At 37.0% G+C, this 72,089-nt stretch overlaps 2 protein-coding genes, 3 long non-coding RNA genes and 1 pseudogene across 5 annotated transcripts; 3 read left to right on the top strand and 3 right to left on the bottom strand.

Moving 5' to 3' along the window:
* Positions 1-825: 825 nt before the first annotated feature.
* Positions 826-4,828, bottom strand: LOC114821784 (flavonol synthase/flavanone 3-hydroxylase). Its single transcript, XM_029095133.2, has 3 exons — positions 4,163-4,828; positions 1,900-2,227; positions 826-1,197 (listed from the first exon to the last, which is right to left on the bottom strand). Exons 1-3 carry the CDS (start codon positions 4,624-4,626, stop codon positions 985-987), a joined length of 1,005 nt encoding a protein of 334 aa, XP_028950966.2. The 5' UTR covers positions 4,627-4,828; the 3' UTR covers positions 826-984.
* Positions 4,829-23,769: 18,941 nt separating this feature from the next.
* Positions 23,770-25,401, bottom strand: LOC108172620 (uncharacterized). Its single transcript, XR_001789168.3, has 3 exons — positions 24,715-25,401; positions 24,303-24,396; positions 23,770-24,147 (listed from the first exon to the last, which is right to left on the bottom strand). It is a non-coding gene; the product is annotated as an uncharacterized lncRNA (long non-coding RNA).
* Positions 25,402-31,850: 6,449 nt separating this feature from the next.
* Positions 31,851-33,861, top strand: LOC139191978 (uncharacterized). Its single transcript, XR_011575778.1, has 4 exons — positions 31,851-32,153; positions 32,345-32,405; positions 32,529-32,659; positions 33,408-33,861. It is a non-coding gene; the product is annotated as an uncharacterized lncRNA (long non-coding RNA).
* A 5,245-nt stretch (positions 33,862-39,106) lies between these two features.
* Positions 39,107-40,054, top strand: LOC139191979 (uncharacterized). Its single transcript, XR_011575779.1, has 2 exons — positions 39,107-39,440; positions 39,644-40,054. It is a non-coding gene; the product is annotated as an uncharacterized lncRNA (long non-coding RNA).
* An 8,940-nt stretch (positions 40,055-48,994) lies between these two features.
* Positions 48,995-49,278, top strand: LOC114821579 (large ribosomal subunit protein eL38z/eL38y-like; annotated as a pseudogene).
* A 16,239-nt stretch (positions 49,279-65,517) lies between these two features.
* On the bottom strand, positions 65,518-68,658 carry LOC114821553 (flavonol synthase/flavanone 3-hydroxylase-like). The gene is made up of 2 exons (XM_029094154.2): positions 68,105-68,658; positions 65,518-66,266 (listed from the first exon to the last, which is right to left on the bottom strand). Exons 1-2 carry the CDS (start codon positions 68,566-68,568, stop codon positions 65,726-65,728), a joined length of 1,005 nt encoding a protein of 334 aa, XP_028949987.2. The 5' UTR covers positions 68,569-68,658; the 3' UTR covers positions 65,518-65,725.
* Between the last annotated feature and the right edge of the window lie 3,431 nt (positions 68,659-72,089).

The raw sequence follows: 72,089 nt of genomic DNA, 5'->3' as shown, positions 1-72,089 counted from the left end.
ATGAATTCAACCGTACAAACCTCTGCAGAGGTTCCGGCTAATGTGTTATTTTCCATGAATTTATTTTCACCTGAGTTATTTATCATGTTTATATCTTGGCATGGCATACTTATAATTATGAATATGTGTAGCATGATTTGAATTGATATATATATATATATATAGATATATGTATATGTTTATATTCTATTTCTAGGAAAAAGTATACATGTTTTATGGCGAGAGGTTAGAGCATTTTGAAAGTTAAATGTGTTCTCAAAACCTTTGTTTTTGCCCACTCACGTTCTCTGTTTTGCACCCCTCCAGGTTTTAGGTAGACTTGCTGTTGGTGGCATTGAGGATCTCGGCGGTTCTAACAGAATAAAATATTCACAGGATATATTCTGGTACTGTATAACTTATACTTGTCCAACTAGACTACACCTAGACTTTCTATGCTCTGATTAGGAGTATTTACTCTTGTATCTCACTCCTAGCACTTTCTGCTTATTAGTGCACTTTAGTAGCTTTCGGTTTTTATTTATTCGTATATTTCTTATCCTTATTGCTTCCGCACTGTGCACATGGCAACGTCACCCTCACCGACCTTTCGTTGACTTAAAAGTACTTCGTTTGTCAAACTACAGCCAACGCAAGATTTCCCTCCATATTGTTGCCGCAATTGCCGTTGGGCGAAATTTTTGTTTCAAGGAAATTGTGGTATGCAAGCCTCGATTTTCAATTTTGTCTGTTTAAATATTAATTCGTTGAGTTCATATTCTGTTAAGTTATCTGTTCGCATTTATTATTTATTAGCATATATAAATTGTCATTGATTGTTGACAATTATTGTTGATAATTATCCAAAAAATATTATTTCAACTTTGACGTACAGTTAATAAGAGTTAACTATACTAACATCCTTGTACGCAAATTAAAATGATAACTAGAAGTGCATGTAAAGTTTGTTGCACTCTCATAGTCAGAGAGAGTTGCCCTTAAAATTTACTGTGGAATCTTGTTGAGCTTGCAGTAACAATACTCGCCAAACTTCTTGGACTTGTACTTAGGTGGATTCTCGTTGTTCACAAGCTGTGAGAGAGGCCCTACTAGGTGCTCCTGTGGAGGCTCCATGAAAACTGGCCACGAGAGTCTTGCTTTCTCTTTATTCACCGTCGTTCTATGCAGCACACTTTTGTACCTTCCATTGCTCATTATCTACCATCAAATTGTTTATCATTTTATAAGTTTCATTAACAAAAGAGGATGATGCTGTCTACATACCTTTTTTAAATAATGCACATGCACTTGGGTGCAACCAAAATCTAATCTAGCATTAGGGTTCAATACAGAATTTAACATCTAATTTAAAAGATGATGACAATAATACAAATTTCTGGCTAGTACTCTCTTTTATACGTGGTATGTATTTTAAGAAAATTTCCTCAATGCTTTGGTGAAAGTTTTACTTATTTATTGATTTTTTTTTATTTTATCCTGAAATCCCTAAGGAGACTAAAGTCTGCTTTTTCTAAAAACTAAATGGTGCATGGGTAGCTCAAAAAGTAGCTTATACTGAATACATTGCATGTTATAAGCAGATGGGTTGCTTAAAAGTATGCACCATCTTTTATAGGATTAGTTATTGTAGACATTGAATGTTTGGCAACATAACAAGTAAGACTCTTCAATAAATATGAAATTGCTTAGAAGTATGATTAACGAATGTCGATGCATGACAAGAAGGATTAACAAATAATGTGCATGTATAAGTAAATGGGTTGCAAAGTATGCAGCTTCTTTTACAGGATTGATTATACACATAGATTGTTCGGAAACATAACACCTAACACTCTTGAGCGAGATGAAATTTCTTAAATAAATTTTTAATAGAGAGAGATGAGCTAGAGAAATGTATACCTCCATTTGATCACCAATGTGGATGACAAGGGCATTAGGGATGTACTTAACATCGTACCAATGGCCATCCCTGCATGCTTGGAGGCCTTGAACATCGTTGGGAACAAGAATGGTGAGTGCTGACATGTCAGTATGAGCCACAACCCCAAGAGCAAGGTCAGGGCGGGGACATGGGGGGTAATAATTTATTTTTAGAAGGTAAACCAAGTCATCCCCACCAGCAGCCTTCTTTAACTCGTGTCCTTCAATCCCCAACCCTAAAGATAGCATCTTGAACAACTTGTCCACCACCTTGTGGAGATGATTCACATACTCCTCACTGGCCTCCCTGCACCCATCAACATTAATTTGAACAACCATTTCTAATTCACATTAGTGCTCTTTTGTAAAACTATATTCTTATATATACAAAAAAAAAATTATTTTTTATTTTGAATAAACGATATTATCTACATTAAAATGAGGGATTTAGAAAAATGTCTTATAGAATATTAAAAATGAATTTTAGTCCCAAGACTCTTTTAATGCCAAGATACACATTTAATGTCTCCTTTTTATATATATAATTTTATGGTATCCATGAATTAAATTTTATGAAAATTTTGCAAATTTTAATACTTGAAATTCAAATTTATTAGTTTTTATTTGTTGACATTTTCCATCACCAGTTTATGGTAAGTATCTTATATAAGGAAATATTTTGGTAGAGACTTTTTGGTACACTTACGTTTTTGCATATTTTCTTATGTGCCACTAATTCATTACAATATATTTAGGTACGAACATTTAAGTACACTAGTTTAGCATAACATGTTTAGGTACGGACATTTTGGTACTCTAGTTTAGTATAATATATTTATGTATGGACATTTTGGTACACTAGTTTAGTATAATATGTTTACGTACGGATTTTTTAGTACACTTATGTTTTTGCATATTTTCTTATGTGCCACTAATTAATTACAAAATATTTAGGTACTGACATTTCGGTACACTAGTTCAAGAAAATATATTATGATACGAACATTTTGGTACACTAACTAGAGGTAGTTAAACAAAATTAATGAATTAAAATATATATAATAATAAATTTAAAATTTAATGTGGAGACATTAAATAAGATATCTATAAATATTCAATTTGAATTATATACACATTAAAGGAATAAAATCAATATTTAATTTAACACTAGAATTTTATTAAATTTTAATCTTCTTCAAGGACTAAAGTTCAAAAACCCCTATTTTAAATTCATTTCTAGTGTATTGGATCTATATTCAAACTTATATTCAATTTAATATTTTTATGTTCTGTATCAAATTTATGGATCTGTATTCGAATTATATTCAACTTAATATTTTTATCTTCTGGCAAGTGATCTTTACCATAGTAGTGGAAAAGTATTGAGTCCTTACATAATGGTGTGGGTTCAAACTCAATCGATGGCTAATCAAATATCTAATTTAATAAAATCTATCGTGTGACAAAAAAAATTATTTTTATCTTCTGTATCACATTTACCGGTGTTACCAAAATCACTTTTTGTAAATTTTGTCCATCCAAGTTATGGTGCTATAATGCTTAAATTTATGGGCTAAACGTTAACTAATGAGACTGGCTGCCCACACATATTTTAATGGCAGTTATGTGGGTGGGGGGGAGGTTTTTATTTTTTAATTTTTTTGGTCCACATGATGTGAGAATTTTCTTTTTCCTAAGCCAATCAATTACGTGATTTACAAATGTGATCTGTATATGTATCTCTAAATCCTAAAATGTAATTTCTTTCGCAAATTAAGTATTATGTTGTATTATTCTACATATTACACAGTAGAGAATGTAGATTGTAATCATAATATTGTGGTGTAAATAGATCATTGTGTTAATGAAAAATGTATAGCTCACATGATGATGGTCACGGGAAGGTTGAAACATCTCAGTAAGTCTTCCCAACGCAATAAGGATGGACTGTCGTGACCAATTCACCAACTAATCCCCTTTTGAAAGAGATAAAAAAAAAAAAAAACATATAGCATGTCACTTTATTTTTCTTTCTTTGTACTTACTCTTTTTTTTATATATAAAAATGAGGACAACTAGTGGCAAGTTACGGTTTTCCACCATTTCTGGGTCCAGAGAGACTATAGGTAATTTCATCCTCCTCGTGACCATATTCAAGCGAACACACCAGCTTAGAGCTAGGAGAGGTTTGACAAAACCTAGCATGCCATATTACTGCTCAATATAAAGTGAGTCGACTAACCTGTAAGAAGAAGGATTTTTAGGCCAGAACTGGTAGTTAATGGCAGCAGGAGGCCAAACCCTATGAAATAAATGGTCCACCCACCCTTTCTTGCCTTCCAGTTCCTTCTGAAGCCGTGTTCCGTACCCTTCCACAGACTTGGAATCTGGAGGTTTAGCGTAAACCTCCTTTTCCTCTTGTGGAAGCTCAAAAAATATCCTCCCCACCTCTTGCAACTTTTTTATGGCCTCATTGGGAATGTCATGGTTCACAATCTGGTACATGCCCCAGTCACGGCTCGCCTCGACAATTTGGTTGAGGATCTTTTCATCGTCCTGGATGCTAAAATCAATGGTAGGGCACTCCAGGGTTGTCCCATGTACGGTTGTGATTCCTGGTTGCTCATTCTTTGACCTAATGAACTCCGCCGGGATTTCGTCCTTGGATATTGAAGCAATGTCTTGCACTCTCTCATGCGCATGCATTTCGTATGTCTTCTGGATATTTCGATGGATTGTCTGAGCAAAACGAATTTGAAAGATGCTGTCAGGGTTTTTTTGCGGTGTTTGCTCAGGTCACAAAGTCATAAGCTTGCCATGAAGCACGTATTTATATTTGTGTGGCAACAAACCTTCCAAACAGAATTTCAGAAAGGTGGTAATGCATGACTGAAAATGTGGGAGGGGGGTGAACGTGGCTCATTGCTTTTCACCAGCTTAATTAGATAGTTTAACTACCCCCTTTCGCACGTTCCAAAAAAAAAAAAAAAAACAAAGCTATTTTTATAGCCCCTCTCTCTCCTAATATAACTCTCTTAAAAGGAAAGAAAATGAAATCTAGCTTAACGAACATTCCTAATATAACCATAAACTCGAAACTACCCTAGATGTGTTTTTTTTTTTTTTTCTGTTAACTTTCAATGGCTATGGATGTAGGCACTGCCATAAAACCAATTGATTATATAAGGAGTAATCCAATTACAAGCCCATGCCCAGTTCCTTCTTTTTCCAATGTGAGAATAATACCAAACAAGCCCCCTCACTATGACAAATTTTTAAGCATAGTACGTTGACAACACAAATTGGATGACATGGAGCACGTGTGGCCTTTGAGCATCAAACACGGGACAAACTGCTTTGATACCATGAAAAAAGTTAAGATTCCACTATAAAACCAATTGACAATATGGAGAGTAGTCTAACTACTTATAAACCTCTACAAAAATCCCTTCTTTTTCTAATGTAAGATTAATACTCTCAACATTTTAGAACCAAAAATTTGGGGTGAACTTATAGAGCCAATTTAAGTTCAAAGTTGAGTTTAACAATAGCGGCCAAAACTTCATACTTATAACAACTAAAACCTAATCCATCACACGACTAACAACCCAAAAATTCATTTCCAAATCTCGTTAATGATCTAAAACAATAGTAACGAAATCTTACTTCCAAATTTTCAACAAATTCAAGCATGATAAGTCAGACATATATAGGGTTTTTCTATGAAGGTATTTCCCATATAACTTTATTTGAGAGATAATTTAATGTCGTTTGTTCTAAATTTTATTATTCACAAAATATGACACCACTAAGAAATCTAATTATAATAAAAATAAAATAAGCGAACATGTTGTTGATAATAATAAAAGAACAATTAAATGATTTTAGAACAGAATTATTATTTTTTCAGTGATAATATTTCCCTCTATTTGGATGACGATGAGGGAAGTAAGCTTGATATTCTGACAAAAGAAAAAAATGTCCCCAGTTTTCATGGGCAACAATGGTTTTATCTCTATTGGGAAATAAGTAGGCGGATTATAAAAACGTAGGAATGGAAAAGCAATCACTAGCCAGGGTTGGGGACCTGGGGTTGATCTTGAAGCTAGCTCTGGTCACAATTCAACCGGCGTACAAACTTTGATCTATGACAACTAGAACGAAAGCCTTTAAAGCTCTGCCAAATTATATATATTGTTAATAATCTAAGGCATGTCAGAACCATGCATTAAAATTAGGGTTAGAAAAAAATACCGAAAATCCCAAACTGTATCGAAATTATACCGAAATCGAATAAAAAATTCCAAAAATTTTGGTACTCAAACCGAACGGATCCCAAATTATTTGGTATGGGATTCAGTCTCACACTTTGAAATAATTCGCTAGTGTGGGCCGTTGGATTTTCATATAGATTTGGATCCTCTCATGAGCCCAAGGAGATAATCCTTCTGATCAAGCAATGTGGACAATTCAACTGCTATAATTAATATAACTTTAAAAAAAATTCTGTTTGTAACCGTTGAATAAAAATTCAACGGTTCATATTACTTGCTCAGGAGAATCCTCTTCTTAAGCTCAGGAGAATCCTCTCCTTGGGCTCAGGAGAGGATCCAGATCCTATATATATATATATATATGTGCGTGTGTGTCGGTGTGTGTTGGAATGTGTAATGCCTATTATTATATTATTAAAATAACTAAATTATGGTGTGATGCTGACAAAAGTTGTATTACATGGGATTGATGGGTCACGGGTGCTTATTTTATAAAGAAAGAACTTAGTCACTCTTATTTTCGGTCTCATCAGTCATCTCTCTCTTTCTCAACTTTGTCACTCTCTTATTTTCATCAGTCATCTCTCTCTCTCTCTCTCAACTTTGTCACTGTCTTATTTTCGGTCTCATCAGTCATCTCTCTCTCTCTCTCTCTCCAACCCATAAAATAAACCAGCCAATCCTTTATCTCTCACTTATTTTGAAAACTTTAATAAAAAAGACTTGAGCTAATTTTTATTTAACTAAAGACCATCCTAAATTATTATATAAAGACAAAGATTGCAAATTATGCACGGGCTGACTTAGAAAGCCCAACAGCTGAAAATATGACTTTCCATAATTACCCCCTCATGGAAACTAACCCACGCCGTTACAAACCTTAGAATATTTACAATTGTGCCAACACTCTCTTACCAACCCCCATTAATGTAAAACCGGCACTAAACCATAACTTCCATCTTCTACGTCCTATTTTGCAAACCGTTAAACTTCTTTCAAACGCCAAAAAAATCTATATACCTTGCTTTTCAAAGGGTGTCTAGCATTATTTGCAGATCATTTATGATACTGATGGCACAAATGTTTAGATCATGGAATTATCACTACATTAGCTAGAGCTACATGATTATGACCCTATAGACAGTGGCGAAGCCACGTGAGGGTGAGGAATGGCGGCCGCCACTCCCCTCATCGAAAAACAGGACTGGAGCTATGGGTCAGCCCCACCCTTTGCCGGAAAACTCATTGGTTCAGCTCCCCCTGCGGTCCGGTGTTCTCTGCACGTAGCATACTGCAATTTCTTTTCTTTTTTAAAACGTTCAGGCCAAAACGACGTCGTTTTGGTCCTGATAAAAAAAATTAAAAAATACTTGAAATGGCATTGCGTGTCCATCTTTCACTCTCAATTCCTCTCAATCCCTCTCAAACTCTTAATGTTGCCGTGTCCCTCCCCCTTTTGTTTTTTCAATCTTTCTGCCAAAGAGCACAGCAAAGTTGCCCCCCAAAAGTACCAGCAACAACAGAAGAGATCTTTTTTAATTGGAATTGAAATTGCAACCTTAAGAGATGATGATTTTGGAAACTTGCTTGATGATGTACAAAAGTTTTGTAAAGAGCATGATATTGTCGTTCCTAACATGGAGGATTTGCATTTCGTACCTGGAAAATCAAAGCATAAAACTTCCAAGACTCACAAACTTCTATTACTATTGTGTGGACCTCTATTTTTAAGTCCTTGATACACAATTAAAGGAATTGAATGATCGCTTCAATGAGATAAACACCGAGTTGTTTCTTTGTATGACATGTTTGATTCCGGTGAATAATTTTGCATCTTTTGACAAAGCAAAAATTGTTCGTCTAGCCCAACTTTATTCTCAAGATTTTGATCGTATGGACCTCATAAATCTTCCAATTCAACTTGATAATTATATTTACGATATGAAGATGCATAGTGAGTTTTCATCATTGAGAGGAATTGGTAATCTTGCAAAGGAGTTGGTGAAGACCGGGAGATGTGCAAGTTATATGTTAGTATATAAGCTTCTTACATTGGCTTTGGTATTACTGGTTGCAACTGCTTTGGTGGAGAGGGCTTTTCTGCTATGAAGATTGTGAAAACACCATTGCGTAACAAAATGGAAGATCAATAGTTGAGTGATAGCATACTTGTTTACATTGAGAGTGATGTATTTACTTTTATTGATAATGAGCCTATTATGCCACGTTTTCATGATATGAAATATCGTCGGCAACAATTGTAATTTGTTTATATTGATAAATTATGGAAGACATTACTATATAAAAGGATTTGGTTGTTGCTATTTTTTTTAACCTTACAATCTTTTAACTTCACCCCTCCTCCTGTCAATTCTTGGCTTCACCACTGCCTATAGAGTTTGCCCTAATTGTGCTTAAAATCTCTTTTGAGTGGATTACAAAGAGAGAGTGAGAGAGAGTGTGTGTGTATTTTTCCTTACCATCTTCAAGTAGTGATAGCGCTCACTACCGTACTTATTACTATTGGATAAATTAAAATTTTAAGACAAATATCAATCCAATACACAGATTTCGAAATTTAAACTTATTTAACAATAATAAATAGAATAATAAGTATCACCGTTACTTATAAGTGGTGAAAAAAAATATATCAAAAGAGAAAGGAACCATGTTTAAGTCGAGAAGTGGGATTGCTAAAAATAAAGATGGCTATTTAATTATGGTGGTTTTTAATGGGACACCACATTGGTCAGATCACTTGCTGCCACTTTACCCACCAAATTGCCCATTCGTTTCTATCCTAATCCAATGACTCTTGTCACTTCATTGGATACACATAATCTTCCTTTAAGACTAATTAACTCTGTGGATTGTACTATGGCTCCACATATGGACCCAAGCATGACGCAAAATTCTAAAGCAGGATGGAAACTGATAAGCTCATATTTATATATATTTTACATTAAATTCATTTGTCTTTTCTTAGTTAGTTCCTTATATTTTTGAGCTATTTACTTTGTTTTTGTGTTTTGTAGGATTTGTCAAGCAAATAAAAGAAAAATAGCACAAGTGAGATTTTAAGTAACAAATTCGTCAAAACTGCCTGTACAGGTCAGCTGACTTTGGAAGCAAGTTGCGAACAGCTCAGAATGAATTAGAGAATGAGCCTTATATGCTTGGAAAGCTACGGATGTCTATTTTCTGGAGCATTTCGCGGATTGTTAATATCTTTTTTCTAGAAGACGTTATGGCCGTTTTAACACTGAAAGGTTTCCAAGACGCTGAGCAGTTTGTAACTGCATTGAAGGCAATAAATCCAATAAAACTAGCAGCCAAAACTGATGCAGCCAAGAACAAGCCAGCTGACACCTCTTCAAATATCAGATAAAATGGAATTAAAGATGAGGATTAAGTGAGTAATTGGCATAAAGGTTGCCCAAAAACTTACAATTGTTTTACCATTTCCTCTCACTTATTGTCATCACTAAATGGCTGTTAGTGGGGTGAGTTATGGAGCAGAAATGGGGCAGCAAGCATGGGCATAAAGGCTGCAGGTTGCAGCAGCAAAAGAGAGTTCTTTACAGGAAAAAAAAATTAAAAAAAAAGGAGGAAAGGAAGGAAAAAAGGCAAGGCTGCTGCGTTGAGAAAGGAAGGAAATGAAGGAGAAAATCTTGGCATTCTCTTCTCTCGGTTTTATCTTCTCAAACTCATGTCTTTCTTTTGGTTTATTTTGAGAACTATGTGTAACTAATTTTTTAGAAGTTAGGGGCTGTTTTGAAGCCCCGAATATGATTGCAATTTTGTTATGACATTTCGTTGAATTACTTTTATGAATGGATGAAACTTGGTTCACTACTTGTCTCATTGATGAATTCTTTATTTGTTTTCTATGGATGCATACGTAGTAAGCATATCTAGGATTCTAATGCTATGAATATATGTGTGTCTGCCCTTGTCGAATGAGGACCTACATATGTTCTAAAGTAGTACTTGTTAATTGTGATTAACATGTGAACCAATTTCTAGGATAAGTAAGACAACGACAGTACTTACGATACCTTGTGATGACTCAAACTGTTTTCGTTCTTAATGATTTCTACTTGTTAAATCTATGAACACGCCATTTTAGATTGCATGCTATGGACTAAGTTAAGTTGAAAACGTCATTCTCTTAACATACTACGTAAGAAAGAGTAATAGGTTGAGTTCTAACATTGAGCCAACTTGAGCATCTTCATCCGGAAATAAAAGAAATTTGAATGAAACATAATATGTTTGCATGATTATTTGGTGGTGGATAGCAATACCCCTAACTCGTTTTTCTTAATTTGTGAACTACTTAAAATTTGTTTATATCCTGTTTTTGTTCGATTTAATTTAAATAGCAAAGCAACTCCAAAAATCCCAAAAATTTGTGTGAGTGTAGCTTTGTGTGTCTAGTATCTGCATATAAAATTTCATAGACTTTAGATAAGTATAAGTCGGTCTAATAATTATTTTTCGGTGGCTGATCAGTAGGGACAGCAACCCAGTTTTTGTGACATTTTAGGTAGTTAGATAAAACAATCTTCTGCAGGAAAGACCCTTATTTTCATATGCTACAATTGACAAATCTTAGTGTTAATAAGGAAAATCAATAGGACATTTGTGTGCTACTTTGTGATGTGCTTTTAATCCTATCAAATGTTTGGCGCTGTGTCGCCAGGGATTGTTATTTCTAATTACTTATTTTTCTGTTGTTTTCTTTTCTTGTCTCATTAGTGTTTTTGTTTTTGTTTTTATTTCAGGTACTTCTCGTAGTATATATATACTCGAAGGTCCAAGAGCATTGATCTAGCTTCGTACGATCCTGAGCTTGAACAAACACTTCGAAAGCTTCAGAGAAAAATCAAGCTGAAGCGTGCATCGGTGTCCTTACCACCATCTTCTCCACTACATTTGAGTTCTAAAGAGGAGGAAGAACCACAAGAAGGCATGGCTGATAACCGTACTTTGAGGGAGTTGGCAACGCCGAATACGGATCAACAACCATTGTGCATCACCTATCCAAATGCAGACGGAGGATTTGAGCTAAAGTTCGGCATGATTCACTACTTGCCTAAGTTCCATGGCTTCTCAACAGAGGATGCCAACAAGCATCTCATGGAGTTTCACGTGGTATGCTTGGGAATAAGACCAGCAAATGTGGATGAGGAACAAGTCAAGTTGAGGGCATTCCCATTTACATTAGAAGTCAAGGCAAAGGAGTGGCTTTACAATTTACCTCCGAGATCAATGAACACATGGAACCAGGTGAAGCAAGCATTTTTGGAGCAATATTTTCCGGCCACAAAAGCTGCAAGCATGAGGAAGGACATATGTGCAATCCGACAACAACATGGAGAACCCTTTGGAGATTACTATGAGCGATTCACACATTTGGTTGCATCTTGTTCTAATCATCAAATTTCAGAGCATCTTTTAATACAATATTTTTATGAAGGATTGTGTGGTACTGATCGTGTAATGCTTGATGCAACAAGTGGAGGAGCATTCATGGACAAGACACCAACTAATGCTAAGGCATTGCTAAAGAACATTGCTGGCAATACACGACAATTTGGAGGGAGAGATGAGCTACCTCTTAAGAAAGTTAACGAGGTAAGTGCTAACTCTAGTATTGAATTACAATTAGCTAACTTGACTAATCTTGTGCAACAGGTTATGGTGGCTCCAAAACAGGTGTGCGGTGTATGTTCAATGATGGGACATGCCACGGACATGTGCCCTTCGTTGATAGATCAAGGTGGTCTTGAGCAAGCTAATGCGTTAGGAGGATTTCAAGGGCAACAAAGGCAAAAGTATGATCCATATTCCAACAACTATAACGCAGGATGGTGCGATCATCCACACTTAAAGTGGAACAATCAAGACAATGGACAACAATCTGTTCCCAACAACTATAACCGTCCGCTTGGCTTCTTTCAAGCAAGACCGCAGGCACCATTTCAGCCTCAACAACAACAAGCTCCAAGTAAGTCTCTTGAGGATTTAATTGCTTCTCTAGCTAACTCTACTCAATCTCATCAACAGAAAACAGACAAAGCAATTGAAAACCTTGAGCGCCAAATGAGTCAGTTAGCAAGTTTAATGGGGCAACAACACCAACCAGGAAGGTTGCCTAGCCAAACCGTGATGAATCCAAATTCAGAGCAGATGAATGTTGTGACTTTAAGGAGTGGAAAAGAAGTTTTTAAGCAGTCGAGGATGCAAAAGAGGACTAGAAAAGACACAATTGAACAAGGGGAGCTACAAACCAAGAATCTTGAGCAAGATGAGGCTTCAACAGAAACTGAAAAGTCTCCTAAAGATACAGAATTGAACAAAAAAGATTCTGATAAGGTAAGTAAAGAAGTTCAAAATTCATTTAACTCATGTGTCCCTGTTCCTTTTCCTCCTAGGTTTATGAAGTCTAAGAAAGAGCAAACTGATAAGGAAATCTTGGATACTTTCCGGAAAGTCCAAGTGAACTTACCTCTTTTAGATGCCATAAAATAAGTTATTGGCAGCCTCTTTACAATTTCATATTTTTATTTTATAACAATCAAAAGATGTGTTTCCCCTCTTAATAACTGGGCTCATCTTTAACTTCAAGATCAACCAAGTTTGCTTCCATATTGTAGACCTCCTTGCGAATGATGGTGTCATTCTTGTAGTTGGAATTGTTGGCATATCGGATTTACGCCGTCTGGTCGAAACTCAAATTCTAGGAACTCGTGGCCGAACTTGCCCTTGTGGCTGACATAGTACCTCAGGTAGAACTCGTTGGTCTCTTCCCCTCCGGCTATCTACGTCTCTCTCGCTTGCTTTTTTCTCTCTTCCTTCATCCTCAAAGGCTCCTAATATGGTGATTCGAAAAAATGGTGGATTTGAATGGAATGGAAAATGAAAACAAAGATGTGGAGAGATCGAGAGAGAGGTAGAGAGATCAATCCGATTACAAAAGTGGAGGAATTGTTTATGTGCAAAGGAGAGATCAAGATTAGGCAGAGAGAATGAGACGGGAGATCGAGAAATAGGAATTACGTGGAAAGACTGAGAAACAGAAAGAGGAACAAACGGGAAAGGATTTGCTGTTAGGGGTAAAACTGGAAACTCATTCCTTAGGCTAATCTTATTGTGCTAGTTTGATGTTGGGCTTCGTCCTAACCATTAAATAAACTTATTACCTGATTTTTTGTTAAGATTCAAAGTTTTGAAGTCATTTTCATTAGTTTTCCTTATTTTATATCACATTTTTATATCACCTTAGGTGGCATATGATGTGGACAACCACATCATTTGAAAATTTTGCATAACCCAAGGAAAGGAAGGAGAAAGACTCCTTGTATACCACAATCATCATTTAATTAACTAATTTTTCTTAATTATTAGTTTATTAAATAATGAACTAAATTTAAAAATATGATTAATTCAAATGATGTGGTTGTCCACGTCAAACGACCTAAGGTGGTATGAAAATGTGGTACAAAAACATGGTATGAAAAGCATTACTATATTTTCTATCTCATCTCTCTCGTATTCTCTTTCTCTCCCTCTACAACCCAGAAACCACCCCTACTCACTCCAAAAGTGAAACCACCCTTCTTTCCACTGAATCCAAAATCGAGTCGACACATCCCTACTCACTTTCTCTACCATAAATCTTCACTGATTCACTATCACTATGTCTTTGATTTCAATTTGGATTTTTAATGCAGGTTCAGATGATTTCAATTTCAATTTAGATGATTTGTATTCTGATGCAGGTTTGGTTTCGGGAAATTATGAAATATGGAAAAAATTTGGGGAATCCTGAAATTTTGGTTCGAGATCAGTCATGAGATTTTCGTCCGAAAATTTTCAGTTTGGGATTTGATATGTCATTTTTGGCTCGGTATCCCATACCGAACCATCCCTAATCAAAATAGAAAAATAAATCCACAGTTGCTAAACTTGAATCGAACAAAAATATTGGATGTATTGCTTGAAAAGATAAGATGGTTTACATTTTTCTTTAGAAAACAAAACTAAAATCAATAAATAGAAGATAGAATGGTAGCAATTAGTACCTTTTCCAAAAGAGGACTGGTGAATGACACGAGATTTAAGTATCAATGTTGAGAAGCCCTTTGCTGGCTATTCACAAGTTTTTCCTTGAATGAATCACGCACGAATTGATGTAATTGACAGAGGGACCAGGATATGCACCGAAATCAAATTAAAGAGATTGAAAAATGTTTAACGATTTCTTAATACACGTTTAAAAACTGATATGGCTTCTTAGTTAATTATGTCTCAACGTTATCAGTTAGTACTTACGTATTATTGTTTTAAAAGCTGAAATGGCTACTTAATTAAGAAGGTTAAAAAATTTAATACAATGTTGCTAGCATTAATCTAAAGCGATTTATGTCTTTTGTTAAATTAGCTAGTAATATTTTTTTTCATGCATGTATTATACGTGCTATATATCGTTTTTGTCAAATTATGGTTATCTATTTATTTTTAAAAAAGCAAAATATTCTACTTGGACGTGCAACTAGGTCACGTTTACCAACGGTTTCAAAAATGGAATTGATATTATTATTGAATGAAATCAACTAGGGTACATATCTTGGTAATACCTCTCTAATAACATTGGGTTTCCTCAAACCAAACAAGTGAGTCACCACTACATAAAGTCGACTTGACAAGGCGATGAGAAAATGTGAAATGATAATTAAATTGTTCCGGTATGTTATGGGATAAAATCATAAACACCAACTTCCATTTGAAAATGATACTTTATTGAAATTGAAACTGCACTACTAGAAAACAGGCTAGACCACACCGTTCTCATTGGTGTCCATTGATTTCATGGAAAACTAACCAAACCCCCCCCCCCCCCCCCCAAAAAAATAAAAAACCTTTCATTTTAACCATAAGGACAAAATATTTCAACAATACCCAAAATGGGCATGTAAAAGAAGACAAGGGAAAGAGCATTTTAAAGGAGAAAGCATTTCAGGGATATCACATGCAAAAAATTGTGCACTAGGAGACAAATCATGAAGCAAATTCACATGCAAAAGAAAATGTGGCAAACATTGCAACAACCAAAATAACATGGATTTACATGCAAAAGAAAATGTGGCAAACATTGCAGCAACCAAGACAACATAAATTCATGTGACATGACAAACAACTTTCAGAAACAATGTGTTGTCACTATCCAAAAAGTTGTAAATATTGGAACATTATTCTATTTTAGGATTTGTATATAAGGGAGTTTTTCCTCCCATACAGACCACAACGATCTCAACCACTCAACACCTGAACACCCTACTCTCATACTCACACCATCTTCATACTCTCAAGCATTCGTAGTCTTCATAGCATCCTTATAAACACTTCCTAGTAAACACTTTCTTGTAAACAACTATCTTTGTAAACATTCCATATATCAATAAAAGTTCAAGTGTACATAATCAAGCAATCTCCAAGTCTTAAGTAAGCTTTTTTTTCTTTCTTTAGTGTGCTTGTTTAATTAGACTTCTAGTCCAAAACAGGGAAACAATATTGTAGTTATATTATTAACATACTAAATTGACGATCATACTTAAGCACTCTGTTATAGTTGAATGTTTGCCATACAAATAACTGGACATCAACCAGGGTACCTCTGAGTTCTTCGTACCTCTGAGTTCAGCCGTTAAGGCTTTATACTTGTACTGTGAGTGGTCGTCATGCTGAAATATGCCGAGTTCCATGTGCAAGGTTTTATGTCTAGTTATTATAATAGTCATCCAACTATTTAACCGAGCCTACGTTGCGAATTTGGTATTAAAGCCAAGTTTAGCATTTTAATAGTATAATTATAATAGTAAAGTACCTTGAGGATGGAAGTCATTGATACAACTGATATCACACTTGTTTATTTTGTATGAATAATAGATATTATTGTCCTTGTAGACCCTGTCAACCACAATTACCAGGTATTTATTATCCCAGGCATCCAACTATAAATAGCATAAAGAGAAGATTAACATATATATTCAAAAGAATTATCAGTACTTTGAAGAAGCAAAAATTTTATCTTGGTTATCTTGAACATCCTTCATTTATTCGTAGTTATAATAACACAGAAGTGCAACATAAAGTTTTAAAAGCAAAAGGAGCAACAGATCAAGTTTTAGGGACCTTGAGAGAAGAAAGAGAGTTTCTAAGAAACTAGTTAGCCGTAACTCTAGAGAAAGGTGGACTGTATTTTATAATAGATTATCTTAATTTAGAAATTAATGACCTCAAAAAAAAAAAAAACTTTAGACCAAAATAGTTTAGTTTGTTATTTTCCATCAAGAAAGCATAATCATATTTTGTATGGTGAAGAAAATCTACAAGCCAATAGTATTGTAGATCTTATTATTAGTCAAGCAGAAAATATAAAATTAGAAAATAATAAGTATAATTATTTGTTAAACCAGTTGTTAGAGCATTTTCAGAAAAATTTCATAAAAATAATTAGACAAAATTTAGATTATATTACATCTCAGTTAGAAGATAATAATAAAAATATTCAAAGATTTTCTAGCAAAAGAGAGATAAAAGAGCTTGTTGATCTCATAGATAGTAAGCCGAAGCAAGTAGAACTTAGATCATTAGAAATAGTTGAGCAGCTAAAATTAGAAGTTTAAAAAATTCAATTAGTACAAAAAGAGTTAAATGAACAAGTAGATAAGTTGCATAATAAAGGTCGTACCCAGTGCACAAGGCTCCCGCTTTACGCATGGTCTGGGAGAGGTGAATGTCGGCTAGCCTTACCCCCATTTATGGAGAGGCTGCTCCCAAAGATAAGTTGCATAATAAAGTAGATAAATTATTAGTTTAATGACAGATTCTAGAACTAGCATAAATATATCCAAGATTTGAAAGAAATTACTAAGTTAGATAAAGAACTAGTAGGTTTAACAGATTTTTCAACACAGGTATCTAGTAGTAATATTCCCATTAGGCAAAATAATTTGATTATTCAATTAGTTTTTAAGTTTGGCTGAAAAATTAGATCAAGTTGAAGAACAAATAATAGAAATAAATCAAGTTTTACATAACGCACCTTCATCACTTCCACCATCTTTGCTAGATAAATTAGAAAATTTAACTTTGAGTGCAAATAATAATAGAAGACCTAAGCTAAATCCTTTTGATAATAGAAAATTGAACTCTTTAGGAAAAAAAGGAAAAGAAGTAGTTAGAGCTGAAAATATTTATCCTAATGAAGAAGAAGCACAATAATTTATTAGAAGAGGTTTTGAGAGAACACAGAAAAATAAATATAATTTGTATCAATTAAGTTTATTTGAAAATAAACGTAGAATTGTAAGTAGTATCAGTCAACATGAAGTTAGTTGTATTGATAAAGAAGTCACACTTAATTTAATTAGTAAAGAAGCAATTACTCATTTGAGAAAATCACATTTTAGTCAGATTCATATAAGAACAATATTAATTGGAATAGCAAGATTAACCAGAGCACAAGTAGGCACAAAAGCATTAGTATACATATATGATGATAGATGGGAAAATCACCAACAAGCAGCAATAGCAACAACTGAAGTAGACTTAAGTTCAAACTTAGCAGTCATAGGTTGTATTTCAAATTATGTTATGATGATTAATGAATTTAGTAAATATATTAAAGTGAGCATAAGAACAAAAAATTATAATATGAAAGGAGAGTATAAAAATTTGTGTATTAGCTTAATGTATATAGGTAAAGTGTCTGATAGATATAATCATAAGTTTAATTTAAAGTTTCAAATTTTAGTTCAAATATTTGGTAGTAAACATGTAAATATGATAGAAGCAAAACCCATAGATAATAGCTTTTTAGAAGGAACTCAGTGGACATTACCTAATTTACAAGTAGCAACAAATAGACAACAAGATAAAGTACAAATATATGAAACTAGTACAGGTCAAGCAACAATTAGGTTTAGTAATTATAAGCAATTAGAAAAAATATAAGAGGATGAGAGTTAGATCGAAAATGAGGGTATACATATGGCTTTTGATAATTTAGATATTAATTTAGTTGAGCAAAATTTTGATCATATTCTAGATAAACTTATAGAAGATATTGATCATTTAGATGAAGAACAATATTTGGAAAAATATAAGACATATGATTTAGGACTACATAGAATTTCAGACGAAGAGATGAAAAAATTAATCTTAGAAATAAGAGTAGAATATATTTTAAGATCAATAGAATATAATAATTTATTAGAATTGAAAGCAGAATGTAATCCAACAAAAAGAAAGTAGTACATTAGGAGTAGAAAATCCAGGACATGCAAGTAGAACTGATCAACAATTTTTGAGACCAACAAATGAACAATATAATGAAAAAGCAAAAATAGATTATATAGATGCAAGTATGATAAAACCTAGAAAAAATAGGATTCCATATTTGAGAGGGTTAGAACAAATTAATATAGCTATTAATATATTAAATTTAGATAATATAGATCCACAAGATTCGGAAATAACGATTGAGAGATGGGAAAAAGGCTGCGTACATGCAGCATTAATGTTAGATTTTAGTAATTCACAAAATATGTTAGATTACTTTGAACATACTTTGGATGGTTTAGTTTTCTATTATTTCCAGTCATAGAAAGTCCAAAATCCAGAAAAGTATCAGGCAACTAAAACATATTTTAATATTGATGGTTTTGTTACTTTGATTAAACAAGAGTTTTTAGATCATAATAGGTTAGATGGCAAAAGTGAACAATAACAAATAAGAGCAATTAGAAATTTAGAACAATTACAAATTTGCGATTTACAGTATATAGTTGAGTATACCACATATTTCTTTAAATATTTAGGAAGAACATGTAGAATTAAGTGATATTAATTTATTAGATACTTATATGACAAAAATAAAAGGACCAATAGGTGAAAAGATTTGGAATGAATGGTAAAAGCATTCAAAGAAGAATGATATTGCTATAAGACCTAGAATTCAACATGTATATGATATACTTAGACAAGAGTGTAGTCAAATAAAAGCTAAGAGACAAATTAGGAAACAATTTTACATGAGTTGTAAAAATATAGATTTACCACAACAGTATGGTTGCCATAAGAAAAATAAGCATAAGAAAATATGCAAAAAGAAATATAAGTCATATAAACCCTATAAACAGCATAAGAATTTCAGTATAAGACCTTCAAGAACATATAGGAAAAGAAAATATATTCCAAAATAATTTAAAAAAAGAAATGGCAGACTTTGGATTAGAAAATATAAAGCACCAAAAGATAAGAGTAGTTGTAAATGTTATTCATGTGGAGAAGTTGGACATATTAGACCTAAATGTCCAAAATTAGGTAAACAGTCGAAAGAAAAAGTACATTTGATGGAGTTGTTTAAGTTAAAAGAAGATGAGGATATTCAGTCAATATACAGTTTAGATGATTTAAGTGATAATGAGAGTATTTATAGTATAGAGAGTATTAACATGATAGATTCAGACTCTGAAGATTCAAATAGCACAAATAGTGATCTAGAAGAGTATATGTGTGCATTCATGGAAGAACAACATGAAGAAGAATATAAATACATTAATTTAGGATGGCCAGAAAAATGTCATAAGTGTAGTAAATTAGTTGCAAATAAATACTATAATACATATTTAATATTATGTGAAAAGTGTTATAGTAATAGGTTATTAGAAGTTAATTTAGCAGAATCAACAGAATCACAAGATACAGAAATATTAGGAAATATTGTTCATAGTATAGAAAAACTAAAAAATAGTTCTTTAATTACCATAAATTGTGAAATAGAATTAGCAAAGGAACATAAGATACAAACTATAGCTATGATAGATACAAGAAGTACAAAAAGTGTCATAAAAGAAGAGTTAGTACCAGAAAAATATAGACAAAAATTAGCAAAACTAATGAGAATAACACAATTTGATGAGAGACCAGTTTACTAAACACATTGTATAAATAATGAGTTTATTAAAGTAGAAAAACAACAATTTAATTTACCATTAACATTTGTTTCACCAGTATGATCATATCCATTTATTTTAGGTTTAAACTTTTTTGAAAAGTTTACAAAGTTTTTTATTTATGAACCCTAACATAACATTTTGCAAAAGAGGCATTACAATAACTGACCAAAGTAATATTGTAGAAGCATACAAAAGCATAAGTATAGAAGAGCCTAGTGGCCAAGATAGTTATCATTTAGAAAACTCAAAAGAAAATGATGAGCATAATAACGTAGAATAGTTTGATGAAGACATATTTGAACATAAATACCAGATTTTAGAAGAAGGAAACAATATAGATATATGACAGTTACGTAAACCAAGGAGTTTAGAAGAATTATTACAATTAGCAGAACAAACTAGAATTATAGGAGAAGACCCACAGTTACATTGGAGTAAAAATAAAATACTAGCAAAATTAGATATAATTAACCCAGATTTAACCATTAAGACAACTGATTTGCCTTGTAGCTTAATAGATAAACAATAATTTGAGCAACAAATAAAAAAGTTGTTAAATTTAAAAGTAATTAGACCCTCAAAGTCTAGACATCGATCAGCAGCATTTATTGTAAGAAAACATTCATAACTAAAAAGAGGTAAGGCTAGAATAGTTTATAATTACAAGAGATTAAATGATAATATATATGAAAATAGTTATAAGTTACCAAATAAGGATGAGTTTATAAATAAAATTCAAGAGAGTAAATATTTTAGTAAATTTGATTGTAAATCAGGTTTTTGGCAAATAAGATTAGTAGAAGAATCAATCAAATTGACAACTTTTACTTGTCCAGAAGGACATTTTGAGTGGCTTGTTATGCCATTTGGACTTAAAAATGCTCCTTCAATCTTTCAAAGAAAGATGGATCAAATTTTCAAAAAATATGATAATTTTTGTAGTGTTTATGTAGACGATATTTTAGTACATAGTAAAATTAAAAATGAACATAGGAAGCATTTACAGATAGTATTACAAGAATTTATCAATAATGGAATTGTGATTAGCAAAAATAAAATAGCATTAGAAAAGCAAGATATAGAATTTTTAGGAATGTATATCAAGTTAGGTACAATACAATTACAAGATCATATAGCTAAAAAAATGTTAGAATTTCCAGACAAATTAGAAGATAAGAAACAGTTTCAAGCATTTTTAGGATTGTTAAATTATGCAAGAAATTTTATTCCTGATTTAGGAAGAAAAATAGCAGTATTACATAGTAAAACTAGCAAAACATGACAAAAATATTTTAATAGTGAAGATATTAAATTAGTTCAAAATATAAAAGAAGAAATTACTAAACTTAAGCCATTAACATTACCATTAGATGATAGTTACAAGATAGTTGAAACAAATGCTTCATGATTAGGATGGGCATGTATACTATACAAAAACAAGCATAAAGAGTAGCCAAAGTCTGAAGAACAAGTTTGTAGGTATTCATCAGGAAAATTTAGTGATGTACAGTCAAGATTACCATCAACAGATTTAGAAATTTTAGGGATAATTAATTCACTTGAAGTATTTTCTTTATTTTTACATAATGAAGTATTTATAATTAGAACTGATTGTCAAAACATAATTTCTCATTATAATAAGATACATGCTAATAAACAGGCAGCCCGAAGATAGGTTAATTTTGTTGATTTAATTACACGAAATGGTTTTAAACCAATTTTTGAACATATAAAAGGTAATGACAATACATTAGCCAATATCTTATCAAGATTAATTTGTTGAACAGGCATGGAATATTGTGGACCATCATCAGCAAATAGCACAAGGTCGCAAGGCAGAAGAGCTTCTTTCAATAGCATAATGATGCACCATCAACCTTCACCATTCAGTGGATTTCAAAATAGCATAAGCAAACCAGCTTCACCACCAGTACCTACTTTCAACTTTAATGTCAATATTGTTGAAGGAATCAGAATTCCAACACTGAGATATAGGTCAAGAGCACCAGGGCTTTCTGATAGGCAACATGTTCTCTTAGATAATTTTTGGAATATCCAAATCAAGCAACCAAGCATGAGGTTAGGTCATGAAAAATTAATTAGAGCTCTGGAACAAAAGTTTGATAGTTTTAATTTTAATTTCCATCAAAGCCAGCATCATATTCATTCTCTTGAGCACAACCTTCAAATCATCTCTAGAGAACACAAGTCTTTACTCAGTTTACCAAAATGAACCAAGAACTCCAAGCTCTTAGAATGCAGTAAAAGGCAAGTAGCATCCTAAAAAGAGAATTGAAAATAGGTTTAGAAATTGATCATCATAAGAATAAAGGAAAAGAGGTTATTGAACCCATAAAACAAGAGGCTAATGAGCCCATAAAAGAGATTAAGATTGAGCTCTTAGAAGAAGACATTGAAATGGAACAGCATCAAAATAATGAGCAGCATCAGAATCTGAGTCACAAAAACAAAAAAGAAAAATATAAAAGTTTTCTTAGGAATATATTTTTAGACTGAATATTAGATGATATTTTATTAGAAGAAATTTCAAAAGCAAAACTAAGAATAATGTCAACAGATATGCAAAATGAGATCCTGAGTAGAGCATCACAGTCTATGAAAGAGTTATAATTACAATTACAATGCGCCTTGTATCAGTCCATCTTTGATCCAAAACTAGGGATGTATATTATTACAAAAATGTATCCTCCATGTATTTGTGATAGTACAGAGAATTGTATTTGTAAACCAGAGGTTAGCATAGTTGTAGCCATGATTAACATGAGAGATTTTAGACGATGGCATTTTAGTTATGAGCATCAGAAAAAACATAATGTGGTAGAAGTTACCCCTGCCTTACTATTAGAGTTTGGTTATCTTGATAAAATATTCATTAACCGTATTTCCCATCTAAAATCATTTCCTGAAAAACTTATAAAAGTAGCAGAAGATTATCTGGAAAGGTCGAAAGAAATTTGCATAAGCTTTATTAGTAGTCTTCCAGATTGGTATGTACATATGCATAAGGAAAAAGCTAGGCATATAGCTATGATTAATAAAGAGTCATTTATACTATCTCCTATATCCTCACATAGGTGGACTCCTTCATACAAAGATATTTTAAAATTTAGAGGGATCCAAATGTTTGCCTTAGATGAATTTGAAAATTTTAGGTATGATATGATATTAGTAGCAGAGGAAGAAGAGATGTATATTTACAGCAAGACAAGGATCATTCATTAGCATTATTGAAAGCCTCAAAATTTCAAAGAAGAAACAGCATAAATGTACTACAAGGTGAAAGAAGATAGAGAAAGAGATGCAGAGCTAGTAGAAGGCGATGAACAATACTGGAATAATTTGACAAAAGAAAAGCTGCATAACATCGACAACATGATGGAAGCATGAAGAGCTGGCTGTAAATTAGCATAAGTTTAATAGCATAATTAAAATAATGTTTTCCTAGACAGAAATGTCAAAATAATTGTGGACCCCGCTGTAATGGCATAAGAGTAAATAAAGAAAAAAACCTGATCCGTTATGAACTTTTTATACACAAAATTAAAACTCCTTTGATTTCATTGAACACCGTTTTTGGTGTCAAGACCTAATAGCCACCAGACAGCCACGAAATGTTTACAAGTCGGTGGTAGAAATTTTAAATTATTTAATAGAGTCAGCTCCTAATTAATTTAATCTTTATGTGCCTATGTCAGAAAAGATGCTCTTTGTTATCGGTGTCCATATTCCAAATTACTTTTTTTAAAAATGGGCGCCAATCCTGAGCACCCAAATTCTGAGTTCAAATTTATAATTTATGTTTTTAGAGATTACAAATCTTGGATAATTTGAAGCCTTGGTTAGTTTTAATTGCTTCCATCCAAGAAAATGAGGAGTACTGCCACATTATTCATAATCAACACCTGCACCGCATAACAAAAACACACCAAAAAAAAATAAAAAATTGATTTCAGGACAAATTAAAATGGAAGATTAATATAATAAGTTCAGTAAGAGTAGAAATGGAAATTTATCTTAGTAAATTCATGTGATTTGAGAGAGAAAAAATAATCCTTACAGAGAGTGTTTTATTTCAACACTTTCTAGGCTTCTCCCAGTTTTTGTGAACCAACGTCTTCTGGGACTTTGGACCTTTGGTTACTTGGCAAACTCTGTATACAAACAACAAAGAGAACAAGATTTAGTTGTTAAAAAAAGATGTATTTTGATATGGGTTCAAAGTAAAAAATTGGATTTATTTCAAAAGTTAAAAATCACTAAAAATTAAACATATTTCAAAAGTAGATCTATAAAATTAGATCTATTTCAAATTCTCCCTTAAAAAAATTAGAGAGGGAGAGAACTAACTTAATGAATTAATAACTGAGTTTGATTCACCATCATGCATATCTCATATAGACAACCAACCCCTTGTACAACTTCAACTTATCTACTATCAACTTCTATGTAATCCATATAACAAAACTCACCAAACCAATTTTCTAGTCTCAAACGCCCTAGTATGTTACGTACACACCTACATGCACCAGCTTCCAAACTTCATCGCATGACACCAGCCTCCGAGCTGTGAACCTTCAGCACAAATAGAAATAGAAAGTTAATAATTCAGAAAAAAAAAATATAATGGAGATTGTATCTCAACGAGTTCATCTCCTAGTCCTAACAACTCCTAATCCCCAACAAATCGGATCCAAAACTTCAAGATCTAATGTTTGATTAAGAGAAGGAAGGGTGGTGGGGAAGAAAACGGGAGAAAAGGAAGTAGATGTAGAAAACTGATGGGAATATGGAAAGTATGGGGTTGAAAGAAAGGAGCTTCAAGGTTGAGATTGAAAGCAAAATCGGATCTGAAAAAAAGGAAAAGGAAAGAGCTTCAAGGTTGAGATTGAAAGCAAAATCGGATCTGAAAAAGAGGAAAAGGAAAGAGCTCTCGCAGAGAGAGAGAGAGAGAGAGAGAGAGAGAAAGCTCCCACAAAAGGAGAGAAGAACTCTCACAAACGAAGAGAAAAACTTTCACCAACTCCTCTGTAATCCAAAATAAAACAAAGGGGGGAGTGAGAGTCTTGAGGAAAAACACAAGAAGAGGAAAAAAGGAAGAGAGATGTCCATGTTGACGAGAGAGAGAGAGAGAGTGTTCGAAAAAACAAAGGAACACTAATGAAAAGGGTTTGAAAACTTTGAGTTTTAACAATAAGGATAAAATAAAGGGTAAAATGAATTGTATCAGAGAGAGAAAGAGAGTGCGTGTGTCCGAAAAAAACAAAGGAAAACTAATGAAAAAGGTTTGAAAACTTTGAGTTTTAACGATAAGGACAAAATAAAGGGTAAAGTGAATAGTATCAGGATTGACTTTTTAGTGTAAAAATGTGATTTTTCATTAAAGTGAACAATATCGAGAGTTTTTCATTAAAGTTCCCAAAAAACAAAAGAGAAAAAGGAAAATGAAGAGAGAGAGTTAGCTGATTGGCTTTAGGCATAATATATTGACAATTAAAAAACTTAATAATTATTATTTTGACTAATAATTATTATTTTGCATTAAAAAGCAAAATAATGAACACAAATTTGAAGAATGACACTATACATCGGTGTTGGAATTGTACATGATTATATATACATCAAAATGAGAATAATACAATTAACACATTCAAAGCATTCTCTTATGCAAGTGCTAGAAAAGCTTTGTGGGCAATGTAATCGTGCCTAAAACAAATTTTGTGCACTTGAATGATTTTTCAACTAAAAACCGACTTCTAGATGAAATTTGACATAAGGCCAGTTTGAGACAAAGGCTCAGACACCCAAGATTGCTGTGTTAAAGTTTCAAAATTTTCTACAAAGCCAATCTTTCTAGTTTTACGTACGAAAACAATTGAAGCTGCATTCTCATCAGAACTATGCAGCTATGGGAAAACGAAGATTTCAAGGCCTTCTTGTTTTCTCCGAATGACATTCCATATATGCTTGGAAAGATACGAAGTGTAGTTACAATGTTCATATTTTTCCAAAATTTTCTAAGAGACATAATGGTCTCAAAACGGGCACGGAATGCAGCCAAATAACAAGTTAGCATAAGTAGCACGTCACAGCGGCACCTCCAACTTCCCAGATTAAATGTACTTGATTGAAGCAAACTGAGTTTCATGCCATACATCATCAACGAAGATACGGATGTCATCTTTTTGTACAATTTTACAAAACTCAATTATGTGCTACGTGGAAAGTGTTATCGCCGTTTTACCACTTATAGCGTAGGTTGGACTTCTCTGCGGAATTCATCAAGTTCTTCCTCTGTACTTGTATCAAACGACATACAACATGCCGCAACCACTTACAAGTTCAGGATGCACACAGTCATGATCAAGTCAACGGTTAACCTAAGGATTCTAACCAATACAAGTCTGCTTTGATAAGCTAAAAAAAATCACCAGCAAAGCGCTGCATGACAACTCCACACTTGTCCTCCTCCACTACTAGCATGTAATGGAAAAGGAATGGGACATATCATATGGAGTAAGAAGAAAAATTTCATAAATTTAGATAACTTCTAGACCACGTGGCGGATATGGTTATGGATTCCCACACATGAAAAAGTTTGAACGGTGAATTACCTCGCCTTACTCTAAAACTATTCGAAGTAAGGTAGATCAAGGTAAGAACTCCTTCGTAGTCTACTCATGGACTAAACAGCTTTCACCTTGAAGTTGCACAAACAAAGCAATGATGCCACCATCATCTTGCTTCGGAGCCTCACTGAGATTGATCATGCTTGTACTGCAAGATATGGAGACTTAATCTAACCAGGAATCAATGAGTTTCCTATGATCTTGGAATCCTTGCAATCTAAGGATTGACGTGCACCACAAATAGTCACACTCCTGACCGGATGTAATATCTATTCCTATATATCATCTAGAAATCTCAAAGGCATCATTGAAGACGAACGAGGAAAACAACTTGAAGGTCCATCCAACAGGTGAACAACCTTGGTCCAAACCATGGTAATACTCCAAGAGATACGTATTTTTAATTATTTAATTATATACATGATTAAATACAAGTTCATGACAAGAGACCCAAATATGGGAATAATCTTTTCTAGATCATCGCCATTGTTTGTTCTTTCTTACACCATTCACTGCAATACCTAACACTTCATTTTGATATTGATTGTGAAATTGCATTGTGGTGTTAGCAGATGGATAGCTATACTAAATTGGTATACTCTAAAAACACCTTGGTACATATCTTATGTTAGGTCGGTTGCAAAACATCTTGTTTGTTGAAATACTTCCTACAAAAAGTTTTTCCATTGAACTAGGAAGGTAAAGGAAGAAAGTGGGTTTGAGTGCAAATTCCTCATCCTCAAATTAGCTATTTTCGAGGGTTGTTGTCCCTAACTAATTTAATTGTAAGAGTTAAATCTTATTATAATTCGAAAAAACAAGAGCAGCAAATCCAAGAAAATATAAATATGTATTTTTGGATTAAAGGGATTCACAAATAAAAGAGCATGGAATAACCTAAATTCCAAAATTTTGAAGAGCTTTGAAACTTCACTATATCACAAGTTTAAAAATTAAAAGTTATAGTCTCGGAGGAGTGTCATAGGCGTCTTGTTTAGCCCATTCTGTGTTGTTCAGTTAGCAGCTTCAGAGGTTCTAGCCGTAATTATGATTGGCGAGCTACGGGGCACAGACACATGGTGCCTTAACCCGGAAGTCTAGTGCATCATCCGGCCCTTAGATAAATTATGCAACCATAAAGGTTGTTTGTAACATTCAAACCTGGGCTCTACACCTTTCGAGAGAATAATCGAAAGAGCGATCCATAAATCATTTGAAGGTGGTTTTGAACTCCAAACTTGAGTACGACTACTTATATCCTAGACCAACGTACTAAGCCAAGTACGTCCTGCAACACTATATGTTAAGTAGGTTTGAATAAGGCATCCAAACTAGAAAATCCTCAAGAGGAATTTTATTCCAACGGAGCTGTTGAGTCCATGACCAAACTTCTGAAATAACGATATTCAGATCAACCTTACTCTAGCCTAAAAAAATCATGATCCCACATCTTTTATCATAGTATCACCTTTCATTACAACACATGAGACAACTACAGAGTCACACAAAAGAAAAAGAGAATCAATCAAAAGTGCTCTTTTTAAGAGTTGCTAAAAAAGTTTACACCGTACTTAACAATATCTTTTGTTATATTTAAAATCAATTTTTATCTAATATACATTTATTTTTATCAATCTTTGCTATATATTTAAAATAGTGAGGCAGAAGAAACCTCAAATGAAAATTCACAAGAGTTTGATTACGTCCTTATCAAATCGCTGAAAAAAAGTCCTCTCCAACTCAAGAAAAAAACTAGGTAATCATACTTTACCCTTATTTTCTATACAATATAAATCTATTGATATGCAAATTCATTGCATGTATTTCAATATTTCATTTTTTTTCCTTGCTTAATTTGTTTTCTTGGCAATGAAGAGCACTGTAGGAAAACTTTTGGTATTCCGGTGAACAACTTTTGTCATCTTTTATCAATGTAAATAAAACAATATTCATTAATACTTTTTCCATGTAAATAGCATAACGTTTCGTAGTTTATATATATATATATATATATATATATATATATATATAAGTACTACTATTAATTGAAAGCCACATAAACTATCTAAGTGGAATGTGTCGATCTAATATTTTTTGCACATAGATAGAGAAAATGTATGATCTTTTGTATGGGGACTATATCAATCAAATCTGTTGAATGTAAAATGTTCATAGCTTTCAATGTAAACAATATTAATCTTTTATATCTTTTGGCATAATTTTTAACACAATTCTTAATCCCATCACTAGTACAAAAACATGTTTGCGCGACGGAACTTTGCGCGACGAAGGAATGCGTCGTGCAAAGATGTTTTGCGCGACGAAGGTACACTTATGTCGCGCAAAACCGATTTGCGCGACGAAGGAATGCGTCGCGCAAAACTGATTTGTGCGACGTTGGCTACGTCGCGCAAAATGTTTTTTTTTTCCTTTTGCTTTTCTTTTTGGGTTCTTGCATTGCCTTTTTCTTTTGTGGTATCCACTTGTGTAAATGTTTTAAATTGACGATCAAATTAGTTCATTGTATTCATATAGGCTCAAGGAGTGTAGCTATAAAAATCATCAAAATCGGAGTTAAAACTACTGTTAAATTGTGTTTTTTCATTTATAACCATCGAAAAGTTTTGTCCCATTACTTGATATCTGAATGTTTGTTTTTTGCGATTTTTGGCGTACGCGATCTCGAAGCATGTACAAATAAGTTTGACGGTTGGATCATTGAAAGTAGTTTCGTACAATGCATTTCCCATCAAAACAATACATTCACTATCATTCAGAGTTTATTTATACTTTCATCAAGTATAACATAAGATTTTGTGGTATCAACTAGTGTAAATATTTTAAATTGAAGATCAAATTAGTTCATTGTATTCATATAGGGTCAAGGAATGTAGCTCTAAAAAATCATCAAAATCGGAGTTAAAACTACCGTTAAATTGTGCTTTTTCGTTTATAACCGTCGAAAAGGTTTGTCCCGTTATTTGATCTTTGAATGTATATATATACGAACAAGTTTGAATCGTCCTTTTTTGGCGTACGCGATCTCGAAGCATATACGAACAAGTTTGACGGTTGGCTCGTTAAAACTAATTTCGTACAATGTGTTTCCCATCAAATTCAATGGTATATATATTTAGTAAGTACATTTTAATTTATTTATTTTGTACTCATAGCAAAAGGGCAAAAGAAAAGCAAAAGCAAAAAAAAAAAAACTTTGCGCGACGTAGGTACACATGCGTCGCGCAAAACAGCTTTGCGCGACGCAGGTGGACCTACGTCGCACAAAGTGTTTTTTTTTTCTTTGCTTTTGCTTTTCTTTTGGGGTTCTTGTATTGCCTTTTTCTTTTGTCCCGTTACTTGATCTTTGAATGTTTGTTTTTTGCGATTTTTGGCGTACGCGATCTCGAAGCATGTACAAATAAGTTTGACGGTTGGATCGTTGAAATTAGTTTCGTACAATGCGTATCCCATTAAAACGATAGATTCCCTAACACTTAGAGTTTATTTATACTATCATTAAGTTTAACATAACATTTTGTGGTATCCGCTTGTGTAAATATTTTAAATTGAGGATCGAATTGGTTCGTTGTATTCATATAGGCTCAATGAGTGTAGCTCTAAAAAAGCATCAAAATCGGAGTTAAAACTACCGTTAAATCGTGTTTTTTTGTTTATAACCGTCGAAAAGGTTTGTCCCGTTACTTGATATCTGAATGTTTGTTTTTCTCAATTTTTGGCGTATGCGATCTCGAAATATATACAAACAAGTTTGACGGTTGGATCGTTGAAATTAGTTTCGTACAATGCGTATCCCATTAAAACGATAGATTCTCTAACACTTAGAGTTTATTTATACTATCATTAAGTTTAACATAACATTTTGGTGGTATCCGCTTGTGTAAATATTTTAAATTGAGGATCGAATCGGTTCGTTGTATTCATATAGGCTCAAGGAGTGTAGCTCTAAAAAAGCATCAAAATCGTAGTTAAAACTACCGTTAAATCGTACTTTTTTGTTTATAACCGTCGAAAAGGTTTGTCCCGTTACTTGATATCTGAATGTTTGTTTTTCTCAATTTTTGGCGTATGCGATCTCGAAATATATACAAACAAGTTTGACGGTTGGATCGTTGAAATTAGTTTTGTACAATGCGTATCCCATTAAAACGATAGATTCTCTAACACTTAGAGTTTATTTATACTATCATTCAGTTTAACATAATATTTTGGTGGTATCCGCTTGTGTAAATATTTTAAATTGAGGATCGAATCGGTTCGTTGTATTCATATAGGCTCAAGGAGTGTAGCTCTAAAAAATCATCAAAATCGGAGTTAAAACTACCGTTAAATCGTGTTTTTTTGTTTATAACCGTCGAAAAGGTTTGTCCCGTTACTTGATATCTGAATGTTTGTTTTTCTCAATTTTTGGCGTATGCGATCTCGAAATATATACAAACAAGTTTGACGGTTGGATCGTTGAAATTAGTTTCGTACAATGCGTATCCCATTAAAATGATAGATTCCCTAACACTTAGAGTTTATTTATACTATCATTAAGTTTAACATAACATTTTGTGGTATCTGCTTGTGTAAATATTTTAAATTGAGGATCGAATCGGTTCGTTGTATTCATATAGGCTCAAGGAGTGTAGTTCTAAAAAATCATCAAAATCGGAGTTAAAATAACCGTTAAATCATGTTTTTCGTTTATAACCGTCAAAATGTTTTGTCCTGTTACTTGATATTTGGATGTTTTTTTTTTCCAACTTTTGACGTATGCGATATCGGAATATATACAAACAATTTTGACGGTTGGATCGTTGAAATTAATTTTATACAATGCGTATTCCATCAAGTTCAAAGGTATATATATTTATTAAGTAAATTTTCAGTAAAGTTTATATTTAAAAAAAAAAAAAAAAAAAAAACTTGCGCGACGTCGAAATGTATACCTGCGTCGAGCCATTTGTCATTATTTTGGCGGGGCAATTCTAAAAAATAGGCGCTTTTTTTTTTAAAAAATTTCCCAAATTTTCCAAACCAAAAGCCTTCCGCTCTCTCATCTCTCTCACTCGGTCTCTCTTCCCAAACCAAACCCAAATCCTTCTCCTAACTCCAGCCGACTATCCTCCTCAACCAATTCCACGCTTTTTTTTTTGAAATTCGAAGGTGTTGTGGAACATGGGTTGTTCTTGGACATGGCGACGGCGGTGATCATTGCTGGCACGGATGGAGTGGATGTGAAGACCAAGTGATTGGATTTTTGGATATTTCCGGTGGCGGTGAGTGTTGAACCTCCATTTGTACTCTGTTTTTTCATATTTTTTGGTGGGGTTTTGTACTTGCTGCTTGTTCTTCAGTATTTCACTGTGAAATTTAGTTCCTTTGGTGAAACTTTTAAATTCGCGATATGGGGAAATGGCAGCAATTATAGTAATATATAGATGCTCAATTATAGTAATATATAGTGCAGGAGCTCTATGGCTCAGATGCTGCAGGAATATTGCTTTCTGTATTGAGTCGTTTATTTGCAGGTTAGTTGGGTTCAATATTTGTTTTGCTGTTATGTAGTTAATTTTATTTCCTGTTAACCCTTAATTTATTTTCTCTAGCAAGTAGCAACTATATAAGCTTGCATTATGTTGTGTATGGTTCAGATGCATGGGTTCACATGTGGTGTTGATGCCCAGCAAAGACACAAAAATGAAGGAACAACTTGAAAGTTGTGAAGAGATTGGTGAAAAAGTTTTCCGTGATTTTATCGAGGTCGAAGATGATAAAAGAAAAGGTATGCCATTGTTCTGTAGCAAACATTTCTCTGTCAAAAACATATATAGGTTGATGATTGTGAGGTCGTTGTACAATGTGAGAGATCTAGGCTCACTTGACAAATGCTTCCATTCTCTGCCTCTCTGAATGTTCTGATATTTTTCATTCCTCCAAGTTCATCACTTTTCTAATCCAATTTTACCTTTAACGGTCAACACAGTAGAAGGTTTCTTGTTGATCTCATGCACGCATAGAACATGTCTTTCCTGAAAATAACAACCATTTCTGGAATTCTTAAGGTGTCGTAATTTCTTTGACACCGAAGTCCAAGCTATCTCATTCTTAAAACAGAATCAGCCAAACTGAGCCAGCTTACCCATCTCTATAGCCCCATAGTCAAGACTAAGCCCATATTCGAACTGCAGATACATATGTTATTGTTGTACCTAATATATATAGTATCTTCGCTTTCAGCTTCAGTTAAAACATGGGAGATCGGAGTATTTAATCTGATTTTTCTTATGAAAAATGGTAGCGGTACTAATAGTTACTAGGGTAGCTTCAATTCAAATAATTTAAAATGCCATTCAATATCAAATTATCGTCTATTCGGATGAGCATTTCAATCTGAAGAAAAACTTTGTTGAAATGAAAATCTATAATTTCTGATCAGTCTTTCTTTTTAAGTTTTTACACCTTGTGTTTTCCCCCACTATTCTCAGTTCATTTGTTTTAACGGATGCATGATATCTTGATGAAATTTGCAGATCTAGTGGCACTGCAATTGAACATTGAAAAATTTATACGGAGTAATGGAGAATCTGCCTTGTGTCACGGGCCGCATGTTAAAAACAAAGAAAATGCCCAAGACATCATATATCTAAGCCCATGAAGCCATGTCTTCATGGAAGCTTCTGGAACGTCCCGGAGAAATCAAGAACGTGGCGGAGCATTCAAGATAATCTAGGGCATTCCGGAACATTCCACACAAGTGTACATATTTAAGCCTCACCTAGAATAATCTAGATTAGGCAAGTTGTATCTAGAACTATGCTAGATATTTTTGGATGTAAGTAGGGGATTCTAGAACCCTCCATTGAGGAGGTGACTTAGGCCTATAAATAGGAGGTAAGGCCATTTGGCCAAACCATCCAAGAATCCAAGAATTGTAAGCAATTGTAAAGTTCTCTTAACTTTCAATACAAAGCTTCCTTTCTCCCATCTTCTAAGTGATCTTAGCATTCTCCAAGCTATCTTAGCTTCTTTGTGATTCGATCCGGGGAAGCGAGGCTTCGAAGGCTTACTTAGCTTGTTCATCGAGGTATTCAAGTCTAAGTGCCGCACGGGCGGAAGGCTTAAAGAGTCATCCCGTGACAGCTGGTATCAGAGCCAAGCTCGTGAATCACTTGAAGGAAAGTAGGATATGGCAAGTGGAGAGATGGTGTCCGGAGTCTCCGACCTAAGGGAGCGTACTGCCGAGGTCCAAGATGTTGCTAAGAGCAAGCCAAAGTTAAAGGACTTGCAAGCATCGATGGAGACCATGGAAGAGCGACTCGAGAAGGTGGAACGAACCATACTCGAGTTCGATACTCGACTTGATGAGGATGTTGTCGACAAGGAGGAAATCCAAACCATGGTGGACAATGGTAAGGATGAATTGCGTGGCTTGGTGGAAGGGCTACGAGATGAGCTCCTTGGCGCTCTCAACACCATGGCAGACAAGATGCGGAGGGAAGTCCAGGTTCACCTTGACAACATAGAGGCAAGGTTTGTGGCGCTTCAAGAAGAGATAAAGGACACAAGGGAACTTAAGGGAGATGTGGCGTTTTGTAAAGAAGCAGTCGTGAAGCAATTCGTGCAAGGGTCGAGGGAAATCAAGGCGTTGGACTCCAAGGTAATCGACTCCTTTAAACCCAAATCCTATAATGGGAAGAGGGAAGCAAAGGAGCTCGACACATTCGTGTGGAACGTGGAGCGATACTTCAAGTACCTGAAGCTTGAAGATGACGAGTCCAAAATCTCAACGGCAACCATGTTCTTAGCTGACAATGCCCTTATGTGGTGGCGTCGTCGGAGCATGGAGATTGAGCAAGGTACGTTCTTTCTCACCACTTGGGATGAATTTAAGAAAGATCTTATGTTGCACTTCTATCCCCAAAATGCCAAGTACGAAGCCAAGGAGAAACTAAGGTGGCTCAAGCAAACAGGGAGCGTCAAAGACTATGTCAACGCCTTCGTGAGCTTGTTATTCGAGGTGCCCAACATGTTAGAGGAAGACAAGCTCATGTACTTCATGAGTGGACTACAAAATTGGGCAAAACTCGAACTACAAAGGAGACACGTGCAAACATTGTCTGATGCCATTGCCGCTGCCGAATCCTTGATTGAGTTTAAATCAAGCCACCAAGGTGATTCCAAGTCCACGGGGAAGAGGGGTAACCATGAGAAAAGTGGGGGAGAACATAAGCCGAAGGACAAGGCCGAGACAAGCAAACCGAAGGAGAAGAAAGCCGATAAGCATGACAAAGGCAAAGGTAAGTCTTGGCAACCCACTTGTTACCTATGCGACGGCCCTCACATGATGCGAGATTGCCCACAAAAGAAGGCCCTTAAGGCCATGGCCTTCAAGGAGGACAAGGCCGAGGAGAGTAACGATGCAACGATGGGATGCATCCGTCTACTGAATGCCATCCAGACAACCCTCCCACAACCTAAGGCTCAAGTTGGGGGAGGATCATTGTTCGTCGACGTCAAGACTGGTGACAAGACGACGCGTGTGTTGGTGGACACGGGAGCAACACACAACTTCATGACGTCGGAGGAAGCCACAAGGCTGGGCCTCCGAGTCACAAAGGAGCCTGGTAGCGTGAAGACGGTAAATTCCGCTGCCACCCCCATTGTTGGAGTTGCGCGTAATGTGCACGTAGACATTGGCACATGGAAGGGAACGATCGACTTCACCGTAGTCAAGATGGACGACTATGGCGTAGTCATTGGGTTAGAGTTCATGGACAAGGTACGAGCCTTTCCCATTCCCTTCTACAATATTTTCTGTAACCTAGCCGACGGAAGACAACCTTGCCTGGTGCCATTGGAAAGGCAAGCCAAGAAGTGTACCCAGCACTTGTCGGCAATTCAATTTGCCAAGTCTTGGAAGAAAGGCGAGGCCACATTTCTTGCAACCCTAATGTTGAATGAAGGGGAGGAGAAGCACGGGCCTTTGTCGAAACAAGTGGAAGACGTCCTTGTGGAGTTTGCGGACGTGATGCCTAAGGAACTTCCAAAGAAGTTGCCACCAAGGAGAGAGGTCGACCATGCGATTGAGTTGGAGCCTGGTGCTAAGCCTCCCTCCAAATCACCTTATAGGATGTCGCCACCCGAGTTGGAGGAATTGAGGAAGCAACTCAACGAGCTACTTGATGCTGGCTACATCCAACCCTCCAAGTCCCCATATGGTGCACCCGTCTTGTTCCAACGCAAGAAGGATGGTAGCCTAAGGTTGTGCATCGACTATAGAGCATTGAACAAGATTACCATCAAGAACAAGTACCCACTTCCGTTGATCGCCGACTTATTCGATCAACTTGGTGAAGCAAGGTACTTCACAAAGTTAGATCTTCGATCGGGATACTACCAAGTGAGGATAGCCCCTGGAGACGAATCGAAGACGGCGATGGTGACCAGATATGGAGCGTTCGAGTATAAAGTCATGCCATTTGGTCTAACCAATGCCCCCGCAACATTCTGCACATTGATGAACAAGGTATTCCATCCTTATCTTGACAAGTTTGTCGTGGTTTACATTGATGATATCGTTGTTTATAGCAAGACATTGGAGGAGCACGTCAAGCACTTGCGCATAGTGTTCAAGACCCTTCGGGAACATGAACTCTATGTCAAGAAGGAGAAATGCTCCTTTGCCACAAAAGAAGTAGAATTTCTTGGCCACAAGATAAAGGAGGGGAAACTTATGATGGAAAAGGGCAAGATCAAGGCCATTCAAGAGTGGGAACCGCCGACCAAGGTACCAACACTACGATCCTTTCTGGGGCTAGCCAACTACTATCGAAGATTCATTAAAGGGTATTCAGCCATAGTAGCACCCTTGACAGACCTTCTTAAGAAGAACAAGGCATGGGAATGGACGGACCGGTGTCAAGAGGCCTTTGAGAGGTTGAAGAAGGCCCTAATGGAGGAACCTGTACTAAGGTTGCCCGACCTTAACAAGCCATTCGAGTTACACACTGATGCTTCCGACTTTGCCATAGGAGGAGTGTTGATGCAAGAGGGACATCCGATAGCCTATGAAAGTCGCAAGCTAAACAATGCCGAGAAGAGGTACACGACCCATGAAAAGGAGATGACCGCCATCATCCATTGCCTTAGAGTTTGGAGGCATTACTTGCTTGGAACCCTATTCATCATCAAGACGGACAACGTTGCCACTAGCTACTTTCAAACCCAACAAAAGCTCACACCTAAGCAAGCAAGGTGGCAAGAGTTCTTAGCGGAGTTTGATTACAAGCTAGAGTACAAGCAAGGAAAGGAGAACGTGGTGGCCGATGCTCTAAGTAGACGAGTAGAGTTAATGGCTACGGTACTCAAGCCGCAAAGCCATCTCTTGGGCCGTGTCCGAGAAGGTTTATCACATGATGTCCAAGCCAAGAACATTGTGGAGTTTGTCAAGGAAGGGAAGACAAGAAGGTTTTGGCTTGAGGACGGCTTGCTATACACCAAGGGCAAGCGGATCTACGTCCCAAAGTGGGGAAGCTTAAGGAAAGAAATCCTTAAGGAGTGCCATGACTCAATGTGGGCAGGACATCCTGGCACTCACCGCACGTTGGCTTTGGTGAGCGATGCTTATTATTGGCCACAAATGCGGGATGATGTAGATTCCTACGTGAAGACTTGTCTTGTGTGCCAACAAGACAAAGTGGAACAAAGGCAACAGGGAGGACTGTTGGAACCACTTCCCACCCCATCAAGACCATGGGAGTGTCTAACCATGGATTTCATCACACATTTGCCCAAGTCTGATGGATGTGGATCTATCTTCGTCGTGGTCGATAGATTCACCAAGTATGCCACTTTCATACCCGCACCTGTGGAGTGCACAGCCGAAGTAGCTGCACGCTTATTTCTAAAGCACGTGGTGAAGTATTGGGGTGTTCCGAGGAGCATAGTCAGTGATCGAGATGCTCGCTTCACGGGTAGATTTTGGAAGGAGCTCTTCAAACTACTTGGCTCGAAGTTAGACTTCTCCACAGCTTTTCATCCCCAAACTGATGGACAAACGGAGCGGGTTAATGCATTGTTGGAGACTTATTTGCGGCACTATGTTAGTGCCAATCAACGAGATTGGGCTAAGTTACTTGATGTTGCCCAATTCTCTTATAACTTGCAACGTTCGGAGTCGACGGGGAAAAGTCCGTTCGAGTTGGCTATAGGGCAACAACCCTTGACCCCGAACACGGTCGTGACTGGCTACACGGGGAATAGTCCAGCCGCTTTCAAAACCGCTAAGGAGTGGCAATTAGCCCACGAACTTGCTCGAGCTCATTTGGAGAAGGCTTCAAAGAAGATGAAGAAATGGGCGGATCGCAAGCGAAGGAATGTGGAGTTCCAAACTGGCGACCAAGTCTTTGTGAAGCTCAATGCGTCTCAGCACAAGAGTACTCGTGGCTTGCACAAGAGCTTGTTGCGGAAATATGAGGGACCATTCCCTATCATCAAGAAGGTTGGCAAAGCCGCGTATGTTGTGGAACTCCCACCCCGCTTCAAGTTTCACCCGGTGTTCCATGTAAGCAACTTGAAGCCTTATCATGCAGACAATGAGGAACCAAGCCGAGGTGAGTCTCATCGAGCACCTCCTTTGATGACGGAGGCATTTGACAAAGAAGTGGAGAGCATTGAAGCCAAGCGTGTCGTGGTGCGACCAAGACAACCAAAGCATGTGGAGTACTTCGTCAAATGGAAGGGGCTACCATACTCCGAAGCAACATGGGAGAAGGAGACGTCCTTATGGCAATATAAGGACTTGATTCAGACATTCGAGAGGCAAGAGTCGACGAGGACGTCGACGGCTTAAGTGGGGGAGGATGTCACGGGCCGCATGTTAAAAACAAAGAAAATGCCCAAGACATCATATATCTAAGCCCATGAAGCCATGTCTTCATGGAAGCTTCTGGAACGTCCCGGAGAAATCAAGAACGTGGCGGAGCATTCAAGATAATCTAGGGCATTCCGGAACATTCCACACAAGTGTACATATTTAAGCCTCACCTAGAATAATCTAGATTAGGCAAGTTGTATCTAGAACTATGCTAGATATTTTTGGATGTAAGTAGGGGATTCTAGAACCCTCCATTGAGGAGGTGACTTAGGCCTATAAATAGGAGGTAAGGCCATTTGGCCAAACCATCCAAGAATCCAAGAATTGTAAGCAATTGTAAAGTTCTCTTAACTTTCAATACAAAGCTTCATTTCTCCCATCTTCTAAGTGATCTTAGCATTCTCCAAGCTATCTTAGCTTCTTTGTGATTCGATCCGGGGAAGCGAGGCTTCGAAGGCTTACTTAGCTTGTTCATCGAGGTATTCAAGTCTAAGTGCCGCACGGGCGGAAGGCTTAAAGAGTCATCCCGTGACACTTGGCAGCCTTGGATAGGAGAATGATTAGTCAGCTTAATAACAAGACCTCCAACTCTGACGTCTTCAAACAATTATTGTTGAAAGGGTTATCAAAACCGTCCGTTAAGAATTGTATCTATCTTATGACCACATCTGGGGCTAAAGGTAGTGTGGTAAGTTTCTAGTGTTAACTTCATACTTTATTCTTTTTATGAGTAACGTGCAGCATGATAGTGCAGTATTAGAATACTAAAGAGTAAGTTATGTTTTTGACATTACTATAATTGAGCATATATACTTTATTCTTCTGTTCATAATTGTCAATTATTCTGATACATGGTCATTTTGTTTGTCATTTTGTTTTTCATATTTGTAGGTCGTTTTTGAAATGGAGGACATATCCCTTGAGGTCAGTGCCTACTTAGAGGAGACCTTAGCAAGCCGGTACAAAGATTGGAAGAGCGCTCTTCACAAGCATTTTCAGCTATGGGAATCTCCGGAGATTGCTCGCCTAAGAGGTCAGGTTGTGGCCCAGGGCGACCACATTAGGGCCCAGGACGAGAGGATGAATATGATTGTTCAGGCCTTAGCGATGTTCGGCCTCCAAATCCCGACGATGCCAGCACCTAATGTTGCTCCACCTTCGACTTCCTAGCCATTTCGCCCAGACGATACCGAGTAGCATGATGTATTAAACTTAGAAGACTTGTAGTTTTTTATTTTTTTGTTTGGACAAACGTACATTTTCATATATTCTATAATTAATTACTTTTTCTTGGTTTATTAATTATTGTTTAGAATTTAATTATAATATTTATTAAAAATTAAATAAAAAAATATAAATGACACAAAAAAAAAAAAAAACTTTGCGCGACGTAGTGCCTACCTACGTCGCGCAAAGCAACTTTGCGCGACGTAGGTAGTCACTGCGTCGCGCAAACCCTTCCTTCACTGCCTTCGCGCGACGGTTCTTGCGCGACGAAGGTTCGTTGGGCTAATTTTTGGGCGACGTATTTTTTACTTTGCGCGACGACGGTCCTACGTCGCGCAAAGTCTTTTTTGTACTAGTGCATAGGAACCCACTGGCTACAATTTCTAGTGTATACTGCATACAAAGAAGAAACTAGAGTTGGAAGACATAACAATTTGTAATTCATTGGTTTCTTTTTTTTCTTACAGGAATAAAAGCTAATGGCATGACACGCAAGTAATCCATAGTGTTGAAATTACATTCTCACCTACAAGCATCCCTTAGGTGAGAGAGATTTGGTTTTCCTTGTTCATCTATCCTTCTCATCAAGCATTTTTGAAAGGTGTTATGTTCTTTTGGTCACAGGGTAACCAACACTCATGTTCCTTCACTGTTGGGATTTAATACTAAGAGATGAAATTAAAACGTTAAAATTACATTAATTTTTCTCCAACCCTTAGTACTGAATCCAAATGAAAGTGATGATTCATTTTTTTATTGTGACTAGGTGAACATTTATGCTTCAAATGAGGCTTTGTGCTAGATTATTTGGTATAGAGTGATCTCTCTTTCTTGAGAAAATTTAAATATAATAAGTTCTATATAATTACTTCGCGATGAGAGAACAAGAACAGTGTTGCATACAAATTCCAATCATGTATTTACTTCTGAGACGCTTTGTTTGATTAATGATAATTTTTAAGTGTTACTGATACACGTAGTGTTATTAATCCTCTCATGTTATAGTTATTAATTTTCATACAAATTCCGGTGATATACTATCAAGGACGAAGCTACAGAAGGGCAAGAAGGGTGGTTTCGCCCATCTGGTCTCGTCGGAAGTTCTGGGTTTACTACAGTTCTGGTTTCGTTGTTGCTGAGCAGCTTTGCTGTGCGTGAGGGTTTAAAATTTTTTTTGGTAAGGTTAGGACAAAACGACGGCGTTTAGGTCCTGGTTAATTCTTTTTTAGAAAATTCCCATTAGTCGGATGGCACCGTTTCATTGGCTAGTTAAATTTTTTTTGAAAATTCCCACTTTCGAAACCAATCAAATAGCAATACCAAGAAGTTGTGCTCCCAAAATTGGAATTCAATTTTTGCCCCTTCAAAAAGTCAAAGGATCTCTCCAAACCACAAACTATAAATCGATATATGCCTATAAGAGCAGTTCCACCTTGTCTAAGGCTCCATCGGGCTATCCACTATGATATCCACTTAGTGAACAGTAACTGCCTTTTGCATCTCCATCCTTACACTAAATAGCCCTGGAATAAAATATTTTTTTTAAATAATACAAAATAATTTTATTTATAATTTCGTATAGGATTTTTAATCGGTCTCGTTGTACCACTTTCTATTAAAAAATTAATTAATTAAATATTAAAAAAACAAAAAACCAAAATAAACACCCACACCCAGATTTTCAACCTGTGTCCCCCTCCTCCCCCCTCCCCCCCAATGCACCCAAACCCTCCTCGCCTCTCTTCCTCCATCTTCACCACCCCACCGCTGCCTCTCTTCCTCCATCTTCACCATCCCACCCACCTCAGCCTCCATCAACAGCCCCGATCTTCCCCACTACCTAACCAAACTCTCCCTCTCTCTCTCTCTCTCTCTCTCTCTCTCTCTCTCTCCCCAAAAACAAATCCCAAATCGTGCGATTTGGGCATGCTAGTGGAAAGAAGGGGATCACGAGTGCGTGAGGGCAAATGCGGTGTGGGGTGCGGCGTCAACTAGGGTGGATGAGGGATTGGATCTCTGCCATTTGTCTGTGGGTGTTCATCAGCCTCGGCGACGAACTCCAGTGAGAGTCGTTGAGTTCGAAGCTTACTGGGTTTTATAATGTTTTTATTTTTTTTTGACTTTTTTTATTAATATTTAATATTTTTATTAATTTTATATTGTGACTAACGTCAGCCCACGTCAAGTTGCCTTCGGGCTCTCAAGCTAGCAACTTGTGTCGAACCTCTCCCTCGGGCCCGCTCGAGCTCCATCGCTAACACACACTGGACCATGTCCCTCGGGCTATCTGGCTCTGTTCCAACGCCAGTCCACCGAGCATTAGCCCAAGGTGGAACTGCTCTAAGGGTTCCAACTCGTTACAAGAAAAGAGATTTTATTCAAAAAAATATAAGTGGAGTTTACTTTTGAGAGAATTATTTCAAATTTGGAACATCATTCATACTAACATATGTACTGACTACTAGTTAGTCATTCTAAATAGTTCAAACTTGAATAACACAATATATTTCGAAACTTTCTAGATTTTGTGATATATTCCTAGTCCTATTCCAATTTCAATTTCAATTTTGAGACAACATATGTTGTTTTACCCTGTATTCCGGGCACATTGAAGAACCTCTCCACATATATTAAGGTTGATTATGTTTGTATCAGGAGCCATATGGATTCCATGGTCAGACAGCCGGACATGGAATTTCTACCTTAACAGTGGATGGTAAATTTGCAAATTAATCACTAAATTTCAAACACCTATTTTCTTAGTGAAAAAGGATTGGGCTAGAATATTACTTTAGGTTATCCCCTTCCAAAAAATTTGACATCTTGCCCATGATTCCTTTGGATGGATCTACAAGACAACAGGGTTGTTGTACCTTCTTGTTTTTGTTTTTTTGATAATAAGTTAATTATGCAACTTTTTCATAACATAAAATTTTATAGGCAACAATTATAACTTGTTTGTATTAAAAAATTATGAACGACACTAATATTGTCTACTATCTAAAAGAGTTTGATTGTCTACATTTTTTTTAGACCGTTTATCTTTTAAAATTTCGCCCATCCTCTCCATGATTCCTAGCTTTGCCCCTGCACACTGTGACGTAGTACTATTAATCCGTTCATGTTATAGTTATTAGTTTGCATACAATTTCTAGGAAAGAGATCCATGATCTCTTTCACCAAGGCCACCATATCAAGTAGGCCTGGCAAACGGATCGTGTTTGTCGTATTCGTGTCGTTTTCGTGTAACACCTGTTATCTTAACGGGTCATGTCGTGTCACACCCGTTATCTTAACGAGTCCTTAACATGTCGGGTCACTTTACCCAACGGACCCGTTATGACCCATTATGACTGTTAAGAAAAATATATATATTTTCTTAAATTTGCACATACCACACATTGCCACATAAATATTACTTCAAAACATTAAAACACATTTGTCGTTTAAGTACTACATATACACTTGAAAATAAGAGTCTAATAAACAAACATCCATACACTACTAGTCTATCACAAAATATTAAATGTGCAAGGATATGCAAAATGAAGGAGTTTTTGTTTTCAAGGTTGTGAAGCCTTTCTCGAAAGTTTAAACCTTGCCAATGGAAAGCAAAGCTTGCATGTTATTCATTTTACAAAATCCTCAATTTTCATCAATCATCATGACATAAGATTTTGTGGTATCCACTAGTGTAAATATTTTAAATGAAGATCAAATTTATTCATTGTATTCATATAGGGTCAAGGAGTGTAACTGCAAAAAATCACCAAAATCGAAGTTAAAATAACCGTTAAATCGTGATTTTTCGTTGATAACCGTCGAAAAGTTTTGTCCCGTTACTTGATCTCTGAATGTTTGTTTTTTTTGCAATTTTTGGCATATGCGATCTTGAAGTATATACAAATATGTTTGACGGTTGGATCGTTGAAACTAGTTTCGTATAATGCGTATCGCATCAAAACAATGGATTCATTAACACTTAAGAGTTTATTCATACTTTCACTAAGTATAACATAAGATTTTGTTGTATCCACTAGTGTAAATATGTTAAATTGAATATCGAGTTCATTCATAGTATTCATATATGGTCAAGGAGTGTAGCTACAAAAAATAAAAAAATCGGAGTTAAAATAACCGTTAAATCATGATTTTTTGTTTATAACCGTCGAAATTTTTTGTCCTGTTACTTGATCTCTGAATGTTTATTTTTTGCAAATTTTGGCGTAAGCAATCTTGAAGTATATACAAACATGTTTGATGGTTGGATCGTTAAAACTAGTTTCGTAGAATGCATATCGCATCAAAACAATAGATTCACTAACACTTAAGAGTTTATTCATACTTTCATCAAGTATAACATAAGATTTTGTAGTATCCACTAGTCTAAATATTTTAAATTGAAGATCGAGTTCATTCATTGTATTCATATAGGGTCAAGGAGTGTAGCTGTAAAAAATCATCAAAATCAAAGTTAAAATAACCGTTAAATCGTGATTTTTTGTTGATAACCGTAAAAATGTTTTGTCCCGTGACTTGATCTCTGAATGTTTATTTTTTGCAAATTTTGGCGTATGCGATCTTGAAGTATATACAAACATGTTTGACTGTTGGATCGTTGAAACTAGTTTCGTAGAATGCATATCCCATAAAAACAATAGATTCACTAACACTTAAGAGTTTATTCATATTTTCATTATGTATAACATAAGATTTTGTGGTATCCATTAGTGTAAATATTTTAAATTGAAGATCGAGTTCATTTATTGTATTCATATAGGGTCAATGAGTGTAACTATAAAAAATCATCAAAATTGGAGTTAAAATAACGGTTAAATTGTGATTTTTCGTTGATAACCGTTGAAAAGTTTTATCCCACTACTTAATCTCTGAATGTTTTTTTTTTTTTTGCGATTTTTTGCTGATGTGATCTTGAAGCATATACAAATAAGTTTGACGGTTGGATTGTTGAAATTAGTTTTGTAGAATTCGTATCCCATCAAGTTCAATGGTGTATGTATATATATTTATTAAGTAGATTTAAATTTATTTATGTACGTATAAAACTTAAGAAATTGAATGGTATATATATTTAAACCAATCTAATGGTCACCAATTTTTAATATTTAATTTAATATATATATATATATAATTATTATAGTTTTTGTTAAATTAATATATATAAGTATTATAGTATTTTTAAGGGTTATAAAATTATAAAATTATAAAATTAATATTTTACTTATCGTGTATCGTGTTACCCATGTGTATACCCGAACTAACCCGTTATCTTAAAAGGTGCTTATTGGGTTACTCGATAACAACCCGATTCGTTATCGTGTCGACCCGAAAACTTGTTAATTTCATATCGTGTCGTGTCGGGTTATCGGGTCGTGTCAGGAATTGCCCGGCCTAATATCAAGTGATTTGGGCATTTGAAATTTGATCCAACGGCTAAAAACATGGGTTCCCTTTATAAGTTATAATAATTTTAGTCATTGAATTAAATTTTAAAAGTCCGGATCACTTGAACTTAGATGAAAGAGAACCGGAGAGGATCTCTTTCCCAATTTCCAGTCATATATTAACAGCTTTTCTGATGTGACTGCTCATGTCGTATGGGAAATGAGAGTCTATGTTAAATAATTTTTTGATCTGACTTTGCTGACATCAAGGAAAAAAATAAATTATACGGAGAATAAAAAAAAAAGACGAAAGGTGTTTAAGGCACCATAAATAATTAATGAGGTGCTTTAGGTACCTCAAATGATTCATGTGTTAATGAATTAATCATTTTCACTTAGCTCCACTCATTGTTGCAGATGTTTTCATATCTACTTCTCAAAAGTAAATATTCAGTGATTCATGTGTTAGCTAATTAATCATTTTCATCCACTCCTTATTCGAGGAAAAGTTTTCGACTTATTTCTCAAAGAGCAATATTAAGGAGAGTAAATTTAAAGACAAAATTTATCAATGTATCACCAATAAAAAATGAATATGTTTATCAACATTTAAGTAATAATTCAATTATTTACTTGGAACCTTCAACATAAAACGCATATCTAACAAGCAATCGGTTCGGACATTCAAATCAAATATAAACATGAAATACTCATTAAGATTTTATGAAAAGCCTTAGAAAAACCATGCAACCCTTAACACGTGGTGTTCATCCTAAATGAAATTACAATTATTAAATCATAAAAAGCGATCACCAATTTCAAGGAACATTTCGACCAAAATTGCATCGAATTAGTTTTCTAAATATCCTAATGGTCATAAATTACTAAGACAATTAGATAGTTTAAAACAATGATTAATAATTCAAAACATGCATACATAATATCATAAGTAAATTGAAAAGAAATTACATATTCTTGCTAAGACTCGTGGCCTCGCCCTAGTAAAAGAAACTAGCTACGAACAATCATAAAACAAAATATTATTAAGAACTTGGAAAGAAAACACATTGAAAGTAAATTTCAATCGTCAAAAGCTCTCTAAAGTAGTTTCTCCCTTTTACCATAATGACTAAATAGCCTTATTTATACTACTACAAACTCAAACCCTACCTAGAAAAAGGTCTTAGAAAAAAACCAAGAAACATAATAAAATAATAAACTAGCAAATAAAATGTTTCCTATTTGAACTGAAATTCGGACTTATCAGAAAACCAGACTTTTCACCGATCAAATCAACTCCGATTGGTCTCAAAAGGTGTCTTTTCAAAGCTTAAGTCGTCCCTAACAAATTCTCAGAAGTAATCTTCTTGAAAATATATCATCTTGACCTCCAAAATACCCACAATGTCCAAAAAGTTAATTTGACAAAGCTACACGCTGTGCCTTTATTTCATTACCACGGTCAAACGGCTTAGTACAATCATCTTAAAAAAACTCTCAAACCTCCTACAATTGGAATCGCTCTAAAATTCGTCCGTTTGATTATCTTATGCTCAAGAGAAAGTCGCTCCAAAATTCATTTTGAAGTTTTTTGGTTTTCAACATTTCATACATAAAGTTTTTTTCATCCCAGTGGTATCTAAAATCATAATTCTAAGACACTTTCATACTTCCGTTAAGTTTTCCGTTAGAATCTCTGTTAACTGATGACGTGGTGCCTATGTGGACAATGATTGGGCGCCATGAGTCAATCTGAGTCCACGTGGATATTAGAAGATTAAAGAAAAAAACTAAAACAAAAATTTAGAATTTAAAAAACTAAAAACCAAACCTAAACCTAAAAAATTTAAAATTGCAACCATCTCTGCACCCAACCTTCTGCCTCTTTCTGTTTCTTCTTCTCCATCCAACACAGAAAGCCATCAGCCGCACCGCCTAACCCAACCCACTTGTTCCTCCCAGTCCACTGAGACCATCCAAGCCGCTACCTAAGCCACCATCCTTTGGAAAACTGCTTTGCTTCGCTCGTTGAAAAGGCTGCTCCTCTCTGTGCTCTGGTCCAAGTCTAATCCCAACAACAACAAAAAAATCAGAACCCTAAAAATTCCAATTCTAGAGAGAGTGGACAAATTTCGAGGGGCTTGAGAAATCAACGACAGAAGAGACGGCGTCGTCGAAGCAAATGTCTTTGTCGCCGAGATCACAAAACTCGGATCTGTCCCTATACCCTTTCAATTTCTCCTCCGCTACAAAGCCCAAGCCCACCACCGTCGCTTCCAATTGGCTCCATGACTGTTGGCAGCGTCCTCTACCCCTCCAACCCCACCTGCATGACCGACGCCACCTTCCTCGACACCCAAATAACACTACTCGACGCTGCTGCAAAAATTAATGGTTCATCAGCGCTGCTGCCCAAGACCGTCAATGAAGTTTTGCTAGAAATTGTCTGGCAAGAGTTGGAAGGAGTGTAAAGATGATTTTGTGCTTGTGCCGCCGTCGCCGGAGATGAAGAGATTGTGCAGCGGACTATTTTCCTTCAATCATATCTCGGTCATCTCATTCGGGTTGATTGATATGGTCGAAGGGTTGGTAGTTGGGTTTGTAAATTGTGCGAAGAGGAGGGCGATGGCCAAGGGGGCAGTTTTAAATTTTTTAGGTTTAGGTTTGGTTTTTAGTGTTTAAAATTAAAAAAAAAATTGTTTTAGTTTTTTTTCTTTTTTAATATCCACGTGAACCCAGATTGACACGTGATGCTCAATTATTGTCCATATGAGCACCACGTCATCAATTAACAGAGATTTTGACGAAAAACTTAACGGATGTATGAAAGTGTCATAGAATTATGACTTTAGATACCGGACTAGGATGAAAAAAACTTAATTTGTGAAATGTTGAAAACCAAAAAACTTCATGAAAGTAAACTCAGATTATTATGCAGTGGTGGACTTATTGGCATTAGGTCTTTCTTCCCTGCAAGTCATCCATTTAATAATAAGATAAAAAAATTCCTATCCTCTCGCGATGAGATTATTATTGTTAGGATAACAATTCATCAACTAGAAAAGTTTTTGATCCCACAAAAACTTGTTGGATATATTCAAAAGTACTTGCAAATACTTTCTAGAATTTGTGTTGTTTTCACACGTTTTATACCAACGATATTAGGGTTGTGGAGAAACTTAGGACAAAAATCAGACGCATAATAAATGCTCTTAATCGCTTTGAGTATCACAATTTAACCCTCACATTTAACAAATATATATATTTTGAAATATTTTTATTAATCACAAGCAATATTACTATTGCTTTAAGCTCAATGTACTAAAAGACGATAGTCATTTGTCGGGCAGTGAGTTTAGAGAAAAAAAAATGGTGGGGACCATTTAAAATAAGAGAGTTTTAACAAAACACTCTCTGGTACTATTCACCAAGGGCGGATCCACAGTGGGGTCAATGGGGTCACACGACCCATTGGAAGCCATGGAAATAACCTTGGAGCTGCTGATGCGACCTCTTGGAGCTACACACCATGTGGTTGACGAAATGTCTGAAAGAAGAAGAAAGAGGTCGCTTGCAGGTTGAAGAAGAAGGAGGTTGCTGGCGCGTTGATAGCCTCCTCGGACTTTGAGAGAGAACTCGCAGCCTCCGGTCTCGACCGAGCAACAAGCAAAATGCCGAAGCAGATCCATGAGATCAAGGATTTCCTTCTAACTGCAAGAAGGAAGGATGCCCGCAATGTCAAAATCAAGAGGACCAAGGATGCTGTCAAGTTCAAGGTTCGGTGCTCCAAGTACCTTTACACACTTTGTGTGTTTGATTCCGAGAAGGGCGACAAGTTAGCAATCTCTTCCTCCAGGTTTGAACGTTCAGGACCTTTGAACAAGGATTTTGGAGTAGCTGGTCGCACTATCCTACCAAGACTCGATGAAATGACGATATGCATGCCGTTTCTGTTAAAAAAAAGTTGCGCGCTGCGCGCTATCCTTATTGACCCCCCTAACATTATTTCCTGGATCCGCCACTGCTATTCACTATACTTTTATTTTTCATTTTTCATTAAATTTAATTAATTAATTTTTTTTTTTACTTTTTGTTAGTTTTCCTTCAAAATAAGGGGTGCTTTAATGAAATGAGCTTAAGCAAACTTCTTTTTAACAAAAAACCACCTAGTAACTTTATTTAATAATAAAGACTTAAATTTTAATGAAAAGTACTTCAAATTTGATGATAAGGAAAAAAATATTATGAATATACTTCTAGCATTTGTTTGATTGTATAAATCATTTGTGGGTTTATTTAGGATACTCGATTGGACAATTGGAGAATAACACATTATAAATAATGGCACAAGGATTGGAGAATAATACACATAATTCCTCAACCCACTTTTTTCCATCTCTCTCTTCCCTTGTGTCGCACCTCTCTCTCCTTTTCTCATAGAAAATATGTCACAACACGTTATCAGCACAATCTTGACGCTACGCTAAGGATAATTCATCTAGCTTCAATCAGGGGAGTGCTACCCTTTAGTTATTCTTATTCGATTTTTTTTTAAAATTTTTTGTCAAAAGATAGTTCTTATTTGATTTTATTCATATACTTTTATCAATTCAATTTAGTACTAGTTTGGCATTGAGGTATTTTAAAATAAAACTGCTTACTTTTTAAGTTTTTTTATGTTTAAGGTGTCTGGTAAACTCCAAAAAAAAAAAGAATTATTTTGGAAGCTTTGGTGATTGACGGCAGAAATCATCAGAAAAGCTGTAGAAGCTAAATGGTGCTTTGGAAAACTAGAATCTCTAACTCTCGTTCAATAACACCTTCGTCGTTTTTACAAAAATACAAGCCTTGTCATTAACACTCAAGCTAGAATCTCCGACTCTCGTTCGCCCCCTGCATTGGAACCTAGGACCGCAGTCGTCCCACCCACTCCCGCTCAACACCAACCATCAAACCTGCACCAACGTTCATCCCTATCCTCCTTCCAGATCCTCCAAATACACAAATAAGAAAGAGATTCAATCTTTCTGAGAAATCATTTTTTAAAATTTTCGGATTGGATCGCGAGTAAAAGATTCCGGCTTACAATCTTCCATCCCAAAATCCGAGCAAGAATCAGTCGAATAGATGAGAGAGATGATCAGATTGGATCCAGACAGAGGTGATGATGACGTATTATCTCAGAAAACAAACATAAAATAAAAGCACAAACTCACAAACAAAACTCAATTCACCTCCCCAAGTCTAAACCCTCTTCTAGGACTCCCTCTCCTGGCATCATACCCTTAATCTGCTCCGGCTGTTGTAGTCCCTTTCTCTATCTGTATCTCTCTGTGGAATAAGCAGGAGACGAAGGGAGAAATTTCGATTGTAATAATCGGGCCGATGACTGGGTGGTGGCTATGGTGGTGCTGACGGAGAAAATGAAGGTGAGGACGGAGAAAATGAGGTCGAAGAGGATGCGTGAGAATCAGACGGTGAAAATGAGGGAGATGATAGTTAGAGTAGAATCGAAGAGTCTAAATGCTTCTAGAATTCTAAAGAGAGATTAAAATAAAAAATTATAAATAAAAAAAAGAAGTTATATTAGATAATTATTATATTACATTTAAAATCATATCATTTTTAATCATTTCGCATTGCCACATTAGTTTTATATAAAAGTTTATCAAACACTTAAATACTACTTTTTTTTTGTTAAAAGCACTTTTACAATAAAAATTTACCAAACACTTAACTGCTTTATTTTGCAGTTGTTTATTCTCACAGCAAAACAGAAGCTGATTTTAAAAAACACAGGAATACCAAATTAGCTCTTATTTTTCCTTGTGTTAAACGTGATACAAGCTCCAAAAATGGAAATTTGAAATCCAGAGGAGGAGTTCCTACAAACTCATTCACAATATTCATCATCGTGATTCAGGTTCTTGTAAAACAATGGTTTTTATCTTAATATTTTTTCAGCCTTAATTGTATAAACCTTCACCACAATGTATTACCCTACGTTACGTTTTACGAATTATAAATTCTACATAAATTGTGCATGCATTATATTCAAAATATTACAATATTATGTGAATTGAATATGTTTGAATAAGGCATCATCGAAGACGAATGAGGAAAACAACTTGAAGGCCCATCCAATGGGTGAACAACCTTGGTTCAAACCATGGTAGTGTTCCAAGAGATAAGTAATTTTAATTATTTAATTACATAAATGATTAAATACATGTTCAGGACAGGAGACCCAAAGATGGGAATAATATTTTTCAGATTCTCGCTATTGTTTGTTCTTTCTTACACCATTCTTTACACTACAAAGAATACCTTAAATTCCAGAACTAAAGAGCTTTGAAACTTCACAATATCGCAAGTTTAAAATTTCAAGTTGATAGTGTCGGAGGAGTGTCAGAGGAGTGTCAGAGGAGTATCTTTTAGCCCATTCCATATTGTTCAATTAGCAGCTTGAGAGGCTAGAGCTGTAATAAGCGCGACTAGGATTAGCAAGCTACGGGCATGAGTAGATGGCCCTGTGACCCTGAAGTTTAGTGCACCATCCGGTTTCCAGAAAGATTATACAACTAGAAAGATTGTGGGTTATAAGATTCAAACCTGGGCTCTACACCATTCGAGGGAATAGTCGAAATGGCGATCTGCAAATCATCCGAGGATGGCTCTGAACTCCGACCCTGAGCACGACTACTTCTATCCTAGACAAGCATAGTAAGTCAAGTACGTTTTAGGAAATCCTCAAGAGAAATTTTATTCCCATGAAGCTCCGATACGTGGAAATGCTCAAGTCTGACGTATAGGGTTTGACAACAAGATTCTAAAGGTGTTTTTGATCCATATGCAGGCGACCAAGTCCCTAACGAATTTTTGTTTAAGATTCACTATGGATAAACACGCAATTCAAACTAGGAAAGAATCCCCTTCTTGATTACACGATGCATTATTAAGATCTTTTGACTTAGAATGGGGCCAAGGTGAAAGAACAAACGGAATCAACAAACAAGAAAGCTCAAACATGTCGAACTGACATTAAAATCTAGAGGCCATTTCAAGTATGATTCAACACTTATATCATCCTTAATCGGATTAATGCATTACAGCAAGCCTGGGGCAAAAGATTTCTTATGGGCTTTAGACTTAGTGTCGGAGTAAGGTGGTACTCCGATGTCGCATTGAAAATCTTTATAAATACTAAGTTTGTGATATGACATTTTTTTCGAATCAACATTATTACTTATGTATGGCTTCGATCTCTGTCCTAACCCACAAGCTTACCCATGTTTCGTCTCATGACTCCTTACTTCGAAGTTAGCATGCGTCGTTAAGATTGACGAATTAAACTATATTATGCTATTAGGAAGCAAATGATGAAAAATTCAAAGTGTTTTACTCTAACTAGCTTAATAACTTGGGTAAAATAAACTTGCTAAAATATTTTCCATGCCATCTAAGTCATTCCAAGAATATATAAAGGCACATTCCACCTTACATCCATCTTTTCAGCTATGCATTTGGAACTTCAGCCAACAGTTTATAATGTAATCTGGCAAGCTAGACTTAGGCATATTAAAGATATTACTTGTCTCCCAAGTAAGGAAACCTTGACCCAAGTCAAATTACGATATTTGGGGATTAAGCAACATAATCATGATCCTATAAGGATTGGGTATCTTTTCATAGATTTCCTCCTAGATATCCCCCGATTTAGTTGGGATCACTTTCCTTACAAGGACTTTCAAGATCCCTATAAATACTTTAGCATGGGTATTTATTAGGGGAACATCTCTCTCTCTCTCTCTCTCTCTCTCTCTCTCTCTCTCTCTCTCCGCTCAGACTACACACATATTCTATCCATGCCTAATAGAGGTCCATACGCTGCCTACGCGTAGCCACGTCCATGGAGAACTCATCTCCTTAACCCCCTGCCATAGGCTAGTCGTCAAGGATGGTTCACACCATTCTTCCTTAATACTACACTCGTGGTTTGATTCCTCATCCCAGAGATATGTAAGCAATCCTTTCTAGATTCAAGCACACCATTTTTTTCAACCTCATTCTCCCCTCATTAGAGATCCTGGGCAAATGCTATTGATTCTCACTTTTGTCTGTGGATGTGTGAGAAATTGGTTCTCAAAGCTCACAAGCAACGGATTGCCTGAACTCCAAATGAATCACCAACCTCAAATCAAACATGATAAGGTAATTAAAGTAAAAATGTCAAATTGGGGCCCTGAGCCTACATAAAACCTTGAAAATCATAAACATAACACTAAACTTTTCTTCTTGAAAACAAATGTTAGGATGGGTCTGGGACTTCCTGGTCCCTTCATATCTCTGCCACTGAGGTTGGCAATAGGGAATGATGGCCATAATTTCACTTATGCCACATGTATAAAGTAACATTGGTTCTTGAAGATGAAACCAATGAAATCAATAAATTTGGTAAAAAAAGTGTTTTGTACAAGCTGCAAAGACTTCGTGATCAATCAAAGCCTTGTAGATCAACAAAAGTTACCAAATGAATTTTTCAAACTGATAGGACATAGTAAAAAATTTCATATGCAACTTGGAACCAGAAAAATGACATGACATCAAATGACATTCTCATCTATGGTGTCTCAGAAGACACAACCATGCTACCAACAACTCCAAAGTCTTTGCACAGAGAAACTACAATGTCTTCTACCACAATATCATCTTTCATTACAACACATGAGACAAATGCAGAGTCACTCAAAAGAAAAAGAGAATCAACCAAAAGGCCTTTTTTTATTAGTCACGAAAAAAGTTTACACCCTACTTAACAATATCTTTTGTTATACAATATTGATCTAATATACATTTAGTTTTATCAATCTTTGCAATATATTTAAAATAGTGAGACAAAAGAAATCTCAAAGGCAAACATACAAGAGATTGATGGCATCCATATCAAATCGCTGAAAAAAATCCTCTCCAACTTATAAAGAAACTAGATAACCATACTTTATTCTTATTTTTCTATACAATATAAAACTATTGACAAGCAAATTCATTGCATGTATTTCAATATTTCATTTTTTTTTTCGTTGCTCAAGCTATTTTCTTGGCAACGAAGAGTACTGCAGAAAAACTTTTTGTATTCCAGTGAACAACTTATGTCATCTTTTATCAATGTAAATAAAACAAGGGTAAATTACATAGTAGCCTCTCAAGTTTGAGGTCTATTACAACCCCATACAATATCTTTAAAACATTTCACTTTCATACCTCTTGTACTATTTTATTTCAAAATAATACCTCCGTTACATTTTCCATCCATTGATCCGTTAAGTGCTAAAGTGGCTACCACATTTGTGCCACGTGGCTGCCAAATGTGTGCCACATGGCAAAAAAAATATATTTTTTTAAACCTGAATCTTCTAAATAAATAAATAAATAAAAATAAAAATAAAAAAAAACAAAAAATAAAAGCTGAAACACACCTCCCCCGCCCGCAACCCCCACTTCGTCTTCCCTCCCTCTCTCCCCGACCCAACTTGCAACCCAGAAGAAGAAGAAAAAAAAAAAACTCATCTTCATCTTCCCCAACCCCTCTTCCTCGCAACCCACCCCTTTCTTCACCCTTCCGTCTTCCTTAAACCCACCGCACCCATTCTCCACGTCCTCATCTGCACCCACCCGCGCACCTACCCTCCGCACCCACCCTCTTCCCTCCTCTACACACCCCACTCCTTAAATCCACACTCATTGGGGAAGATGGGATCTGGGTTGTAGGGAAATGGAGATGGGTTTTTTTTTTTTTTTTGTTTTTTGTCTTTTCTAGATTGCAGGTAGTGGGTGAGGAGGTGAGGGTTGAGGATGGGTGCACGGTGGGTTTGGGGGATACGGGAGGGAGAAGAAAATGGTGGGTTGCAGGGAAGGGAGGTCGAGAAAGATGAAGATGGTTGTTTTTTTTTTTTTTTTTTTTTTGGGTTGCAAGTTGGGCTCGGGTGGGGGGGGGGGAGATGGGAAGATGGGTGCGGAGGAGGATTTGGAGGATGGGTGGGAATGGTTTTGGATTTGGGTTGCAGGGAGGGATGATGGATGGGGAAGAAGGGGATGGGGTTTCGGCGGGCGGCTCCCGGGGGGGGGGTGATGGGATTTGGGTTTTCTAGGTTTTTTTTTTTTTTTTTTTTTTATAATTTTTTTGGGTTGCAGGTTGGGCTTGGGTGGGGGGGGGGGGCAGAGATAGGAAGATGGGTGTGCAGAGGAGGTGGAGGATGGGTGCAGAGGAGGATGTGGAGGATGTGTGGGAGTGGTTTTGGATTTGGGTTGTAGGGAGGGACAATGGATGGGGAAGATGATGAAGGGATGGGGTTTCCGCAAGCGGGGGGAAGGGGTGGGGTGATGGGATTTGGGTTTTCTAAGTTTTTTTTTTTTTTTTTGGTTGAAGATTTAGGTTTTTTTAAAACAAAAAATTTCCACGTGGTACACATTTGGCAGCCACGTCAGCGCTTAATGGATCAATGGATGAAAAATGTAATGGATGTATTATTTTGAAATAAAATAGTACGTGAGCTATGAAAGTGAAATGTTTTAAAGATGTATGGGGTTGTAATAGACCTCAAATCCAAGGGGCTACTATGTAATTTACCCATAAAACAATATTCACTAATGTTTTTTTGCATGTAAATAGCTTAACGATTCATAGTCTTTTTATATAACTACTACTATCGATCAAAAGCCACAAAAACTATCTAAGTGGAATGTGTTGATCTATTATTTTTTGCATTTAAATAGAAAAATCTAGGGTACATTACATTTTACCACCTCAACCTTGGGGCCCATAACAATATCATACTTCATCATTTAACCACTGCAATGCCATACATCAGTTTCTGAATTCGTTGCAATGTTATACGTCCATCAACTTTTATGTTAATCTTTATGTTAAGTGTTAACGTGACAAACAGGAGATCCACTCCCTTACCTAACTAGGTTAAACAATTAATTAAATACTAACAAATGAAAGATTTTTTAGTTCTAAACAAAATTAAAATTAATAAAAAAATCTCTCATCTTTCTCCAGCACGCAACACTTTCTGTATTTCTCACCCATAGCCCCAACCGCAAGACCCGCTGCCATAGCCTCCAACTAGATGTAAACAATTATACCTCCTTCCTTCTCCTCTAACTCCCTCAAATCGAGAATCTCTACGACGGCATCCCTGGCGCCAGTGTCGTAAGGAAGGCGAGACCGTGGTGGGCACCAGCCCATTTGGTTGAATTATGCTTGCTGACGTCAAGGATGGAGACATCGGTGGGTAGGGATAGAGCCTGCGCGGACGGCTCCGTTTGGGTTGCTTTGCCGCCAGCCAGGGGACTAATTCCGAGTGGATCTAAGATTTCAGAGGTGGACTCGCAGTTCGCAGAACTAATGATATCTGGTTCACGGAACTAATGATGTCATCGGGCCTCATCTGCAATGATGATGTCAATAGGTAAAATAGGCCTCGTCGGAAAATAAACTTCGTCATGGATCACGATAAGTCGGAGGTGATTGTCGGGTGGGAGTAACAGTGGTGAGCCCAACCTTGGATGTGGGTGATTGGCGGGTAAGGGTGGCGGTGTGGGATGGGTTGTGGCTTTAGTGGTGAAGGAATGAGAGGAGAGATGGATGCGGGTCCCATATTTTTTAAAATAAAAAAATGTGAATGATTTATCCTCTATTTATTAATATTTAATTAATTTTTTACTTTAGTTGGGTGAGGATGTGGTCTCACGCTTGCCATGTCAGCAATTAACAGAAAAAATAACGGATTTTTTAGTGAATGTTTAACATTGTAATGAATTTGTAAGTTCATATATAACATTGCCGTGGATGCAAATTTCTTCCTCCTTGATCTTGGACAATTTTGCACCTACAAAACAATTAACACCTTAGGTTAAGGCTAAGAGCCTCACGCGCTCACGATGAATGGGGGGGCTTTGGCCGAAGAACCTCCGATGCCAAAGTTAGAATTTAGAGAGAAAGAGTGTTTAGAGAATTTTGGGATTTTCGCCAAAGTGTTGGAATGAGTTTTTGGTGAAAATAGGAGCCTATTTATAGGGCTAGGCTTGGCCATTTTTTCCAACGAATGGCCGGCCCTTGAAGGAGTTTTTATGGTTGAGATTTTGGTTTAATTAGCCAATTTATTGGCTAATTAAACCTTAAAGAATAAATTGGTGGTTACATATTTATTTAGAATAAATTGATAATTAGGTTATGAAAAGGTTATAAAGAATAACTAAATAATTAGCTAAAAAGGGGAGAAAAGGGTAAGGAAAAGTAGGAAATAGGATGGATCCCTTTTTAGATGGGGATGGCCGGCCATTTATGTGGTTTTGGGTGGTTTATTTGATATAATGGGTGATTAATGGATTAATTAGGAATTAATCCATTAATTAGCCAATTAATCTCTATTTATATGAAATAATTTGTAGGTTATAAAGTAATTACCTAAGATGAGGATAGATGAGATAACTATGAATTTGTTACCTTCCTTTGGGCACTTTTGACTTGGTTTAGTGATGATTGCCAGCTGCTCGCGCGTAGGAATCCCAGTATGCCTCAAGGGTATTTTTGTTCTCTTCTACCCAAGAATCCATGTGTGGCTTTGTGATTATTTTTGGCTCCACAAATGCACTCACACATGTTGGGCTGCTCGCAGGAAAGGGCAACATGTGTAGAGATTTTCTGGCTTTAATAGGAAATAAAATCCTTATAGGAAAAGGAAATAAATTTCTCTCAAAGCCTATTTAAGTCCACCTGAAGTGGGTTATTAAATCAACTTTGGAGAGTGATTTATTCTACCCTACAAGAGAGAGAGAAAGAGAGCTTAGAGGATATTTGTTCCTCCTCTTCTAGCAATCTTCTACATCTTGTCCGTGCAAATGACCGTCTTTCGTTGATTTCTTTGTCTTCTCCGTGCCGCATCGATGTAAGAAAATTTTAATTTTTCTTGTCTTCTTTTTGGATAGTGCTATTGTGGGGCAATCGCCGGGGTGGTGCAACACATCGGCTAGGAAAGGCCAAGAGTCGGCTCGGCATGGGTCGAGAAGGAATTGTGGCAGGGACCACTGCCTGGGTTGTTTGGTTTAGCTAGAGCCAAGGGCAGCTTGAACAGCTGGGGCTGTGAACTGAGGTGCTGGGGTGCAGTGCTAGGGTAGTCGCATGACTCATATCCTTTAGGCATTTAGACCTGACGCGGGCTAAGCTGGCGATTGAGAGAAATGAGAAGGTCGCGGGCTTCATAAGCTGCTGGAATGTTGGGCATGCAGACCTTCTACCCGCTAGAATGCTGGGTTGAGCTTCTCTGCTGAGTAATGCGAATGACGTTAGTTGCTTAGTCCTCTTTGTCGGGAGAAAAATAGGCTACTTCCGAGAGATGAGGTAAAGAGGATCAAGGCGGATGCATTGGCTTGTCTGAACGTTGTTATGTAACCTATTATGAATGAAGGTGGAAAGAAGATATCTTCCCGCCTACTCAAGAGATGGTGGTTGTGAAAAACTGAAGACTTCATCCACTGCTTGTCAGGGTCTGCCTGCTGCCGAGAGGTCTGTGATTGACATGACTTCTTCCAATGGGAAGAGAAATGAGGTTGCTAGATCTGAGCATGTGGCGCTGGCCATGTCGAGAATGGCTTGTACGATTGCTGATAGAATTGCTCAATGTAAAGGTCCCTTCATGCCCCTAGTGCCGAAGTCTGTACCAAGACATCCGTTGAGAGCCAAGTCTAGTTCACATTTGGAGAAGCTTGCTATTATAAAGAGTAATGAGATGGACTCTATAGCTAAGGTGGCGCCAAGGCCCACTTCCTCTGGTACCAAGACTGATTCGCCTGCTGGGAAGGAAGAGACTGCTTGCATGGGCAGCTGTTAGAAATCCACTAAGCTTGCTTCTAGGGAGGCTGATGAGATATGTGTGCTCTTAAAACCAGATCTGCTTGAAGACATGGACGCTTGTGCCAAATTTGTTGATGGCGTTAGAAAGGTTTGGTTGCCCAAGTTCCTTTGCGAAGCATACGACATAATATATAATGACCGATCTGCTTGCTATGATGCAGATATAGCAAGGCTGCCAAGGAGGTGGCGAAGACTATGGCAGCTAAAGGTTATTCCTCGACTGAGGAGATTAAGAGGTTAGATTATGAGCTTGTTGCTTTGAAGAGGTCTAATATCTCTGCCCCCACTTAGATTCAAGATTTTGAGCACGTCGTTTCTGAGCTTCATTCTGCTGCCTATGCAAAGGATGAAGAGTGTATTGCTGCTTATAATCAAGTGATCCACTTCAAGAGAATCGTCGATAGGCTTGAACCCTAAGTGTTAGAACTTCAAGGTGCACTGAAGATCAATAAAAGTCTGAAGAAGGAAGTGGATGAGCTGCAGCACATCCATGTTGGTCTGCTCGAGGAGAATGAGCAGCTGAAGGGTGAGAATGATGGGCTCGAGGTTTCGAGACATTCTCTATTTCTCTGGAATACTTGTTCACCTTTACTTTCAGGCCTTCATTGGTAAAGTGGTCGGAGATGTTGGTGTCCAGGCTGGTGCAGCCGGGGGTGAAGCGTTGGATAATGCTGCTGATGAGAATGTCGCGGCTGTTGAAGGTGTGGCGACCGAGTAGTCGTGGAGTGTCCAAGCTGTTGAAGAGAAGTCTTCTAGGTAGTCTTTAGGATTTTCTTTGTTTCCCTTGTTGCTTTTTGCTTTTCTTGAACTCCTTCGATCTTTTCTAGTTGTTTATCAACTTTGCTAGAAAATTTAATAAACTTGCTTCCTTTGCTTTTCTTCATCTTCGCTTCTTTTGTTCAAGCCCTAACCTTTGGACTTTATAGACTAGTGGCAAGCATGCTACTTTTTTATAAGCAGACATGCCGCGTAGCCTTTGCAGAGTAGGTGTTGGTGTAGAACTTTGCAAAGTTGTTAGCCATAGGGTCGGCAGCCGGACGCCTTACTTACAGAAGCAAATAAGTCTGCGCGACCACTAGGCTATTAACCTTGGCTTTCTCCACTTCCGTAGGTTGCGTAACAAGTATCACAACACTTTAGGACTTGGTGTGAGTTATTCTGCTTTTGGCAGAGGTGAAGCTTATCGACTACGTAGCATGTCGGTAGTGGATAAAACTTCGTATATGCACGCTAGCTTGTTTAACCTTTCACAAGAATGTGCGGTTGTATAAGTTTAGCGTGGTTTATTGCTCGAAGGGCAACCCGTAGGCAGTCTTCTGGAAACTGTAGGCTACCTTAGTGCACTCGGTAGCAGCTTTAGGGTTCCAGGGCAGCCATCCATCGGATGTACTGCGTAATGTGCCCCCTCCATCTCTAGGGCTTGGTTCCCCACGGATTAGGCCAAGGGACCCAAAATCCTTCAATTAGCTAAGCGTTGAAAAAGACCATTGTGGCTACTTCTAAGAATCCCGACGCAAGCCATCATGCATCTAGTTATACTAGGGCAGCCAGGCTCATCCACGTCTTTTGGTTTCTTTATGTTAAACTTAGCACGCTCATCCTTGGATTTTCCAAGTCTCCAACCGAGAAGTTTTCCTCACTCGGGAAATTAAGGGAACACTACCTCAACCTACATGCTCCACTTACAAAGCTTCAACATACAAGCTTCAACAAAAGAAAATTCAAAGAACTTAGCGAAGAAGGCATTGGTGTATTTAACACAATACGTTGAAATGAAGGAAAGCTTATTTATTGATATCCCCGATAAGTTACAAATATGTACATATACTTGAGTCAAAATAAATAAACAAGAGGGAGCCTTCACAAAGGTTGCTTAGGAGAAGTCTCAGCAGTCGGTAGAGCCCCAGAAAGAGAAGGCACCGGAGGGGGATCATTCGGAGCCTCAGTACTGGACAGAACCCTAGAAGGAGGAGGCATCAGAGGTTGATCATTTGGAGCTTCATTACGCGGTACAGCCCCAGAAGACGAAGGCAATAAATGCCTTTGGAACAAACCCACAAATCTTTGATGATCAAGTAAAACCTGATCATCAGATTCCTTCATCTGGTCAAGCTTCCTCTTCATGTTTGTAGCATAGTCATGTGCGAGCCGGTGCAACTGTTTATTCTCATGCTTGAGCTCTCTAATCTCCTGTTTGAGACTCATCACTTTAGCCGCCAATGATTCAACTTGGCGGGTTCGAGCAAATAGGCGTTGGGCCATATTAGACACAGAACCTGCACACTGAACACTGAGAGCCAGAGAATCCTTAACAGCCAACTCATTAGACCGTTTGGAAAGTAGTCTGTTATCTTTGGGAGTGAGAAGGTTCCTGGCCACTACCGCAGCGGTCATATCATTCTTCATCACGGAATCCCCAACGGTAAGAGGACCAGTAGGGGATAAGAAAGATGGGCGCCATATGTTGTCTGGAGAAGGCGGGGCTGCCTCTTCAACAAGGTTCAAGTCAAAATGACGGTCGGAGGAGCCAGACATTTTCAAAGGTGTTGAAGAGAGAAGAGGTCGGACAAATCAAGATCTTAGAAGTGCAAGAATGGAGCTTCTACTGGTGGATATTCAAGTGTGCTTTGGAACTTAATGTCAGCCCCTATAAAAATCTGCACTCGACGAAGCTTCAGAAATCGAAGAGGCGCCTGCTCAGAAATCGAAGAGGCGTTTGCTTTCTCAAAAGCTGGGCTGCTCAGAGACCACGAGGGTCGATCACAGAAATCGAAGAGGCGTTTGCTTTCTCAAAAGCTGGGCTGCTCAAAGACCACGAAGGCCGATCTCAGAAATCGAAGAGGCTTGCTTTCTCAAAAGCTGGGCTGCTCAGAGACCACGAGGGCCGATCTCAGAAATCGAAGAGGCACATACTTTTCCAGCCTTGTCAGCACCTGTCACACGCACACTCAGCTTTGCGGAAATTATGGGCATTCTGTCGAAGATTTCTGGCGAAGTAGAAAGCACATGAATCGTACTGTTCAATCACCCACTTCCCACACGCAACAGTAGCTCATGGGTACCACACATAACTTTGCCAAAGTTCTCTGACAAAGTTGAGACACGTGAAGATTGCAACTCCCACTACATCGCTCTTACCAAGAAGGGTAAAAGAATAGCAAAGAAACAACACTAACAAAGTTTAGACACATAAATTTTGAAGGTCTAGCTACCATATTATTACCCACAAGGGTAAAGGAACAGTACCACTGCTGGATAATTGGAAAGTCCCGGTGTGTCAACCTCTGTGCTTCGTGGCAAGGTAGACTAGCAAACATGCCTAACCTTTACTCACATTCGAGAAAACACTCCCAACAAGATTGCTTGCTCCAAAATCGAAGAGGCACCGCCCTCCGAATCTCGAGAGCCAGACTCCCAACATGATTACTTTCTCAAAAATCGAAGAGAGGGTAAGGGAACAGTACCACTGCTGGATAATTGGAAAGTCTCTGTGTGTCAACCTCTGTGCTTCGTGGCAAGGTAGACTAGCAAACATGTCCAACCTTTACTCACATTCGAGAAAACACTCCCAACAAGATTGCTTGCTCCAAAATCGAAGAGGCACCGCCCTCCGAATCTCGAGAGCCAGACTCCCAACATGATTACTTTCTCAAAAATCGAAGAAAGGGTAAAGGAACAGTACCACTGCTGGATAATTGGAAAGTCCCTGTGTGTCAACCTCTGTGCTTCGTGGCAAGGTAGACTAGCAAACATGCCCAACCTTTACTCACATTCGAGAAAACACTCCCAACAAGATTGCTTGCTCCAAAATCGAAGAGACACCGCCTTCCGAATCTCGAGAGCCAGACTCCCAACATGATTACTTTATCAAAAATCGAAGAGACACCGCTATCCGAATCTCGAGAGCCAGACCCCTAGCAGGATTGCTTTCTCAAAAATCGAAAAGGCATCGTTCTCCGAATCTCGAGAGCCAGATCCCCGACAGGATTGCTTGTTCGAAAACCGAAGAGGCACCACTTTCCCAACTTCAAGAGCTGGATCTCCTTGGATAATGCTTGTCTGTAATCTTCACACGCAACATCAGCTTTCCAGATACCACAGACCACTTTTTCAAAATGCTCTGACAGAGTTAAAACATGTGAAGCTAGCAGCTCCCACTACCGTGCTATGACCAAGCAGGGTAAAGGAATAGCATTATTACTTGATGTTAGGGAGACTCCTATATATGTCGACCTCCATCCTCAACGGACAGGCAGACCTGCAAAAATGCTCAACCCTTCCTCTTATCTGAGAGGGCACTCCCAACGAAGCCTTTCGAAATATTCAGCTTTCTTTCCCCCCGATAATACCTCTGTAAACAAGCTATACTAGAGCAAGAATATCTCATATCATCAGGGTTAAAAGAAAGAGTATCCCATATCATGCTTTTTCCGTGTCTTTTCCTTTGGCCTTGTTCTTACCTGGAAGACAAGGAGAAAGAGAGCAATCAGTCAGCACTTGGAATCAAGCTTCCAGCCAGGAACTAACTGCCTGGAACCCCTTACCTGATTACTTACCTGGCATTGCTCTCGAGTACTCATATTCAACATCTTATGCTTCCAGGGAAGATACCGCATCTGCCTGAGGAACAGATAGGGTAAGTGAGAAGGATACAAGGAAGCATGTGGAGACAAGCGTAACAGCACACGTGCCGATACATCCACTACTCTGTCAAAAGCAAAAGTATCCCATATCAGCAGGGTCGAACGTACTCTAGATTTGATGGACTTGTTTTGACCCTTAAATTCTTCAGTCGGCCTTATACTCTGGAGGAAACCAGAAAACCCTCCAGCCCAGTTCAAGAATAAGCCTGTGGAAAGTTACTTCTTCAAAAGCAAAAGTATCCCATATCATCTCTTCTCATTTTTCTTCTCTTTATCCTTCATGCTGCCTGCAAGATAGGGAGAATGTGAACAATCAGCCGGAGCTCTGATTGCTTACCTTGTCTGTCACCTCTTTTAGCAGATCCCCTAGCTCGGCGACTTGGGGGACTCCTACTACATGGTTTGTATCGCGCTTGACCAAGCCTGAAACTACAAGTAAGCTTCAAGTGAAATTGATACATTACCTTGTGCATCTCCACCAGTTACAGATACCACCCCTGGATGGAGGAAGAGTACTTCCAGAGAAGATGCTACATCTACCTATGAGACAGATAAGGCAAGTCAAGATGATACCACACTCCGGTACTTAGAAGTTTCGTGGTTACGAGATCATTCTCCCACAATATTTCCTAATGTCATTTGTACTAAATCATTCACTTGTACTCACTAAAGGAGAGCTTGAACCTATGTACTTGTGTAAACCCTTCACAATTAATGAGAACTCCTCTATTCCGTGGACGTAGCCAATCTGGGTGAACCACGTACATCTTGTGTTTGCTTTCCTATCTCTATCCATTTATATACTTATCCACACTAATGACCGAAGCAATCTAGCGAAGATCACAAAAAGTGACCGTTTTCGCTACCTAGGATCTATCTTGCAAGAGAACGGAGAATTAGATGGAGATCTCAACCATAGAATACAAGCTGGATGGATGAAGTGTAAGAGTGCATCCGGCGTGTTGTGTGACCGTCGTAGGCCACTGAAGCTCAAGGGAAAATTTTATAGGACGGCAATAAGGCCAGTGATGTTGTATGGCACAGAATGTTGGGCGATGAAGCATCAACACGTACACAAAATGGGTGTAGCGGAGATGAGGATGCTTCGTGGGATGTATGGGCACACGAGAAAGGATAAGATTGGGAATGAGGATATCCGAGGTAAAGTAGGAGTAGCCAAAATTGAAGGAAATATGAGAGAAAATCGGTTCCGGTGGTTTGGACATGTGCAAAGAAGGCCTACTAACGCTCCGGTTCGAAAATGTGACTACGAGACAGAGGTTCAGGGCCGAAGGGGTAGAGGAAGACCTAGGAAAACTTTGGAAGAGACCCTAAGAAAAGACTTGAGTACTTGGATCTAACGGAGGACATGACACAAAACCGAGCGCAATGGCGTTCTAGGATTCATATAGCCGACCCCACTTAGTGGAAAAAGACTTTGTTGTTGTTGTTGTTGTTGTATGTGTATAGCTGTCCGCAACATGCAAAGCATGTTGTTAAAGGGGTTTTCCTTTCCCTTGTGGTGACTCTTTCTGTGATAGGCATTGCATGTATGTTGAATCTAGCAAACTAGATAAAATATAATGATAATTAAAGTTTGAAACAGAACTCACATATGATTCATGGACACTTGAGCAAATGGGCACTTGAGCAAATGATACAACAATACAAATCGATGACAAAGCAAATGAATCCAACTCACCTATACTTGATGACAACATATGATCACCATTGAAGGGATTATTCGAATATAAGACGGAAAAGGGAAATAAAATTACTCCTACTGTGGGAGCTTGTTGAACTTTCGGTGTCGGTATTCGGCGTACGTTTTGGTCGAGTACTTGGCAGGATTTTGCTCATCCAAGAGCTCCTGTAGAGGCCCGATCACAGCCTCATGTGGAGGAGCAATGAACACGGCCCACGACATGCGCGTACGTTCCTTATTCACCAAACTTCTGTGAAGAACACTCTTGTACTTGCCATTGCTCAAGACCTCCATCTGATCACCAATGTGAACAAAAACCGCATTTGGCAGGTAGTCTACAGCAACCCAGTTGTCATCCTTCCACAGCTGAAGGCCGGGAACATCGTTCGAGACGAGTAGGGTTAGGGCTGACATGTCAGTGTGAGGCTCAACTCCAAGGGCTAGTTGGGGCTGAGGGCATGGTGGGTACATGTTGATTTTCATTTCCAGTTCCACTTCTTCACCTCCCACATGGGATTTCAGAACCTTGCTTTCCAGCCCTAGACCTTCTGAAAGCACCTCCAGTAACTTGTCTGTCACTCTTAGCATTTCCTTGTTATATTCGTCATTCACTTCCCTACAGTGTCATATAAACATTGTGAGACAGCACAAACCTCCTCCCCCAATATATATCGTTGTATAAAATTCATTTTTCTAATTAAAAAACGATAACTTTAAGTTAATCTATAGTTAGGGAGAGGACTAAAACTCAAATGCATAGGAGAGAACACATCCAATTTAGCTACTACGGCTCTCAAGCGGGGTATGTTTGCATAAGTAACCTGTTTTACAACCATTTGATTTCTGTTTCTGTTTTTTAGTTTTTATTTTTGTCTTATGTCATGGAGGGGAGTATATAGAAGAAATTTCTTCCCTCACCTCCCAACACTGTTCTCCATCCCTCCATATACTTTGTCCGCCACTCAAACATAAAAACTAAATCCCAAATAATTTTCTGAAAATGTGAGTTTATCCTTGAAATTCAATTTTCTTTACCTAAAATACACCATAATATATTTTTCACAACAAAAATTCAATGACTAGCTAGGCTCCGACTAAGTAAATTTCTTAATTAAGTTTGAGTAGTGTAGCCGTACTTTACCCTTCCAACTCATATTTTCTAAATAAAAACTCACCTAAACTTAAACATCCAAATAAAACCTAAGATTCAAATAAGCATCCATGGACTTACAACTTGTGCCACAATACCGAATCATATCAATAAATGTTATTTCTCACCGTAATTATGTTGAGCAACAAGCCCCACATGAAATATAGACCATATTTCTAATTGTAAAATATACATATACAAAATACTAACAACATAACCTATTGGTATAAAATATTATACTATAATTTACCTGCATATAGATTAAATTAATTTACCTACTGATCTAAAATATTATACTAATTTACCTACATTTAAATTAATGTACCTGTTAAAAAAAATAGTAATATTAAATAATATGCTGTGGTTTGTTATGGTAGGGAACTAAATAAACTTGTAAACTAATGCACATAAATCATGTAGGTATATATATTAGACCATTTTGTAGGTAAATTACACCCCCTAAATTTTGGTGTGATGGAATAGGTATATTAGACTATTTTGTAGGTTTAAGTTGCGCGGAGCTTAGCTTAATTTGTTTTGTGCATTAGGGATTGGAGTATGCAATAGCCGAAGCCATTTTAGGTTTATTGTTGTGTTGGTAGGAAAAATAAGTTGTATAGTTAATGCACAAAAGAATTAAAGTAGCAGTATTATGATTCAATCGGCACCTTACAACAATTTGAAAGTTAATACATTGAATTGCATGAAATATTTTGTAAAATAAATTCATAAAGTTATATAGATATAACAAGTAACAGGTCCAAAAACCACATTCACGTATTATTAGTGGTAGTTTAGGAATTTAACTTAACAAAGAAAGCGGAAAAAAGCTAAAAACCGATCGTATTTGGTGTTGTGGGACAATTGGATACTTACCATATATTGAATTTAAAGGAATCTGATGTTGGGGAAAACCAGAGCAGTATCAAACTATGAGTGAAGCTGCGGTTGGGCTGAGGATTTGGGGGTGTTGCAAGTGATGGTTTTAGGAATGTTTTGGAGAGGGGGCTCCTGCCTGCTGTAGATATTTGGAGTTGCTGGGTAATTTTGTTTAATTTTTTTTAACGAGAAAACAATCTATATATCTGGACAAGGTTCATGATAATCAAAATAAGATGGGTGGGCATAGCACCACTCTTAAGAAATTTGCTTAGCTAGAGTCTAGTCATTGGGTTTTAGTCAAGAAAACAAAAAAGAGAAGGGTTTTAGTTAGGAAAATTTAGTTTCAAGAAGTAAAGAAAAATGTGTTACAAATCTTGAGCTTTATATGCATGAATTATTTATTGTTAGTTAGAGATATATACCTGTAAGATGGAGGGTTCTTAGGCCAGATTTCATAGTTGACCTTTGATGGAGGCGCAGTAAGATGGAAGAAATAGTCGATCCATTCGACCTTCTCGTCATGGTTCTTTGTCATTTTAGTGCCATATCCATCAAACTTCCCACTAGCAGGGTCGTTCGCATAGGCCTCCTTTTCCTCCTGTGGGAGAAGGAAGAACTCCTGACCAACTTTTTGCAACCGTTGGATCAAAGACGATGGTATGCCATGGTCAGTGATAAGAAAAAAACCCCATTCGGTGGCTGCCTCCGCCATCCTCTTCACAACAACATCATGAGGCTGAGCTAGGGAGATAACAGGCACTGAGACCCCCTCTAAGGCTTTGCTGTTCTCAGGCTGCTCATGGGCGGGGCGAACAAACTTGGCCGGAAGTTGGTTCAACCCGCACAAAGCCAGTGCCTGCACTCTCTCCACCTCCGTTTCCCCCATTTTTTGTTGCCTTTTTTGTATGTTTGACAGTCTTGATCTTATTACGCCTTTTTGGATGTTATGGTAAAAGACATATATAATGAGTGAAGATACTCTACATATGCATTGTGGTGCTACCTTTAGAAGAGCCGGTTAGCTACCCACGTGCACCTAATCTTCAATTCAACCAAACAGTAATCCATGAAATAATTAACCTGTAGGTTTGAACGTGCTCTTCAATTCAACCTAACATTATTTAGATGTTATGGACGAATAATTTAATTATTTTAATTATGGACGGTATCTTTAAATATTGATTTAATTTGTATTAGGATTATTAATTAAATATGGATTTTAAGTATTTATTCTCTCTCGTCGTGAAAACAGTTTCTCAAAGTAATAGTAATAAGGTCATCAAACTTCAGAGTTAACTAGCCTTTTCAAGTAGCACAAAGTACGAGACAAATCTATGCTACTTGAAAAAGCTAGTAAACTGCAAAGTTTGATGATCTTGTAAATGCTAGCATTTTGAGAAACTGTTTTCTCGACGAAAGAAAATAAATACTAAATATTTTGTCGCGTCATGGATCTTTGCACGATGAAACAAAATATTTGTCGCGCAAAGTGATTTTGTAATTGTCAGTGATAATCGCACGATGAAGTCTTCGCTGTGCAAAGTGTTTTTCTGAAATTGACGATTAGGCTCCTTATTGTCGCGCAAAGTGATTATGTAATCTTGGAACCCTAAAGCCGGTGCTGGTTTGTCGAGCAGCCTACGGATTCCAGACAATTGCTTACTGCTTGCCTTTCAAGCAGTTCGCCACAAATACTCATACAACTGCACACTTTTGTTAAAGGTTAAGCAATTCGTGTGCCCATATAGATGTCTAGCCATTACCGACATGCTATGCAGCCTAAGAGTTTTACGCACTACAAAATGCAAAACAACATCTTGGGTTAAAGAACATGATATCCAGACAACTGCATATTTCTGCTGTGGCAAGTTAGTGGCGTTTATGTTCATACTGATTCCTAAAGTGTTATTCTACTTGCTACACAACCTACATAATCGGTTACATAAAGTGTAAAATGTTTTTTTGAACCACTGTCCATGAAATTTCATACAACTACGCACTTTTGATGAGCTAAGTTAGCGAATTTTGTGTACCAAAAATCACTAGTATGTTGTGATGAAGGCCATACAACTCAAAAGATTGAAGAATTGATGACCAGCTAAGCATCACACAGTCAGGGGGGCAACAACGCTCAACGAAGTTTAGCAGTTCAATGCCCAAGAGTTCAAAGCTCACAACCAAGTGGTCACGCAGACTCGTCTGCTTCTGTAAGCAAGACATCCGATTGCCAATCCTATGGCTAATCGCTTTACAAAGGTTATAAACTAAAACTCTCGCCCGCATAACTATGTACTGCTTATCAAGAAGTAGAGCACCTGGTTACATGCCCTATAGTCAAAAGTTTGGTGAACCACCAATCTGAAACGTATAACTATAGTAACTATGCAGATTCATCTACTTTTTTGAAAGAAATGTTTTCGGCTGCCGACCCTATAAGCATCAAAGTTGGAACATTCAGGTTTTAAGACATGGTTTGATTTAAACATATTAATCATAGAGAACTTCCAGTCTCAACATGAGTGATGTGTGTTAAGAAACTTTAGGTTTCTATAGCACTTTTTCGAAACTTCGGGTTCAACATTATGGATTGTTGGTTTATGTGAAAGTTTAACTGTGGGTAGCTTCGGGTTCAACTTTAGGTTTCTATATACAAGACAATAAAGCAATTGAAAACAAATATAACTGTGGGTAGCTTCGGAACCCTTTATGTGATAGTTTAGGGAATGGGGCCTAAAAGTGTGGAGCTTTAGGTTAAAAAATAAATTATTATTTTAATTGACTAGATTGTAGGTCAGCAAGAGAAGATTGGGGTTTATAGAACCTAGGGCCAAATATTGGGCTAAGAAAGAAAAAGTGAAAAACAACTCCCATTAAATGGGGCAGTTTTTCATAAGGGCCCAAAAGAAAAAACACTAATTGGGCCCAATTTAAAATAAAGAAGGTTGGTTATGGTGCAAGCCCCGTTAGGCTTGTAATTCCTTTTTTGTTTTTTTTTTAAGTTTGCCTTTGCTACGCATCTGGCTAGCGTTAGAAAGAGGCAACCAGGCCTAAATATGGGCTTATTATCTGGAATATAAAACGCAGGCACTTTATGGGTCTAGAGACCCAAGCCAGGAAGGAAAACAAGGCCCATTATCGGCTAGCCATGAGAAAAATCTAGGCTAAAAAACTAATTCAACCCTGTAAGGCTGTAGTCACACTAGTTTGACCCACACCATAAGTCTTAAAGGTTCTAGGTTTCACTTGGTAAGCCCTTGTGCCCACGTATCAAGCCCAAATACCTAGGGTCTATTTTACTCGCTGGAGAAGACATAACGATGCTACTGTCGGCGCACTAAGGTGGTCGCGAGATTAAGAACGTCACCATGGAATCTCGAAAGACAAGATGACAGGAGATGCAATTTAGGGATCAGAGACGGCAGAGGATCTACGATGACGATTGTGTTGGGCGTGGACACCCACGATTGGTTGGAGAAATGACAAGGACGACGAGAAAAAATTCAAGCCATTGTTATACATGTGTGGGTGGCATACCAGTGTCACCATGGCTGCTGGCCATGGATGTGTTTACTGTAGGTCAAGAAAATGCTGAATGTGGCAGAAGCCTTGGTGGCTTGTGGCTCAATTTGGCACGGCTTCATGCACGACTCGTGCATTTTTTTATTAAACAGTCACTTGTCGACTCGGTTTGGTTTGGCACGGCTTCAGGCGCGACTTCAAGTCGTGGCTCCAATGTGAGCTAAGCTTTCAAAATTCCTTTTTTCTTTCTTTCTTCTTTGCTTATTCACGAGTATTCAATTCACATAATATTGTAATATTTTGAATATAATGCATGCACAATTTATATTTCCATCTTTAGAGCTTGTATCACGTTTAACACAAGAAAAAAATAAATTGAATCAATAAAAGTGTATGAATTCTATAAAATGAAATAAGAATAATTGAAATGTAGTACTCTCCTTATTGAAGATGGATGAATTCTCTTTAGCGCAGCGTCAAGAGCATGTTGATAACATGTTTTGACCTATTTTATCAAAGAGAGAGAGAGGTGCGACATAGGGGAAGAGAGATAGAGTAAAAGGTTTGAGGAATTTTGTGTGTTATTAACTCAGTCCTTGTGCCTTTATTTATTATAAACCAAGGAGGATTCCTTACCTTGCAAGTAATACAATCCTAAAGGAAAAAAAATCTTCTAGTATCATAAATACAACCTACTAATGATTTACACAATCAAACAAGCGCTAGAAGTATATACATAACATTTTTGTCCTTATCATTAAATTTGAAGTATGTACATAACTTTTGTAAAGAAAAAGTCTAGTTAAGCATGTTTCATTAAAACTCCCCTTATTTTAAATGGTCCCCACCATCTCTTTTTATCTACAACTCATTGCCTCCCGACTAGTG

This window comes from Malus domestica, chromosome 15, assembly GCF_042453785.1.
Source record: "Malus domestica chromosome 15, GDT2T_hap1".
NCBI lineage: Eukaryota > Viridiplantae > Streptophyta > Magnoliopsida > Rosales > Rosaceae > Malus > Malus domestica.
This window is presented reverse-complemented; position numbering and strand designations above follow the sequence as displayed.

Bases quoted from the DNA above. Each gene is read 5' to 3' on its own strand.
- LOC114821784 (XM_029095133.2), bottom strand. From the start codon at position 4,626: ATGCATGCGCATGAGAGAGTGCAAGACATTGCTTCAATATCCAAGGAC. The intron at 2,228-4,162 runs GTTAGTCGACTC...TGATGGGTGCAG, and splicing joins AAAAATCCTTCTTCTTACAG to GGAGGCCAGTGAGGAGTATG. The intron at 1,198-1,899 runs GTATACATTTCT...ATTTGATGGTAG, and splicing joins ACATTGGTGATCAAATGGAG to ATAATGAGCAATGGAAGGTA.
- LOC114821553 (XM_029094154.2), bottom strand. From the start codon at position 68,568: ATGGGGGAAACGGAGGTGGAGAGAGTGCAGGCACTGGCTTTGTGCGGG. The intron at 66,267-68,104 runs GTATATATCTCT...ATGACACTGTAG, and splicing joins AAGAACCCTCCATCTTACAG to GGAAGTGAATGACGAATATA.